The sequence below is a fragment of the Leopardus geoffroyi genome, chromosome D3 (genome assembly GCF_018350155.1).
Source record: "Leopardus geoffroyi isolate Oge1 chromosome D3, O.geoffroyi_Oge1_pat1.0, whole genome shotgun sequence".
NCBI classification, from domain to species: domain Eukaryota; kingdom Metazoa; phylum Chordata; class Mammalia; order Carnivora; family Felidae; genus Leopardus; species Leopardus geoffroyi.
Window position 1 is genome coordinate 59,818,295 of NC_059339.1, and position 72,089 is coordinate 59,890,383.

The following is a 72,089-nucleotide window of genomic DNA, read 5'->3' on the forward strand; positions in this document are numbered from 1 at the left end:
AATTTTATGCTATGATACTTTTCTACATCTTATTTTGCCTTCCTCTAAAAGAATATTTTAAACAACTAATGCAATTAGATAACTTTTTAAAAGTCAAATCACAATACAAGATTCATAATGTGAAATGGTAGAATTGCTTTGTTTCCAATTCTCATACCCCAGACAACAGATTCCTACTCTTTTAGCTTTACTTTACTTAACTCACATACTTCCAATTCATCAGCTTACACTGCTAAGTTTTGATGATAGTTTTTGCTGTGATGATTGGCCCTCTATGACTGGAGGTAGGGATTCAGCTTTCCAAGCTTCATGTTTGTACTTTCCCTTTCTTCCACCACTCAACATGGTCATAGCACTAGGTCAGATTTCTTTTCGCTATGTACCTTATTCTGTAGAATTGTTTATGACTGAGTCATGAATGTGCTGTGAGCACATTTTCTTTCTTAGTCCGTGTTTTGTCCTTGCAGGAAGTAGTTATCAGTTCATTGGTAACTTCATCATTAATAGGGAAGATTTTTCAGCTCTTAGACTGGCTGATGCACATTTCTTTCACCCTCATTCCATAAGCCAGAACTCAAGAACACAGACACCTCTGACTGGAAGGCTGCAAAGCAGAATCTAGGAAAGGTATACAGGAAAATAGAGAAAAAGGGATTTGTTGAAACTTATGGCAGTTGTTGTCATACCCTCTTCCTATTTGCTTTTTTTTTTTTTTTTTTTTTTTTTTTTTTTACTTTTTCAGTTGTTTACCTGGATTTGGAAAAGAGAAGAGATACACTTACGTGCTTAATTAACTATGTTTAAAAATTTTACACGTTTTCTAACTTCCCTGTGTCCCTGCCTGCCTTCTTTCCTCCTTCTCCTCCTCCCTCCCTTCCTCTTTCTTTCCTTCCTTCTTCTTTTATTTTTAATTTTCAAAGACATTCTAGAAAAAAAAAGTTTTATTTTATCTCCTCAATAACGTGTTCTGTCAATAGGAAGATGTTGATTTCATTCCTGTGCTTATTTCCCATGTAGTATAGTGTAATTCAAAATGGTTAAGTAATTTTTTCCCAAGTTCACACAGAAAGGAAGCTGACCTTCATTCAAAAAAAAAATTCTGAATCTTATCTACCTGATTGTGACTTCCCATCTACTCTTTTCCAGCAGGATATGAGTTTGTATGCATTTTTCCTCCTAAATTAAGACCAGAGAAGGGGAGGGAAAAAGGGATTGATATCAGAAGTGCAGTTTACTGAATGGGAATACTATCCTCTTCTTTTCAGGAAATTTCTACTAGGCTTGACTAGGCACTGTACTTCCAAAAGCCGATTTGATTGCTCTCACCACCACTTGATAAGTGAGGTTCTGCATCAGATTCAGAGTAGAACCTGGCTTTTGTCCCATGACTCTTGTTTAAGAAAGTTCTCCTCTTCAATAAAGTTAGAAAATTTTTTAAAAAAGAAAGGAATAAAACTCTCAAGATACCCATCAAATACCCATCAACACGGCATGAACTGAGACCTTACATGCTGAAGGAACAGATAAGCAAGTGTAGACATGAGACCCATGTGCTATTATAGACATAACAGGGCCAACAATAAGTTAAGCCTGGCAACATTAGTGCTAGAAATGGGATTTGAAATAAAATGGATTGATTTCTATTTTCCTTATTTCATATATATATATATATATATATATATATATATATGAACTATATGTCAGTATAATGGACTATCTGATATCCTCATTACTATGCCTTAACTACAACATCTTAAGAAATATATAACAACAAAAGTGTATGTTTTGAGCCAGAAACTGTTCATCAGGGTTTATACAGCTTAACTCATTTGATGTTCATAACTCTGTGTAGGTTCCATAATTTCTCACTTAAAAAAGATAAAGCCAAGAATAGGAGAGGTTAAAGAAACCTGGCATTACCTTTTGAGAGAGGTATGGACCCAGGCCCAGTAAAGAAGGAGAGCAGGAATAAATGACAAAGAGAAGTGAGATGCAACGGACAGCAGGGAGAAAAGATCCTTAAGGTGGCATGTTTAAGGGAGAAATGAAATGAGACAGGTCAGAAGAGCTGATCTAATTATAGCTATTAATGAAAGTCATCAATGGCTAAACTCAAGAATTGGCATTTGAAAACAAAACAAAAACAAACCAACAAACAAACAAGGTCTGCAATGGAGAAAGGTCTTCTTCAATCAGTGTTAAGGCAGACCTTGTGTTAAAGTCATGACCTGAGGTTTGGTCTGCACAGTACAGTCCTCATCTCTCATGGTAAAGAGGAAACCCAAGTCAACTCTATGGATGTTTGTCTATGCTTCATCAGTATACACACATTTCTCAATACCTGGATGCTAGGATTTCATCAAGTAGAGCCTGTGGTCCTGATGCTGGCAAACAGGGCTTGCTATCTTTCTTCATCCTCCCATCATTGAATTTTAATGGAGAAAATCATGTATATTAATAATTCACATTCTTTTCTGGTCCAATTGTGCCTATGTTCATAACAAAATTTTCAAAGACTACTCCTTTTATTTATCTTTTATCTCTTGGATCTTCTGCCTCCTAATATTCTGAATATTCTGAATATTTTTATGAAGAGTGGCTGCTTTAAATAATGCCCTTTTCTTAGGGGGCCTGGATGGCTTAGTCGGTTACACATCCAACTCTTTGATTTTGGCTCAGGTCATAATCTCGTGGTCCACGAGGTTGAGACCTGTGTTGGGCTTTGTGCTGCCTGCTGGGGTTTCTGTCTCTGCCTCTCTCCTGTTCATGCTCTCTCTCTGCCTTTCAAAATAAATAAATAAACATTTTAAAAAATTCCCTTTCTTAATGAAATTCACCCAAGTAGTTTTTATTGCCTTGTGTCTTCCCATTTTCTTTCCTCTCTGGCGTATGGTCTACCTGGTATCCATAATTGCCATTTTACCTTGCTGTCATTTAACCCACAGTTCATTATTTGCTCTTCTTTTAAATGCATCTGTGTTAATTTCCTCAGAATGTCCTCATTGCCAGCTGGCCTGTTCCCTGCAGATTTCCTGTGGCAAAATGTCACACCTAAGCGCCTGCACCTTTGGTGATTTCTCCCAGCATTTGTTTAGACCCTATCAATCATTATCTCACAATAAACAACAGCTTTGCAAATGGAGAGCAAGGCTTGCCCAGTGATTGATGCTTCTGGATGCCTGTCTTTTCTCCTTGTGAGAATCACAAGGACCCCCTCCCTTTATTTGGAGGGGTCTGGCTGTACCTGCCATGGCTTATGGGAAAACAAGGCTAAACTGCCAATACCCGGCCTCTCTTTTTCTCTTACTGCATTTCCTTATCGGTTGTGACAATATGCCACAATTAATGATAGCAGAAATACCCATGTTTGATACCGCATGCATCACACTTAGGCGTGATGGATTAGCAATCAAGGAAATTAATTCTGCCATTACAAAGTAACATCTGAACTTTGAAGTTAGGCAATTGCATTGTATAAGGTTCAGTTATGAATTCAGCCATAAATATAACATTAGGCAAGCTTATTTAGGAGGAGAATAGTTTCAATATTGTTAGCTTTATAGTTTCCCAAGCAGTGGTTTGCAATTCTTTTCACTAACCTCTATTTCAGAGGGATATAAGGATTATCAGATTTCAAGGTCAGAAAGACATTCAATTATGCTGTGTATTTTTGACCAAGTAAATAATATTTCTGATAGACTGTTCATGATCTCAGGTTCTTCAAAAATCAGTCCTTTCTGGAATGAGTAGTTTAGCTTTGACAGAAGGAATCAGACTTATTGTAATGCGCTTCTCTTGGTTTGAGAACCTTTGGAATAACAGAAGTCAACCCCATTGCCTGTATTTCCTGCACTTTATCACCTTCACAGTTCTTCCATACACTTTTATGCCAAAAGTACAACTTTGGAGGATCTCCTTTAATTGCTTCACAGACTCCATTCTCAAGTCTCCAGTATATGTTCACTTGGAGCCGATATGCACCAACCCTGAGATTACTGAGGCTGCCAGATCAACCCAAGTGTAGTAAAATACATTTTTTTAAAAAAGGCTAAACACTTTAAAATGCAGTAAATAATCAAGACACACAAAAATCTCACACTAAGTGCAGTAATATATCTCATAGGGAAATAATTTTATATTAACCCTCGGTTTACACTGACAGATTCCTACATCTATAGCCATTGTAGGCACAGACTCAACTAACATTGATGGGTCTATTAGTCCCACTGTTTATTTCATTTAAGCCTTTCTGCATGGGGTCAATGTGGTAAATAGCCATTTCACAGCTGTCTGCTGATCTGGTTTGGTCCACAGGTAGATTGTAGATTTGAGTCTCTAGAGACTCAAATGGGAAGCAAAATATTCCTGCATAGGATGGAGAAAACCTTGGTGAGGGCATAGGAAGAAAAGAGGAAGTCAGTAAAAGTGTTGACATTTACCCTTTCCCACATCATCCACAAAGTGACTTCATCCACTGATCTCTAGTATCTTCTCCTTGCAGGAAGACACCACAGTTCTGATGAAAATACCAAACAAGCAGAAATCTATGAAATCTGCTAAATATCTCCTTCACTGATACCTTCAATATTTTGGAATTAATGTAGTAATATTCTGAATCAGGGATTCAGCTAAAGTATGTGGTAAAAAAAGGACTTGCTCAGTATATTCATAGTCTAATTAAGTTCTGAGAAGAATGTCTGAAAAACTTCAGAGATTCATTTCCAAATGTTTTAGACACACCAATTTTCATTGTATTGGTTTGATTTATTAATTGTGAAATATTATTTATTCTTAAGGTGGTTTCCCTAGAATCTATACATGATAATACTATGTTAAATCTATTATTGAATGTGTCAGAAATGCTGCATTTCTCTAAAAACATTCTGATAATTACACTTCACAATTTACACTGTCATTTCATCTAAGTAGTTTAAGTGAATGTGCCGCTTTCTAAATTATTTGAATTTTTGTTGTTTACATAGTTTCATTCCATTCAGTTAAACACATATTTATTGGTGATTTTTTTATGCCAGTAACTGTGCTGGTTTCTAGGAATTAAGGGCAACAACAACTGGAGATTACTATTTTTATCATGCCTCGTATATTACAAAATGGATTCATGAGTCTTAGTTGAGCCCATGCTCACAACGGCTATCATAGTCAGAGAGAATGTGCTTATCAGCCTCATTTGAGTAAACTGAAGTCTGGAATCCAGTAGCCTCTACCCAGTGTATTTTCCAATTGAACTACTATGTTTTTCACTTTTTACATTTGTTGTAAGGGCCACAAAATCAAAATGGGTGCCCTGCAGACAATGAGTCATTTAAAATTTACCAAAGGAAGATCTATACTACATGCCAAAAATTCAAGAGAGTTTTCTATAAGTAAAGTTTAAGCTCACATGTCAGTAATTCCTTAACAACTACTTCCTTGACCCTTTTCCTGTGAGCTTGAGTTTTAAAGAATACTTAAAAATATGTTTCAAATGAGATTAACCAAATTTTGCATTTCTTTAAGATGTAAGCTATTCCAGAAATGAGACATACAAATTCTTCTGTGGTGTGCTTCTTATTTTTGTGTTCATCCATTTTTAACTACTTGAAGTCCCATTGTAAATTGAAAACCTAGTATCAAATAAGTAATATTTGAGGACAAAAGTAAGGTAAAGAACTGAAAAATATGTGTAAGTCTTGTTTCCTGATCGCTCAATCATGTGACCATGATTATACTGTCATGTTCTTCACAGTTATTTGATCAAGATGGTGATGAAGAAGGAAGGAGCGTGTTTCAGTGCATTTACAAAATGCAATTTTTATTCCCTAGAGTGACGACAGCATGATTTATGTCCATGGAGTTAGGTGAAGTTCTGGATGTTAGTTTCAGATAGTGATATGCTTCCTTAAAAGCTCGCGTGGAATCACTCTCCACATACAGAGTGCATTGTCCAGACCATGAAAGAATCCTGCTGTGGTAATACCAACTCTGCAGGATTATTTACCTTTCAAAAAACATATTCTTTTAAATTATTTTATTTTGGCTTATAATAATTGCACACTGTAAGTAGGGTGTGTGTGTGTGTGTGTGTGTGTGTGTATGTATGTATGTATACATAAGCTTAAAATAAATAAGATGTTTAAGTTCTTCATTATGCCTTGCCTTTTTCCTCAAAAACCAAATTTAAATTCAGTGTAAATATATGGTACAATCATTAATTAATTAGCCCCCCCCCTTTTTGAAACACAAACCAGGTATCTTTTGTATTAAGAGATATTACTGAAAGGAAGAATTAGGTGTCCATTAAGCATCAAGTTTATTGATCGTTTGTTGTACCATGACATAGGAGGAGAAGAGAAGCATTGTAAAGGTCGACTTAAAATGAATCAAGACAATAGTAAGACGAAGATGACTAATGGGGAACCTTAAATTCCCAGGAGGTCCTTCACTCCTTCTCCCTTCCCCTGTACCCATCCAATATTTTTATTTCACCTTTCTGTCCCAGGACTGCTCTAGAGAGCCCCTGACTCTCCTTCATACACTGTCTTCAGACTGTAAATCTACTATTTCTTTTTCTTTTTAAAAAAATTTCTTTAATGTTTATATATTTTTGAGACAGAGACAGAATGCAAGTGGGTTATAGGCAGAGAGAGAGGGAGACACAGAAGCAGAAGCAGGCTCCAGGCTCTGAGCTGTCATCACAGAGCCTGACACGAGGCTCAAACTCACGAGCTGTGAGATCATGACCTGAGCCAAAGTCGAACGCTCAACCGACTAAGCCACCCAGGCGCCCCTATTTTTCTTTTTCCCTTCTTTTTTTCCTCAACTTGTCTGTCTCTTGCTCCTCATAACATGTTATCCAAGGGCAGGCCTGGAATCTTCATCAGATGCTGTTCAATCCCCTTTGGGCAGAGTCTTAGGCTGTTTAAGGAAACAGCTGACCAGCATGACGAAAATTTTCAGCAAGTCACAAAAGAGATGAAGGTAATATGATAGAGGAGGCTTCTTTTCCTCCCTAGGTAATGTAATATGAACCAATTAAAAAGATACTTAGCATTCTCCTAATTATAGTATATATTGGTGGTTAAGTGTAGGTTCCAGTATCACACTACTTGAGTTCAAATCTAGACTAAATCTTGAGATTCGTGTTCACATCTCCATTACTATCCATATGACATTAGGCAAATTATTTAACATCTATGCCTCAATTCCCTTAGGTGTAAAATGTAGGTACCATTGGTACCCACTTTATAGGGACATTATAGGATTCAATTTCTCTCTATATAAAGGGCTTACTTAGAAAAGTGCCTGATGTAAGTGCAAAGTGCAGATGGGGTTTACTGGTATTAGTGAACAAATTAAATATTATCATCCCCCCAAAATGCTAATGATAGGTATTAAATTGCTTGCATGTGATGAAAAACTAGGAAGTGTTAGAGTCAGCATGTGAACTCAGTCTGTCTTTAGAAAATGCAATCTTTTTATGATGATTTTAACCATTTGAAGACAATACTTCACTCTATATGGAGAAGGCCTAATGTTATACCTAACAAACTGAGGTTATTTTGAAAATAGCCTCATGACCAGAAGATACACAAGATATTCAGGGACAGGGAAAGATATTCATGCCAGCATCCCTCCATTTACATTCTTTTGAAATTTTTTTTGTAATTTTTTTAACATTTATTTATTTTTGAGAGACAGAGCATGAGTAGGGGAGGGGCAGACAGAGTAAGAGACACAGAATCTGAAGCAGGCTCCAGGCTCTGAACTGTCAGCACAGAGCTGGACGCGGGGCTCGAGCCTATGAACTGTGAGATCATAACCTGAGCCGAAGTCAGATGCTCCACTGAATGAGCCACCCTAGCTCCCTTCCCTCCATTTACATTCTGCAGAGAGTTGTCTTCATCTTTGCAAACATGAGTTCAATTCTTTTTTCTAAAGTGTAGGCAAAAGGCGTAATTCTTTTTACATCACCAGCTTCATAAAATGCCCAAAACTGGTGGATAGTGTGCAGAGATTACTTTTACAGTAATCTTGTCTCATGTGAATATAAACCCATTCCTAGAAATAAACAGAAAAAGAAAAAATTCCCTGACAACACAAATTAGTTGTCATAAAAACCCCACCATAGTAGTCAGGTACTTGGACTTTTCTTTTAACACCTAACAACTTCAGTTTAACATAGTACACTTGATTATCTGCTTATTCATAACAGAGCATATTTTGAGTTTCAGATTAGAGAAGAGACAGAGGTTTTGTTTGAATCAGGCAGACTGGCATTTGCAAGAAATTATAGTTAAGAACAATAAAGTGTTATGCAAAAAATTCATACTAAAGATAAAGTGTATATTTCCAGATAGCACAGAAATAATCCTACTGGTGATTTATCAAGGAATGGTTAAATGATGTTTAGCATTTTCTGTGATCACACAGCTTAGAAACATCTCCATCACACTATACAGAAATAAGCTTATTTTTGACTTGTGAAACTAGAGTCTGGTTATCTGGAAAATACCCGTGCCTTTATAATGCCAGATAAATTAAACGATAATTTAATATATTCTGTATAGAACACAGATGTTCTATGGTGATCATTAAGCATATACATTTTCTTGTTAAACTGAATACTCATTCAAATAGAGATTGAAATTTCACAAAGAGGCTATTCACAAGAAACATTGGTCACTCTTGATAATATGCATCATAATTAGTTTTATAGATATTACACTTAATGTTCAGAGTAGGGAAGGAACATACCAGAAATCTGGAGGCCTGCAGATATTCCATCCAGTACAGAAAATAACTTCTGAAATTGTATTCCATTCTTCTGCTTCCTTAGCTCATAATTTGGTTCTGATTGAGAAGGAAAAAAAATCTCCGAAGATTCAGAGGTTCCAATCATATTAGCACTCAAAAGTTTGGATGTGTCTTCAAATCTCCTGGGCCTGAAAATGTTGGCTGGAAAAGCCATGAAAAACACTGTTTCCTCACAGTGTTTCTGGCAGTTCGACTCCTGCTCCTGGCTGGAAGTTCAAGTGCAGAGACGCATGAAATTGAACAATGATAATAATAAAAACTTTTCTGAAACCATTTTGAAGCTGCAAAAAGTGGGACTTTAGGTCTATCTAATCTGGGGAAATGGCTCAGGTACAATTTTATAGTCAAATGGGTTCATCTTCTTTGCTACTTTCTCATTTGGTTCCCATTGCATGATAATTTTACCCCTTTATTAAGGAGTTCAGACTTTAGCACCACCGAACTGATACCTGCTAATTATTTAGAGTCTGATTAGTTCATTTGTTGGCTAGCAAGACCCCTTTGTTCTGTCCTTTTTTTTCTATGAGCAATATGAATTTCAACTCAATGAATCTTGCTTTTCTGTCACACCTATGCTTGAATATGCTGTGAGAGATCTTGGGTGAAGTACAATGAATTCGGGAGATTATCTCCACATTTCATTATTTCTAGACCTTCTCCTTGACAGTGGGGAACACAACGTTAGAAACTATACCCAAACACTCCCTTGTGCCATTGTCATTTCTGGAGAGAGAATCTCTAGGTTTAAAAAAAAAAAAGGCAGATACTTCCATAGTAAAATGTTCATGTGAATCTTAAAATACTTTCTCTAACACAGGAGTGTGTAAAAAGGAAAATGGATTTAAGCTTATTTGTCCCCTTTTCAACGTGGTTTCTTTCTCACCTTCTTAAAAGGTCTAAGTATTATTTCTAGGATATGAAAAGCAAGTTCTCTTGGATGAACAGTAAAGGTGAATGAATGAGTTGTCAAAAATCACAATCTCATGAAAAAGATGTTTATGATAATATAAACAGATGTTAAGAATTACCTCTTTTTTACTCTTTTCAACAAAGAAGGGGACACTCCTTTGAAGCAAATTCTTAATCACCAACATAACCAAGAGATTCCCTGGAGACATCTTGGTGAGGAGCCTCTCAGTTATGCCTGATACATGATATAAATTGGTACAGATGGGAAGTGATGGACAAAGAATATATTTATTAATTTAAATATCTATGATTAATGAAGGAGTTATTAAAAGACTTGACACTATTTTCCAAATCAATATGCATTCATTCATTCACAGGGCAATATGGTCAGTCTCCATAAAAGGTTCATATTTTTTTTTTGAATCTGCAAAATATTGAAAACCCTTTAATAATTTGCACATGGCATTTTGTGTGGTCATATAAATGCCCTGTTCATTTTTCCTTCCAGACATACTCATTTAGTCAAGGATTATTTTTACACAGACGGATTATGGTGATTAGAAGTTTCCAAAGGAGTTTGCATTCACAATAAATACTGATGATTTTAGCCTACTGAGAGGTTGTTTATAGCAGTTTGTTTTTTTAGCTCAAGTCCATAAGTCTAGCTTTAGAAGCAGTAGGGCCGATAAACCACAAAAGAACTATTTTATGGGTGATCCAGTAATTCAAATTACTAGAAAAAAAGACAAAAGTAAAGAATTTTAAGAAATGACCAGTATTGACTGGTTCATATGGTGGTTGGCATTTGCCTTCATCTGTGGGGTAATTGGACCAGGGGACTACGGATCCATAGCAATACAAGGCTTTCCTTACAAGAGAGTTAATGCACCATCAATCAGCTAGTAGGAATAGTTTCTGTGTTGCAGCCTAAGTATGTGTTCATTCAGCTCATTTGCACTTCAAAGCTGAAGTCGATAATTCAGGCCCAAGTAGGTGCAATTTGGACCATTTCCCTTTTGTAGCATATGAACACAAGCTGAGAAAATCTCTAAATTCGTTTGCACGGGACATTACTGGCCAGAGTTGGCAAAGCAGAGACGCGGCTAGTTTCCTATAGGTAAGTATTATCGCCATGAATAAATCCTTTGAGAGTGAAGGTCTTCAGATAAACATAGTTTTCTCTCTATTGGTGATCAATGGTTTTATTACATAACACATAAGGATACTCTGTTTTACAACAGATCTTGGGATCTTATCTTCAGCAAAACACTTGTGTGGTGAATTAACAAGCACAACCAGTCATCTTCATGGATTAAGAAACATTTGGTGAATGGGGAGGAAGGAAAATGTGATGGGAGAGGTGAGTTCTGTCTAGGTTTGCGACAAAGTGGCTAGATTATTATCAGAAAGTACAAGTACCAGAAAGGTGGTGGGAAAAAGGAAGTTACAACTTTTTTTGTTCAAATAGAATTTAATAAAAACTCTCAATGACCATAGTAGTACCATGTAACATCTACGGAATGTTGTGTTTCTGGTACTTTGTTCTTTGCTGTTTATTATATTCCAGTCTCTACTGAAACATGCTAAGCACTTGATTTGTGTACTAAGACTCTCACAGTCTTAGTGAATCTCAGAGTGATGTTACAAAGTCGGTTCTGCCATCATTTTGTCTCTATATTCCTGTTACAGCCAACTCACTCACTAGGTTACAGGATTTCACAGGCCTTGTTTTATGGGCTACTCATGGGAGTCCTATGAGAGACGATCACATTTAAATGATTGGTTCAATCCTTTGAACTATGGTTTTTGTTTGCATGTTTGTTGTTTGAACTATTTTTAAACCAGCACTTACTGAGTGCTTCCTTTGTGCCCCAACCATGCAAAACACTTTGCATACATGACACAACCTCATTGAATCATCACAATATCCTTATGGGTTGTGCACTAGCATTGTGCCCATTTCACAGATGAAAGAGTTGGGGGCAGAGAGAGAGACAGTAGGGGATTTGTTTCAAGTTAAGACACTTGCCCAGATTTTTCTGGCTGAGCAAAGATCTTAAATCAGATTTACTGATTCCAAGTTAGAGCTTTTATATTATACATACTGTAGTTTATGCCTGTGACACAGGATAATCCTTGTGATATTTGGAATGCACACCAATGTGTTCTTTACAGAGGACAGAAGCATTTTCAAGAGGGGTAACTCAACTTGCAGGGATAGCTTCCTGGCTTCTCATATTCTCCCTCTCCTGGCCTTTTGCCACTTATTCATTCCATCTTTCTGTGCATTCATTGCCCAGTATTCATCTTTGTTTAAATCAGATTGTTTGTTCATTGCTCCTTGAATAGCTGTGCCCATCTTAACATACCATGTGTTCCTTTGCCTGAATGCCACCTATTTTATTGTCCCATCATTGGATACTAAGATTGAGATTTTCTGGGGACATCCCCCCGCCGCTGCTGGAAATCACTGCTCCTACATGAGCTCCCTTCCCTTAGTTTCATGTAAATTCACAATTAATTACATTTTGTCTGTTATCGCCTTTTTTCAGTCATCTTGAAACATTTTCAATAAATCTTTCCCAAATATCATACTTATATCTATAATAATATTTTTCACACCATAAAGGGAATGGTTATTTATAATCTTTATTGAGTGCTAGACTTCTGCCTTTGTATTATGCTAGGGTCTTCTCAAAAATTGCCTTGCAACTATTCTGTGAAGTACGTGTTATTGTGACCATTCTATAGGACGAAAATTGAGGCTTTAAGAAATGAATGAATTGTCTAAGGCAATGCTAGTGGCACAGCCAGGACCCACGAGTTTTTGTCCCCAAACCCTATGTTTCTCTCCCAATACAGTGACTATTGCCCTCAGAGTGATATATATATATATTTTTTTTTTCATTCGTCATGTTAGTAGTTCATTTAACAACTTGCAAAGCTATTCTAGTAAAAAAAAAAGAGTCTAGAAAGGTCTAGAATGAATATCTGCAGATAACATCAGGCACACTGGCCTGATTTGGGTGGGCAGGTAACCTTTCTTTGGATCCTTCTAATCACAGTCTCAAGAGTAGAAATATGTGCATCAGGGCAGGCTGTGCTCCAAGTATCCTTCCTGTTTGGCAACCTCACTTCTCTAGAGGTTGTTTGAACAGTAATTACGCCCTGTGTTCCTGCAAAAACACGATATTTTAAGCAGAGATTTCCACAATGACTCTTTTTAAATTTGCATGCTTCCCTTTGTTTCAAAATTACTGCCATCATCTAATGAAGAGAAATAGGTTAAATTAATCAAAGGAAAAATTTATACTGAATATAAAAAAATCTGCTAATAGGGAGATCCATTAGACGTTATTAGAAGCCCCATTGATTGAGTCATTTAAAAGAAGACTGACTATCCCCTGAGATGATTCTGAAACTACCCCAGGCCAAGGGAGAGAGGAGCAGATGGAACCCACCGGCCCCTCAGTCTCTAATGGGGGTGATTTTTTCCGAATTCCCTCATTTTGCCTTCTTGTCAACAAATCCTGCCATCATTTCACTCACATCTTTGCAACATTTTTCCAGAGCTGTTAACAGAAATCATCTCACAGAGAGTGGGAAAGAATGTCATTTTGTCATTTTCTTGGGGGAGTGGATCAGAAGAACAGGCGGTCTCTGCTTCCTAAGGCTTTCATGATGAAAACAGAAGAGGAGAGTGAGGCCTGCCAGCTTGTGGGGTATAAGAAACAACTTTACTTGGCATCACTGTGTGGAAATAGTAACTGGAAACTCTGCAGTCAGCCTCTCTCTTTATTAACTAGGAGGAAGGACAATTTGGGACCACAACACACCCCAAACTTGCTGGCACTAATGAGCTGCATGAACTTAATCATTACGTTATATCTGAAAAGTAAGAGAGACCTTAATGATCATCAGGTATAACCTCCTTCTTAATGCAGGAACTCCTTTTAATTACAGAATTCCTATGAGATGGCCATTGGAAGCTCATTATTTCATTGAACTCTCTGTCCCATGGTTAGTGGTTTCATTTGTTAAGAAAGGCACCCTTTTATTGATCTAGGACATTTTTTCATTAGTATTTGCTTTCCCATTTGGAATAATGGGAATAATGTGTGATAAAAAAACAGCAATAATGATAATTATGATGATGGTGATGCTGGTGGCTCACAGAATTTTCTCCTATATACGAGGCATGTAATAACATTGCATGTGTTTATATCATTATTTATTATCACAAACATTTTATAATATAGGCATTGATATTTGCTCCCATTTTACAGAAGAAGGAATCAAGACCTAGAGTGCTGGAGTGACCTGGCTGAAAGTCACACTACTGATAAATGGAGAGTTGGAATTTGCACCAAGTGTGCGAGATCTCAGAACCCAAGCTCTTAGGCACTCTGCATACCAGACACACAAACAACTTCTAGCTCTTCATTTTACACATTATCTTCTTATTCTTTCTTTTTTCTGGGCTGCACGTCTCTGCTTCCTTAAGAACTCCTTAATTAATATGACTTTTAGTCACCACATGATCATAGCTGATTGTATTTTATAGGTTTCTAGATTTCTTCCCTAATATATGGAATTTTGAGCTGGAAATAATACTGAAATGTTTGAAAAATGCAGCATATAGAAGATTCTATGGCCACCCTTCACCACTTTTCCAAATCAAGTTTCTCCCTCTGCGAAAGTTTTTAAAATAAAGATAATTGACTTCAGAAGAATACCAAAGTACAAAACTTAAAGAAGTTAGAAAATATTTACAACTGAGAAGACCCCATTTTCAGACCAGAAGGATTCTTTTTATTTCTCTGAAATATCCCATTTTCTCTGTAATACTGACTATAAAACTTACTTTAGGGACACCTTGGTGGCTCAGTCAGTTAAGCGTTTGACTCTTGATTTTTGGCTCAGGTCATGATCTCATCGTTTGTGAAATTGAGCCCCGTGTTGGGCTCTACACTGACAGCACAGAGCTTTACTGGGATTCTCTTTCTCCCTCTCTCTCTGCTCTTCCTCTGCTTCTCTCTCTCTCTCTCTCTCTCTCACTCTCTCTCTCTCTCTCCTACACACACACACACACACACACACACATACACATATAAATAAGTAAATAAACTTTATTTAAAAAGAACACTTAGTTTAAATGATTTCTTACTTGATTTGAGGACATGGAACTACATCTTCCTCCATCATCTGAAATTTGGGATGAATGTGCTTTCACCTCAGCTGCCTCAGCTGCCGCACATGGGGAGTACATCACTCATGTAAGAACTCCAGGGCAAACTTCTGGCCAAGGTAATGTTGCTAACAGAACTCAGACTTTCCGATTAGTCAGGAGGAGAAATGAGAAGTTGTTTGGACTGGCTTTGGGTGGTTAAGGAAAATTAAAGAGCAGGAGAGGAGAGACATAATCCCCACAGCTGTAGTGATAGTTGGGGCCACTGCAAAAGCTCCTGGCTGCTGATACCTTTGCCTGGAACTCTGAAGAAAGTTCTGATGCTGGTGTGGAAATTGTGCTGAACAAGAACTGGTCTTTGAGAAAATTCCTAGGGTGTGTATAAGTAAGCTAGTATGCTTTCAAGGAACTCATACACATTCCAGGCAAGTAGCAAAGCCAGTGCCCAAAGAAGCAGATAGACCTTGTTAAAAGAGGGAAATAGTAGTAAAAGTAGTAGTTATAGTAACAAAATATTATGTAAAATAGAACAATGTCAGTAATATAAAGAGTCAAACGTGGAAATGAGAAGAGAGAAGGCTTTTGTAGTTAGGCCATTGCTATGCCTTTCCACATCCTTTTCTATGTGACTTAATGATGTTCATGGCAAAAGGGTCTTCAACGAAGTGTCTTTGGAGAGATAACCTATTCCAATGAAAAGTAGACACTATTACAATGTCAGGATTTCTGGGTTACAGTTCTGGTCAGTAAGTAGTACTGTTGTTTGAGGTACTTTTTATTATTAGATTATTATACGTAAAGATTAAAAACCAACAACAGCAATGCAGAATGCCGTAAAACCATACCTCTCCCTTGCTCTACCTTTCCAATTACCTAGTCCTTGTTCTTGTTATTTTTTAAAATGCTGCTTCTTATGGAGGTTACATCCTAGCTGTAAGCAACGTGCTGGTATGACTTTTTCTTGATTTATGAAACATAGGCATTATCATTTCCTGTCTATTGAAGATGAACATTTAGCTCACTTATATAACCCCAACATCCCCTCCTCTACTCAACCCTTAGTTAATATTTTAGTTTTCCAGTTGGTTAAATCTTTAGTACTTGTTTCAACAGCATATATGCTAAAATTGGAATGATACAGAGATTAGCATGGCTCCTGCTCAGGGACGACATGCAAATTAATGAAGCATTATATATTTTTATGGAATATTGTTCAGCCTTAAAAAAGATTGCACTTCTAACACATGCTATAACATGAAATACCCTTGAAGACATATGCCAAGTGAAATAAGCCAGAGATAAAAGGACAAATATTATATGATTCTACTTACATGAGATACCTAAAGTAATCATATCATAGAGACACAAAGTAGAATGTTTAGGCATTAATATCAGGGGCTGGGGAGAGGGGGCAATAGGAGTTCTAGTTTAATGGGTATAGAATTTTAGTTGGGGAAGATGAAAAAATTCTGGAGATGAATAGTGGTGATGGTTATGCAACAATGTGAATGCACTTAATACCACTGGACTGTATACACTTAAAAATTCTTAAAATGGTAAATTTTGTCATGTATGTTTTAGCACAGTAAAATGTATAAATATATCTCATATTTAACTTTTCTTTTAAAAATTATTTTATTTTATGTTATTTTATGTTATTTTATTTGAGAGAGAGGGAGCATAAAGTGTGGGAGAGAGAGGGAGAAAGAGAGAGAATCTTAAGCAGGCTCTGTGTTCAACACAGTGCTTAATCCTGTGACCCTGGGATCATGACCTGAGCCGAAATCAAGTCAGACATTCAACAGACTGAGCCACCCAGGCACCCAACTTTCCTTATCTTTTGACTTTCGTATAAAATTATTATGTTTCTCCACATCTCAGCCTTCACCCTCATTGTGCTAGAATAACTTCATATACAAACTATTCATAAAAGTATGTAGAAGCAGGGGTGCCTCAGTGGCTCAGTCGATTAAGCATCCGACTTCGGCTCAGGTCATGATCTTGTGGTCCGTGAGTTTGAGCCCTGCGTCAGGCGCTGTGCTGACAGCCCAGAACCCAGAGCCTGCTTCAGATTTCTATGTGTGTGTGTCTCTCTCTGACCCTCCCCTACCCATGCTCTGTCTTTCTCTGTCTCTCTCAAAAATGAATAAAATTAGGGCGCCTGGGTGGCGCAGTCGGTTAAGCGTCCGACTTCAGCCAGGTCACGATCTCGCGGTCCGTGAGTTCGAGCCCCGCGTCGGGCTCTGGGCTGATGGCTCAGAGCCTGGAGCCTGTTTCCGATTCTGTGTCTCCCTCTCTCTCTGCCCCTCCCCCGTTCATGCTCTGTCTCTCTCTGTCCCAAAAATAAATAAACTTTAAAAATGAATAAAATTAAAAAAAAATTTTTTTTAAAGTATGTAGAAGCGGTTGTTGCATACATTGGTGCTGTTCACAAATGATTTTTCCTCCCTCTTCATTCCTTGCACATGGAATTATTGAACTTTGTACCCCTTGTGGCTGGGGAAGCCAAGAGGCTAGCTTTGGCCAATGAACTGAGCAGCAGGGAAGCAAGTCATTGTCAGATCTGGGCATCGAACTGTTCAACTCTCAATCTTCTGCCACAGCAACTCAAAATTTGAGTTGGCTGTTTTCTGTGTTTGTTTGTTTTCTCTTTATGTTCTGAGATTTCCTGATGTTATGTTTAGAGTAGGTATTTGTTTCACCCATTCTTGTGTATAAGCAGGGTACTCTTTAAATAGATTCATGTGCAAAATTTTCCTGTGTTTTATTTTGCTTATTCCTTCCCTTCTTTTTTCTGTTTTCTCCTTCCAGATCTCATATTTGTTGGATGTCTGGGATATGTGATTGTCCTCTTATTCCTTTTATATTTTACCACATATTTTCTGTTTCTTCATCCTTTTTGCTGTGTATATATGCAGAGTTCTTTGACTTTATCTTATTGTGTTTGGTTTTGGTTTGGTTTTGGTATCATCTTTCAAATCTCTCTGAGAATACTGATTAGATTTTTTTTCAAGTTTCTTCTCTTCAACGAGTTGCTTCTGTTTCCACGGGGAATATTTTGTTTATTTTGCCATTTTAATACTGTTATTTTTCTTTATATGCCCGACTGATTATAAGTTATTTGCACATTTTTAAAACAGAAAGTACTGAGTTGACTTTTCCAGGGAGCGGATTGGATTTTTTCTGCTGTATTTGCATGCTTATTTTCCTTACAAAAAATTCCCTTGAGTCAGGAGGCTAACCTGGCCAGGTCTGCACTTGATTCACTGAGGATCCAGGCTTTTGATAAGAGATTACTAAAATGGGAAAGAATTTATTCTCTGGTGCCAGCACCCAGCTAGTAGTCCTAATTCTATCCACTCAATCCATTATATTTCTTAATGTTGGGGTCATTATTTTTGTTAGGGTGATCATTATTTTGCTTTATTTTCTTTTGCCTTGATTCATTGTGAGGTTTCTTGTACTCTTGTTATATCTATATAGAAATATAGGAGAGTGAGGAGAAGAGGAGGGAGGTGATTGGCTTCTCAATCTAGACACAGAATTTCAGTTAGACTTTCTATTTCTCTCTACCAATTTTGGCTCACGTTCATAATTCTACCCTCCATTCTCATTGATTTTATTCCAGACATTTTGGGAGTTCTGCCTAGAAGATTAGCTCCCTCTTTCCCTGCCATCCTTTACTGTGTTAACTTTGGGCTGCAGATTCCTCTGGTTTCTTTGTGTAACTGGATGGTTCTCATCCATTTTTCATCTCCAGAATGCTTTGAAATCTAACGTTGAATTATGGTCCTTCTCCCATTCTCTTTCCTGTTAGGGTTTATGGGTTTAATTCTGTTTGTATTCTCTTTAATTTTAATGAGGAGTAGAGGCAAATGCAGAACTTGATCACCATGTTAAACCAGAGTTCACCCCGTGCACTTGCAGAACACCAAGGACTGCGTTGCACTTTGCGCATCTGCAGTGCCATCCAGTATGTTCTCATTGAGGGCCACGTGTGATGAGCTGGGATAGCTAGAACGCAGGTGGATATTTTTATTTCTTCCTGGAAACAAGGCACATTGACATCTTTTCTTGGTTTTTAAGCTATTTGAAAAGAACATTATAGGAAAATAGAAGGTGGATGTAAGTCAGGATTTGAATCAATAGAACTTTCTCTTGATAAATATATATTCTCTTGATATTTATATGTATAACATATATATAACTGGGTCTTGGAAAAAGTTGGATATAATAACCAAAACACAATTCCATTATTAAACTAAGAATTCTGTTTTTGAGTGTATCTAATTGCAATGACTTAATTAAAAGGAAACTAAAAAATATAATAAAAGTAGTAATTACCAGAAAAGCTAAAGAATTTTAGTAGGTTTTCTGTTTGCATTTTAGAAGATGTTGTATCTCAAAGAATCTTGAATTCAAGTTTTATTCTTGTAGTTTCCTGCATCTATAATTATCCCTCGAGTCGTTTTCCTCAGTTCTTGTAAGAATGCATCTGGTGCTTCTGAAAAATATTTTCACAAGTGCTCTTGGGTGATTTATTGGTGCTTACATCCATCCTATGTTGGGTGTGTAAAATCGTGCCTACTCCAAATGTCCGGTGTCGACAGCAGCACAGTTTTTATAATCCATCCAAACCTCCCTTCTATCCACCTGCTTTCATTAACTCATACTGCTTTTGCCCTCCCTAAACTCCCAGGGTATTCATGATGCAGTCTGGTTCCTGTTATACACCTCAGCATTCCTCTCCCTCTGATACCTCATTTGAATCGTCTTCTCATTTATATCAACCTTGTTTGTCCTGTATACAATCACATGTCCAAAACTCTTTTGAGTCCATATTTCTTAACTTTTTTTTTTTAAGATTATACCGATGGGTACAATCCAGTGTAGATGGGGAGAAGGAGCAAAAGAGGTTTCTTTAATTTGAGCTTTGGGCATCAAGCCAGAATCAAATACTGGATAGCATCTAAGGAGAAAAACTGTTGGTCAAAGCCAAATACTTGCAATACGAGGTATGTGAAGGGCTGGAGAATACTGGAGCAGGGAGCAATAGATCGGAAAAAGTCAACTGAAAGTGGCCTACATGATTATCAGAGTTAAGGGTTAGAGTTCTCAGCTGTGCTTTTTTACACAGTGATACTTTGTAAAATAGAATATATGAAATTAAAATCTGAGTGTCACCCTATATATTATCCTTTGAAAATCAAATATGATTTATGTGCTTTTAAAAGATCTAATAGACATAAGCTATGCAATGCATTATAGTAAAAATTATGGAAAATTTGATACTGACTAAGGCATTACCCTCAAAGAAACCTATTATATGGCAGGAGAGAGATATGTATACTTAACAACGGAGTGGTGGTACAGAAAAAATAAATGACGATATTTTGTAAGTGGCATTATAATTGTTTGGAACTGAAAGTATACAATATATTTATGATGGTGGTTTATTTTTTTTCCATCCTAGCCCTTGGACCCACAAAATCAAGGCAATGCTTACTCTCACTGGGGAGCACATGTTAAGATGAGAAATAATGATAGCTTGCCAACTAGTTCTATCATGGTTCATGGCAGGACATAGTTTCGATTTATTGAAAGTGTGCTGAAGGTGGCCAGAACAGAAGTTCCTGTTAATCGCTCCTCTTTGCCTATAAAATGAGAATACTTCCTTAATACAAATATTTCAAATTATGCCAGCTGGCAGATCATCTCGCCTAACTACAATTCCAAATCTTTCCATTGATTTCTCACAGTAGAACTTGAAGATATTTTTTCACTCCTCCAGTCCTCTTTGAAAAGTATCAAAAACCATGAATCACCACTGATCTTTGAGTTCAGTGCTGGATTTTTTTTAGATAACTATACCTTTTAAAGCATTTTGTTCACTAATGTGTTTGTTTAGACACCTACACTATATTTCATTTACAATAAAGTCTCCCATTTAGCCATTTTGCCAAAGGAAAGGTCATTCTGTGGTTAATGTCACTCATCTTATTAGAGAGAATCTCCAAACCATTGTTATATATGGCTTAGTTCTTCTACTGAGAAGAGCTGGTGCGTGTGTGTGTGTGTGTGTGTGTGCGCGCGTGTGTGTGTGTTTTCCCACTGTCATCACCTTCAGTGTTCTAAGAATCTGTTAAATGCCTGCATTTCTAGCTTCTAGGTGCACAGAGTAACAGAAAGAAATGTCTTCCTGTAACAATAGCATGCAACATAGGTTGCAGTGCCTGTAACCCAGATTAGGTTGATTAGAACCTACTTTGAATTGTGAGGTTGGATGAATTATGAGGAAGGGAGAGACTCTGCAATAAGGCTACCAGCCTGAGCATAGCACAACTTAAATTTAGGGGCAGCACTTGCAAAGATGGCAGTAAGTAGGACTCTGCAATCTGGTGGAGGTCTTCCACCATAGATTCTTTGGTCCAGATACACTAAAAGTAAATCCTCAGTTTGTTGAGAGAAAGGTAGCATCCCATTGCTACATAGTACAGAGAGTAGCATCAGATATTCAAGCTATTCCATATTTATGATATTAGCATTTACCTATAGGAAAAATAGAACGTTTCAAATTGAAATTTCAGTCTCTTCCCATCCATTGAAATCAAACATGAATGATTCATTAATTTATCAGAGATACAATGGGCACATGTTATATACAATTCATTCTGTAGATGTTATAGAAAATTCAATGGTTAATAAAGCAGTGGCCTCAGCAGATCTGGCAGAAGAGTAAGATAAGTACACATTTGACAGAGTGGTGAAAAAGAAGAGGGATAGTGTGAGTTGATCGCAGATGTTTCTAGCCTCAGGATTATAAAACAGAAATGCAGGTTTTATGATTGTGATGTAGACCACATATAATATAGACTAGCAACATAAGTGATGACAGACATCTTTGCATTCACGGAGCATTCAGATATCTTTTCATAGGTAAGTTTTTGTGTCTTCAGAGATGATACTGTGTGGCTTTAGACATAGACAAATAACAGATACCAAAACACACACACACACACACACACACACACACACACACACAGACATATGTAATTTTTAAAATATTTGTATTTGAGAGAGAGAGAGAAAGAAAGAGAACACATACACGAGAGAGCATGAACAGGGGAGGAGCAGAGAGAGAGGAAGACAGAGTCCAAAGCAGGCTCTGCACTATTAGCACAAAGCCCGACGTGGAGCTCAAACTCACGAACCTGTTAGATTGTGACCTGAGCTGAAGTCAGAAGTTCAACTGACTGAGCTACCCAGAAGCCCCCAAATATTTTTTAAATATATAAATATGGATAGTAATGCAGTGTGTTTTTAGAAATGTGAATAAATTATGATGAAAAATAAAGGATGGATGGATGGATAAGTAGGTATGTAGAAAGAAAGAAAAAGACAGAAAGTTAGGAGGGGTAAACGATAAAGGGACAATTTTAATCTTCGTGTTAAATCCACAGTTATGAAACAGAATTGATTGATTGACTAAATGTAATTTTATTTCAACTTTTAGCATCCAGGATAGTTATAGTTGTTTGGACCAAAAACTCATTTTTTAAAAGTTTATTTATTTATTTTTGAGAGAGAGAGCAAGCAGGGCAGGGGCAGAGAGGAAGGGGAGAGAGAGAGAATCCCAAGCAGGCTCCACACTGTCGGTGCAGAGCCCAATGCGGGGCTTGAACTCATACAGTGAGATCATGACCTGAGCCAAAATCAAGAGCAAGACACTTAACTGACTGAGCCATCCAGGCACCCCCCGCCTCCGCCAAAACTCATTTTAATCTCTGATGTTGTCAGCAATGTGTTAAATTTCATAAGAGGTATATTTCCTTGTAGAAGTGCTATGTGCCTGATGAATGACATGGTGACAATTCTCCCAAAGTCTCCATTAAGCTAACTTTTTTTCCATTTTTTTTTACAATAGGAAAATAGAATCCTGATTAATTTATGCATTCATTATTCTTCCAGTGAACAGAAATTTGCTCTTATTGTACTTCATAATATGTAAAAAACTGAAGCCAAGTTTTCTTAAATATGTTCATAAAGACATTTGTGTTACAGGCAAAGAAGTAAATATTGATAAAAATAAAAGTACAAATCATTCTTTAATTGACACATAACCTTGTTTCCCCCCCATTCTTTAGTCCTCTCTTCAACAGAGCTCCAGAATTTGATTCAATCTGGAATCATGTTCCGCTACACTAGCTCCCCGAGCTAGCCAATTATCTATGAAGGTTTCTTCTTGGATGCCCTCAGTTAGCTCTGTTCACTCAATGGAAAACTTGTGGTACTGAATTCATTCTAAATGACAGGCAGAAAAATCTGTACTATTTGAATGGCAACTTAAATATACAAAGCAAGTTATTTGATTTAACTTAACTTAAATTAATCTAATTTAGCTGTCAAAGACCCAACAAAGATGCTTAGTGTTTCATGTGGTATCTGTTTGATATATAGAGGTGTGTGTGTGTGTATGTGTGTGTGTGTGTGTGTGTGTGTCCAAATGTGTATGTATAGGAGAGAGACCGTACAAGCTTCCTGTATCTTTGCAATGAAAGTTGTTTTATTGTTTTCTTTTGTAAAAGTAAGAGAAAAGCAAATTTTTATTAAGCTATATGAAGTTGTAAAATTTGGTAGAAACTGTTTTCATCATACATTCTATCATATAGCATCCAATATTATTCCTTAGAAGTCTTTCTCTCTATTCAGGATTCTATTGTAACTATGCTTAGACTGTCTATCTACCAAGCACAGAACAACAACAAATTGAAAGAAGAATTGTCTTTGCTATAGTCTCTACCATAAAGATTCAGCCATTCAATAAATCCATCAGCCAAATATCAAATAAAATCTGTTCATCTCTAATACACCTAGTTCTATGCCAATAATGGCAAAAGTTTGAAAACATGTAACATAATTCCTGACCTCAAGAAAGTTTTTCAAGATTGTCATTTACTCTTTTGAAAATCCAAAGTACTTACTAGGACACATAACTTTAAAATGACAATGTGAGAATGACCAGGAGTGCTTTAGGAATTTAAAAAAAAAAAAAAAAAAAAAAGAGGATTTAACTGAGGAGACTACATAAGAGATGTGAGAAGTAAAATATCCAGCTGTTCAGTAGAGTTGATTTCCCTCTGGAAAGAAGCATCCTCTACAAAATTGCAAAATGGATGTCACAATATGGGTAAAAGATCTTATTTCATAGTAAATACAAGAGTGGTGATAATGAGCTGAGGAAGAGGAGAAAAATGTAGAGCAAAATGTGGCGGTTATTAATGTAGGCAAAAATTTACCTCAAACTAGAACAGTGTTTTCCTCAAAAATAAAATTCCAGAGAATCTCTAATAACCTGATCTCAAAATAATTTCTCAGTAATAGTTGAGACATAATGTTATCATTCACAAGTAATTTCTTGGATGACATCTTGAGGTAACTTCCCCATGCTCTTTACCTGCACCACCTTCCCCCACAGATGGGTTCCCCGAGATGGCTGCAGTATGGTGAAGGTTGTGCTGAGTATTGATGACATTGCATATATAGGTTGTGAATATGTAGAGGAAAAGGGTGTCTGAAAAGCCTTCATAGGGAGACACCAAACCAAAAAAAGAAATGAATATTTATTTAACTGCTTATTTTAGAGAAACCCATTCTTAAAAAAAATTTTTTTTTAATGTTTATTTTCGACAGAGAGACAGAGTGTGAGCGGGGGAGGGGCAGAGAGAGAGGCACACACAGAATCTGAAGCAGGCTTCAGGCTCTGAGCTGTCAGCACAGAGCCCGACACGGGGCTTGAACTCACGGACCGCAAGATCATGACCTGAGCCGAAGTTGGACACTCAACTGGCTGAGCCACCCAAGTGCCCCTAGAGAAACCCATTCTTAGTCAACAGGATGAATATGGGGGGAATGAGAGAAAAGCAAGGGAATTTGAAATAGAAGTGGTAGACAGTGAAAAGATACCAAGAATTTCCTGAAGGATATTTGCAATGAATATTGAAGGAGTGAGAAGGTAGTCATTGAAATCACCCAACTGCTATGGGAAGTTGCACTGAACATTCAAGCGGGAAAGGTAAAGACAGGAAAATAAGCTTAATAGTATTGTTTTCATCATGCACAATTTGAGCTGGGTTCAAGACTTAACTTGTTTTATATAAATTAACTTCATTCCATAATTCTGTACCAAATTTTGGGGCATTAAGATCCTTCAAAATAGTAAAGCTGGAAATTCTCCTTCTGGCTTCCCATGCATCTATTGCACTAGTGTTAGAATTTAGCTAGAGACTGCCTTGTATTGTGTCTCTCTGCTTTATATTCATCAGTCAGCCGTAGTCCACTTTGAGTATGTATCTGGCAGTATGCAAAAGTTATAAGCAAGAATTGGCCCCATCTTTTAGCAGCTAGCTATCTGGTAGATGAGATAAAATTTACAAATATGAAAAGAATAAATGATGATCTCATTACAGTTGGATTCCCAACATGTAGAATTTGCATTTGCCTGTCACATGGTAATAAATGAACGGTGTCTTAGACCACAAAATATTGTTGGTCACAGAGGAGGCAGACCTAGCTCTTGGCAAACTCTCTAAATTGCCTAAATGGGAATGACTGTACAGGTTTCTTGCTTTGTTCAGAATCAGTTTTCTATCATGAGGGATGTGCTTGCTCTGTCTGTGTAAGTACCTTTAAATTTTTCAGCTGTTTTTTTCCTCGTATGTATGTGAATATGTAATATAGCATATATATAATTATTATATGTATAAAATCTACTGGAATAATTGAGTATGTGATAAAGAATTGAGCAAAAGTCCCATTGAGATGGCAAGGCTCAACAAATGGCTGAATTGTCACTCATTTGTTGAGTGTTTCAGCCTAACTACTATTTGTGGAGGTTCCTTGAGAACAATTGAATCTTCAAAGCGCCATGTAAGTGTATCTGCCATAAAGCCTAATTTAGAGCTTTGAGTGCATGGTGTTTAAAATATATTTATTTAGTCAATAAATGGGCCAGGATACTCAGCCTTCCTGATCAGAGAGGCCCTGATATGCCATATTCACACTGGTGTTTCTCTCCTGGTCCACGTGTCCCTCTTCATAATCTTCCCCTTCTTTATTCATCTGAACCTTGGATTTGTAGACTATAACTTGAAATTGTAAGTGAATTTTTACAGACTATCTACTGTTCCTTTGCCAGCTCCCTTATCCTTGTCCTTGTGTCCAGTTGACTAAATGTATGTGCTGCTTGTAAGAATGGGTTGCGATTTCCAACTAACAACCAACGCTGGTCCAGATGAGTACCTCTCAGGCCAGAGCCCTGTCTCTGGTTTGTAGCTTGTAGGAGATTGTAAAGTAGAAATGGAGCCATGGACTCCAGGTTGTGCCAGCAGTTCTTGCAATGGTACTCACTGTGGACAATACAAAGCAGCTAACTCTAAAGGTAGAAAGCCAAGAATCCTGGACATTTGAGCTCAGTGATGCCAGTTATTTGGGCATTTTTAAATATTTTAATTATTTGTTGAGCTTTTTTTTTTTTTAACTTCTCTTTCCACTGGCATACCATTAAACATCATTGGGAGTACCACAACTTGAATATGGACTGCTAAAAGACTGCAACCTAGCATTCAAGAAATGAAAAAGTAACATATTTTTGAGTTCCAGTTAATATATGAAGTAGGTTCCCATGTGATACAAATAGATATGATGTGAGGCTAAAGGCAACATTTACACTTTATATATAAAAAGGAACTGGGTTAATTTGTTTTTCATTCATTTATTCATTCAAAATTTTGTTCCTCAGCTCGTACTCTGTGGTTGATACTGTGCTTAGTGTTAACTATTAAGTGTAGTTTCTGCTTATATGACACACAAATTTTGATGTTAATGCATAATCGCTTCTCTACACACAAAATGAGGAAATTCCTGGCAGTTCTAGATAGAGAACTGGCAATATTTTTTAAATAATAAAATACTAAACACAAGCATAAAGTCTGGAATTCCCACATGGCAATAGTGGCTGGAAAAGGCAATTAAGAGAGTGAAATCATGGTAGTAGTCGGTACTTGATCGTAAAAGAGGCAACTTCGACATGGCAGCATCACCTCCTCTGATTATTAATAAATAAATATTGACGTTAATTTAGCACTTTCCATCTTCAAAGCACTTTACAATTATTAATTAGTCCTCTTAGGACTATTTGAAATATAATTTCTAAAGTTTGCATTTAAATAGGGTATTCATGATGCTGGTTTTTTTTTTTTTTTTTTTTTTTTTTTTTTTTTTTTTTTTTGCTTCAAGTAAAAGAGCATTTTTTGCTTCAAGTAAAAGAGCATTTTTTCTAGAATCAAAGACAGTAAGATGAATATCGTTAAATAGACATTGCAGGAAAGATTATCTCAGGACATTGCATATGGGGCCATGCGAGGCTGCATTTGCATGTTACCACAACAATGGACCAAGGTCATGGTTCAGTTTCCCTATAGGCCTTCTCCAAGGAGAGGTACTTTCAGATTGTCAAATGAACCTGCTTTTGCATCCAGACCTTCGAACAGTGCGTCATCTCTGCTTGGAACTGCTACTCAAAGTGTGGCCATTCTTCTTTGGCCTGCTAATTCCTAAGCATCTCAGTGTTATATTTTATAATGGAGAAGTATTTCCTAAACTTGAGAATTCTTTTTATCGTGCAACAAATTTTCATGAAGTTGCCAAATAGAAAATTAAAAAAAATACAAACATAGATCCCTGTCTTATAGCTCATAGATTAACAAGAAGACCAAGATTATATGAATAAACACTGTACAGTATACAAGTATTTCAGGAAATACACTTTTCTGAATTTTATTTTACAAAAAAAGTTGGGGGAGAAGTATAGAGAGTTCTCATATACTCCCTCAACACTCACCTTATTTACTCTATTAACATCTTGCACTAAAGTGGTTTATGTATTAGAATTGATGAGTCAGCATTAATACATTATTATTAACTAAAGTCCTTGGTTTCCATTAGGTTTCACTCTTTATGCTGTACATTTTATGTGTTTTGACAAATGTATAATGACATGTATCTGCCATTACAGTATCATGCAGAACAGTTTCTCTTGTTACATGTTCTTGTGTGACAGTTAATACTAGTTTGACTTCTCTGTGAGCACTCCCCTTTCTCACAGATACACTTATATTTCGAGGTGATTGTGTCCCTTTGCTGACTGCTTGTACAAACACTGAGACATCAGTCTTCTTAGTTCCAGTGAGCAGGGAGTCTCTTTGCCCCCAAAGAAATTCATTTCATTCATCTTGACTGGAAGATAAGAAAGATCAGGTCTAAGGGTTGGTGAAGAAAGGAGGACATTTGCAATTTAATTCTGTGTGACTTATAATGGCCCTCCTGAAATATGTCTGTCGTGCATCCTGTCCAATTAGGGAGTATTTTGGCACCTCTTTTTGTTTGCCATACCTATCACCTCGCTCACCTCTACACTGTTCAGGATCATCACGGGATCCACGGTGGCACCTACCCTGTCTGTGAAGCTGTAAATGATTCTACCGATTATCAGTGGAGAATTACCTCTATATTTTGGAAAGGCAGCTTGCAGTCTATTTAACAAAAGCAGATACACTGGCTTATGCCTGTTTCTTTTTTTAAAGGTCCATGAACTATAATCCCCCACTTAGTATATAGGGTCAACCTTCCCATATCATTTTAGGCATTACATTGCTTTGTGATTATTTGTCTACCTCTCTCTCCCCTTCTAGAGTGCAAGTTACATAATGGGAAGAAACAATTGTTTTTTTACTTATTCTTGGGCCCTTCAATAATTTGAATTTTGCCTGCTACATGATACTCTCAGTTTTTGAATGAACTTAAGACAAAAATAAAAACATATTCAAAAAAAAATATGGGGAGAATAAATATACTAGAAATTCAGTTTTCTGTAATCCTTCAAGGAGATGTTTTGAACACAATTTCTAACTTTACTACCCAATCTTTACTTGTAATTAATTTATAATGGCACAGAGAAGATGAAAGGAAGGAGAATGTATGCTTGTGCCTTGCAGTATCGTGGCCCACATATTGCTCACAATATTATATGTGTCTCAAATTCAGCCTCTTTCTGTCCTTAAAGATATCCTCTAGATGTGATGTTAAATAATTGAGGATAGACACTGATTACAATAAGGGTAATTTTCCATCCCCCCCCCATCCCCCCAGTAAGGAGACCCACTCTAGTAGCTCATGGAGAAGACTTCAGACACCATTCAAAGAACCTGAAATCTACCCAGAGATTCATGGCTTCCTAGAGGATCAATGGTAAAAACTTCCTGTTTACCTTTGGGCATCCTTTGGAAAGCTCTTCCTGTTACCCTACTATGTCTGGACCAGGTACCTCTATTAGGACCCCATTAGCCTGTTGCAGCCTCTTTCATTTTCCTCTCATTTTTGATTATAATTGCCTGAATACTTGCCCATTTTCTCCACCAGGCTTTAGGCTACATTATGACAAGAAGCCTGTTGGTCTTGCTTAGTGTTTCATCACTTATGCCTAGCTCAGTGTCTGGAACATAATATAGGAGGAAGGAAGGAAGGAAGGAAGGAAGGAAGGAAGGAAGGAAGATGGGAGGGAAGGAAGGAAGGAGGGAGGGAGGAAGGAAGGAAGGAGGGAAGAAGGAAGGAAGGAAGGAAGGAAGGAAGGAAGGAAGGAAGGAGGGAAGAAGGAAGGAAGGAAGGAAGGAAGGAAGGAAGGAAGGAAGGAAGGAAGGAAGGAAGGAAGGTGGAAGGGAGGGAGAAAAAAGAAGGAAGGCAAGTCTTATCTAGAAATAAACTTTCTCTAACAAGTCTTGGTACATTAAAGCTTAAATGTTTCTCATCGAATCTTGACTCAATAAAAGCGCCCTGAACGTTTCAAGAAAAACAAAATGCCTACATAGCAAGGGAAACTAGCTGCCCTACAGCTCCTTTAGAACCTTCTTCGACACTATGATTAACCTTGATATTGCCTTCCCATCTGAATGACTTATATTGGATGACAATGGATTAACTACCTCGGCTGTAATTTACTGCTGTGTTCCATGCAATACCTAATCACTACAGCCAAACATGGAGATGTTCCTAGAACTAACAAACAATGTGATCCTGTGTTTGCATGTACCATTACCTTGATACCTTTTTCTTGGTTGACTATGGACCATATTGGGTTTACGTCTTTTCTACCATCTGAGATGAGTTTAATGCACTTATATCTTGTGGGCATTGTTATTCATACTGGGAAGACTATTTCCTTTCCCTTACTATGTATTTCCTTATTTTATACCTGTCATTCATGTATCTTATTGTTCATATTAACTAAGGTGGGGATTATGCTATATATTGCTTTTTTACATCTCTTAATAAGTAGAAATATTATGTGAAACATAATAGGTGTTAAATATTTTCTAAAATGATGAGATGCATAAGAAATAAAGGGAATTTTTCTATCATGAATAGAAATATTTCTTTCTAATTCAATTCATATGCACTCCTTCCAAACCTCTAAGATTCTGGGATTTATATTAAGAATTTAAGAAATTAGGAGCACCTGGATGGCTCAGTTGGTTAAGCATCTGACTCTTTGTTTTGACTCGGGTCATGATCTCAGAGTCATGAGATCGAGCCCTGAATTAGGCCCCACATTGGGCTCTGTGCTGAACATGGAGCCTGCTTAAGATTCTCTCTCTCTCTCTCTCTCTCTCTCTCTCTTTCTCTCTCTCTCTCTCTCTTTTTCTCTTTCTCTTTCTCTTTCTCTTTCTCTTTCTCTTTCTGTCTCTCTTTCTCTTCTCTTTCTCCCTCTCTCTCTCTCTTGCCCTTCCTCCACTCTCTCATGCACATGCTTTCTCTCTCTCTCGAAAATAAAAAAAAAAAAATTAAAAAAAAAAGAATTTAAGAAATTCAAGAAATAGTTTTCAAAAACCAGTGGCTACATTTGTATGTATATCATAAGTGTTTTCGTTGGCTCAGAAAAACCCCACAAAAATATAAAGCGCTTGTCCAGTTTCTTTTTATGTCAGACATTGAACTCTGGACTTAAAAGATGACATCACAATCCATGTACTCTCCTTCCCTGTCACCACCCACACAGTGCTCCACCCTCATTGATGTCCCAAATGGCATCTAGCAGCAGAAAGGTCAGAAACAAAAAAGTTCAAGTTCGAAAGATTTAAAGGCAGGTTATCAGGAGTTGGACTGGAGCCCCAAACCATGCAGGCTGTAAGGTCAGAGCTTAACTGTTTTTCCATTTTATTGCTCAAGGACAAGAGAACTTGATACATGAGACTCCAGCCCCGTAAACCGTCTACTGAGGTAGCCATTTCATCACGTATGGTTGCAAGTTGAGTACTGACCACACAATTTAAATCGACAGTAGCAGGGCCCTGGTGGGGATGTGAGAAGCAGTGTCACACACAACATTCTTTTCCTAATTATTGGGACCTGGACAGGTGGCAGGAAGGGAATGAGGGGCGAGGTGGGGGGGGAGAGGGAGGGGCGGGGAGGCACAGTGACATTTCCCATCTCAGGAGTACAAGATTCATTACCTCTGATGAAAAGTCACCAGGCTGCGGTGAGTCCTGACATACTCCGTGACAGGAGAAAGTGACATGGCCGTTTGACATTCAGGGCTAGAAGGTTGCCGGTCTGTAATCACTAGTTAAAATTGAATCTTGTACATTGCACCCTGCCAGCACAGCTCAACTCTTGATAATTATTTGGATGCTACTGTATTTGGATTTTATTTCCCCAGCAGAGAGGGGAAGTTGGATTTATAGTTTACTGCTGGGTTAAGATTGGAACAGGCTAGATCTTTTTTATGGTTAATATGGCAGAGCCAAATAAATCTAGAGATGTTTTTGTCCCCATTTTAATTCTAAACCACTTGGGGATGGGGGTGGGGAGCCACAAAGGAATCAAAGGATACGTCTTCTAATTTTCCATGAACAAGCTACAATTCTGTCTGCTAATGTTTTCCTCTTTTTTCATTTCACTTCATGATGCTTTAAACCAGCCATCTGGACATGGACAGGGCTGGGAAATACCATTTTGCAACAGCTATAGCCTGAGCAGCCACATGGATGAGGACATAGATGGTCAATGCCACTTAACAACCACTTCTTTTTTACCTGGGGGTCAAGAAAAGGACAAGAGAAATGTTTTACAGTAGGTCATTTTAGCATACAGAGTAGCCTTTATCTGTTGATTTGCATGCAGGCATGCTGTGATTCCAATCAGAATATTTTCTCCCTTCACTCCTACCTCAAGGCACAGAAGCTTCTAGTAATCGCAGGAGCACAGACTGCATATTCACCCTATTAAGTGCAGAAGGATCCCCAGTGTTTGGTTTGACACGCTCAACATAACATTTTGAGGAGTCACAAGCCACATGTATATAGAAGGGTGAAATGATCACCAAGGCTCACTTTATAGACAGAATAAGTGTTGCCTGCGCACTAGGGTTTAGCTGGGCCCTGGGAAGCAGGCATACTGGCCTGATCAAAATATCTTTACCACTAATCTCCCTCAATGTCTAAAAGTCCATTATTAGAAAAGCATCAATTTAAATGAAAACATTGTGTCTGCAAGGGTTACCAAATAATACGTCACCATTATTTCTTGGAGAGAAGAATATGTACTCTCAAACACAGCCAAAGACATAAAACATGGTGGAAATTTTGTTGGGAAAGATCAACAAGACCTGGTCCTAGTGGCCTCAAGGATTGGCATTCATTATTCTAGGGCATTCCCTCTGGACCTGGGGTTGACTCGCAGCCTTGCTGGTGCTGAAACCTGATTTGTTAGTTGATTGTGGTCCCATCACTTACAGAGACATATTGTCACGTACACATGCACTAACTTTCTGGGATTGTTTTATGGAACCAGAATGCTTACTTATGTAAGTTCATGGTGAGAAATAATAATACAACAGGATTTGGAACATGCGGAGGTCACATGACAAGTGTGGAGATTATAAGTAAACCAGCCAGATCCTAAACAAAAGCTGTGCTGGTGATCAAGGAATCACCAGGGAAGTAAAGGTTAATTCAACTCTTCACTCTCTTACTGATAGAATAGGTATAGCCACAGCTGTCTTCTCCCAATCCAGGACTGCCTTAAGGAGCAGAGATATTAAGCATACTTAGTATAAAGCTCACTTTTTCCTGAATAGTGCTGGGATGGGCACTGCTAACCACTGATTGTTCCCTTTCCTTTGTTCAGTCTTCAATAGTAAACACCACCACCTCTGCCCACCTTCTACTTCTTACCAGAGAGATTGTGTTGATCTCAGAGCTCAGCTTTCTGAAGGCAGTCTCATATTTTCCTGATTTTTTCGTCACTTTCAAACACAAGTACTTTAATGTGAATAAATTAAATGTTTTCATTCCACTAGAAAATGCACCGACACTAACGGGGTATCCCCTTTTGTCCAAAAGGTGTCCACTTTTGTCCAAAGTGGGAGTTTCTAAACAGGGAAATGTCTAGGGAAGTGAGTTTTGAGAAGCTTGGCAATAAAGTAACAGAATGAGAATACTGGGGGAAGGACATGAGCAACTAAAAGAAAAGAAGAAGATGAAGAGGAAGAGGAAGAAGGAGAAGAAGAAAAGGGATGGGAAGGGGAGGGGAAGGAAGCGGAAGGGAGGGAGGAATGAAGGAAGGAAGGAGGAAGGAAGGGAGGAAGAAAGGAAGGAAGGAAAGGAAGGGAGTGCTCAGATATATCAAGAAGGTTGAAGTTTTGCCTATAGTCTAATGGAGATTGAGTAAGGAGTCACTTGAAGGCTATGCTTGCTGAAATGATAGTCTTGTCAGTAATGAAAAGGATGTATCTGGGTTGGTTAGATGGGGTGTGGTTAAAGGATTAAACTAATTTTTTTAGTAATGTCTCACTTTACTAATCCTAATTGTAGAGACTAAATTAAGGGTAGTTTCCCTTTTTCTATGGGTAAGGGTTGCCTTTACTTGGGAAAAATAATCTCCATTATTCCTTGTCTAGGCCACAAGGCAAAAATGTAAAGCTGCAACTAATAAAGGATTTCATCAGCAGTTTTGCTCATGGCAAACTGAAGGGCAGACTTCCTCTTATGGTTGGGAAAGGACCTCCTCCTTTTCTCTCCCAAATGAAACCCCACATAGGCCCCCTCCTCCATGAAGTCTGCCCTGACTAATGAGCACAGTGGATCTTCTCTAAATTTCTATAGAGTTTATCCTTCTTGTGTAAGTGTATCACCTATGCTTGGTTTTAAATTTTTTTCTGTTTCCTCTTTGTACATCTTGCTTGAATGAGCAGCCTGGAGGTAAGAAGTTTCAGAGACCTACAATTAGTCTTTTCACCTCCTAGAAACTCAATTTTCTTATCTATTAAGATGAAGAAAAGGGAATACAGATCCGAAAGGTCTGTTCCAGTTCTGTTATCATATGAGACTATGTTGTGTTTCCCTTGTCCTTCTCCCTGAAGGGAAGTACGTTTTTCTTTGCTTAGTTTGCACAACCCTGTGCTCAGTCCGGTATAAACAGAACATCAGAAGCAGAACGCTTGGTACTAGACTCCATGCACACCACAGGCACATACAAGAGGCAGCCCTCCAAATACAGCAGCACGAGCAAGAGCTCAAACCAGTAAAGTCATCTTATGAAGTGACTCTGTTGGCTCTGCAACTAGAACATAGGAACTCTGTGTTTTCTAGAACCAAATTGTGGGGTGTTTGCTTGTTTGTTTGTTTCATATTTTTATTTTAAAATGTTGTTATGGGCACACTCTTTTCAGCCTCATCCTGTTTTTTTATGTTTCTGAGGAGATCAAGCTCTCCGGAGCTTTCTACTCCTACGGCTCCCAGTTATGAGCTTTCCCTGTAGCTCTTGATGCAATTAGCATCCTGGAATATTGAACAGAAGTAATTTTATTGTGCAATCAAGAATACTTCAGCTAAAGCCAGATATTAGCTATTGGTGAACACTGAAAGAAAGGAAGAATATGAGATGTAACATTGTTCACAGGTAAAAACAACATAAGCCTGAAAACACCCAGGAAAAGGTGGCTTGTATTTGGATATTTTTATTATTATTTTAACATGCATGCTAGTGTTCTTTTGAAGAATATTGATTACATTCATTGGCATTACACATTTGGGGTTAAAATCATCAATATCCCATTGAACAAGGGAGATAAAGAGAGAATTTGTGGAGCCTCAGGTGAAGCCCAAAGATTGGCCCAGTGGATTTGGATAGATTTTCTTTACTTTCCTCCCAATCTGTATGTCACCCGAGAAGGAAGATTTTTGTTGCTGAGCAGGGTCGGAACTTACTACTCATTTTAGGAATATGGGGAACCGGAGTCTCTTTTTTTCCCCCAAACGTTCCCTGGCAATGCCATCTGATAACTTAGCAGCAAACACTTTCCCCTTACCTTCCTGGGGGCTGTTAATTCAAATGCAGAGGGAAACGTAGGTTTGCCTTTTACGCCACCCTCTTAATCAAAGTGATTTTCTGAAATGCAACTGTAGAAAATAGACTCTTTTATTTTAGGATCAACAGCAGTTTTTACAATGTTAGGCAAACCTGAGCCCCTCCTTAAAATGTCAGGGAAACAAAAACCATCCCCACCTGAAAGGCCTCTTCACTTGTCTTGAAAGGATTTTTTCGGCTGTTTCCCTTAAGCTGCTTTCTCCTTCTGTGCAACTTCCCAATCCCATTCACAAACTGTTGCCATGGTAAATAATTATATCACAGATGAATTGTGTACACTTCCTTTTCATAGCTGGAAGAGAAATTGTAGAGGAAAGGGGAAAAAATCAAAATCCTTTAAAATTACAGGGGAGATAGCTGAGGAAAGATTGCCTTCTCGTTAACATAATTAGCTCCATGAATTATAAATTGGTATTAGAACTTGCTCTTCATGACAAAAGGAGTAATTATATTTACTCATGTAAAATTAAACAATACCAAAAAAATTAATGGAACTCACCAGAAGCTCTCTTGACATTATCATAAAATTCAGAGATCTGAATATCCCGCAATCTGAAGTGATTTAACCAGCATAAACTTTAATGCTGCTCAAATTTGCCGTGTAGAAATATATTTTCTGGCTAGTTTATAATTGAACTTCCATGTTCAAACAAATAAACAAACAAGCAAACATGCACACACATACATACACAAACCCACAACAAACAACTCTTAATTTTTTTATATATATGGAAAAGACTAAATTACAGAGAAAGCTAGATTTTCTGTATCCAAATGGGATGCAGAAATACTTTCCACCAAAGGATATTTTTGTAATTGACTGTTCTAAAGTCAAAGCCTCCAGAATAGAGCGTGACTTCTTTATTTAAACAGCTCTCAAATGTATCTGAAAGTGGGGTTGATGGGGTAAAAGGTTGATTGGTCTAACTAGCTTTGCACACTCAGAAAGATCCCCTGTTGGGGGAATGGCAGTGTGGCAGAATGGCAGTGTGGTGATGTTTCTGCATTTCTGATCCAGGCACTGAAAGAACAATGACTACCATAATTTCACACCGGCATACGCCTGGCCCAGGCCTAGGAAGAGAGAACAAGTAGAGAGAAGCCACACTTTGCACCCCATTCTATACGAACCATTATGGATATTCAAAGGCAATTTTGGCCCCTTCTAAGACTGTGGAGTACTATTTTCTATTCTTTACATCCTATTAAAAAGTGTTTTGAGGGACACCTGGGTGGTACAGTCAGTTAAGCATGCGACTTTGGCTCAGGTCACGATCTTGTGGTCCTTGGGTTCGAGCCCCGCATCGGGCTCTGTGCTGACAGCTCAGAGCCTGGAGCCTGCTTCAGATTCTGTCTCTGTCTCTGCCTCTGTCTCTCTCTCTCTCCCTCCCCCACTTACACTCTCTCTCAAAAATAAACATTAAAAAATATTTTTTAAAAGTGTTTTGATGGGAGTAGGGGAGTTCTAGATATTCTGCCCAACTAAACTAAAATATCCCTTAAAAATTTTTATTGTTTATTATTCCTATCTTTCTTTATGGTTTAATGTGAATGTATTCCCACTCTCTCACCAGACTCTGTTGCGGTGGACTAGAGTTCCACTGTGTGTTAGGTACAGGTTTAATGAAATCAGTCACATTTTACCCAGAAACAAATTTTCATTGGGGCTGAACAAACTTCCAGGATGCTCTGAAAGCTTCCGAAATATCTATTCACTTCTAACTGCCCTATGTGTGGAACTCCTTACACTGCTCAGTCCTGTAAGGTAAGCCACAGGAGTCTCTTTTAAAATATATAACTTAATCCAGATTGGATCCCTCATGAGGCTGCTGACCCAACAACTGTATTAAACCAAGTGAATAAAATACTTACTTGCATCCTAGGTATGGGGCTAGGATAAATATGGGCATTTTTGGAGAAACCCTTAGTTTATACATTCATTCAGCCATTGAGTTCCTTTGGGGGGATCTATAACGTGCAACTGGACACTGCATAGTAGGAATGGGAGAAGGAGAATAGTAAGTAAAATTGAAAGTTGTTTCTTATACTTCCATAATTTATAAATCCTAGAAACCCAGCCTTTAATTTGGAATAATATGTAGCCAAAATGATGTTTACAATGAAACCCTAAGAATATGACAAAATGATTAAATCATACATTAAATAAAGGAGCAAGTTATAAAATTACTACTCTAACGATGCCTGGTATGAACATATGGGATAACAATCTGTCACTGCTTTTCCTCCCGGCCATCCTTCATGGCCTGGGACCTTCTAGAGCCTAGATTAATTCACTTTGCTATTGGAAGTTTCTTCTAGTCTGTCCCTCACTTTGCATCTGAGATTGTTAATGTAGACCAGTCAATAGGACAACCTGGGTGGAGGAGGCTATACCTAAGGGAAGAACCAGCGTCTTCTATTTCAAGGTACCACCCAGGGTCTCATCAAGAAATAGATGGTACACTCTAAGGGAGTAATTGAGAAGAGATTAATAAGGAGACTGTTTAGAAAAATGCAGACAGGATTAAGAGAAATCAATAAGGAATGATGCAGCATTCAAATACAAGTGACAGTGAAGAGTCTTCGCCACTCCTGAAAAGTCAGAAGGAGTAAGTGGAAAGGGGAGTCGTAGGGGAGGGAGGAATACCAAGCAGAAGTTGGCACACAAGCCAACCTGTGGCAACTTGGCTGGACAAGAACAAGAAGAATGAATTCCCCAACTCAACATGCCTGTTTTTTAGTCTTCTGCAGGTACTTTATTGGTCAAAACCAATAAAAGTCAGAGGAACATGTCCTTTAGTTTATGAATATTGGTCTCTTGGGGCATAAAGCATGATGGAAAAGGGTGAGGTGTAGGTCCAGAGAGACTAATAGAAAACAGTCAACACAAGTCAGTGAGTAGCTGAAACCATGAGACGACTTTAGAAAGATTAACAAAATTTTCACTCTAGGAAAGTGTATATTCCCAAATGAAAAATGTTGTCATTAAATTCAATAATTATAATGTTGAATATATGGTATGACTCTTTACTGTAAACTGTCTCTTTTTATTTTGAAGTTAAATGCATTTTCAACCATATGAATCATTTAGTTTAGTCCAATATATTTTGACCAGTTTTTTGAGATCTGAGTTGCCTCACCAATAAAAACACTTTGAACAGTTTTGTTATATGAATATACGAATGAGAGAATGAATGGTGGAATTCTCTAGGAAAATTCTCTGAATCATTGGTGACATCCTTCATTGGATTTTGCTGTGTTTTTGGTCCATAATCTTACTTTCTTCACCATAGTAGTCTTCAGTTTCAACATCTAAGGAGATCAATATTGGTTTTTCCTCAAAAAATGTACCTTAAGCCTCATGTTAAGTGTTACATTAAGGATTTAAGGATTTTGGGTAGAAATAGTATTTTCTAATGGTGTGGCATCATTGATTTTTATTTAAAATTACTATGTTATCATGTGTAAATAGCTCATTTTACATATACATACATACACACACATACACACACACACACACACACACATACATGCGCCATGGTCATTTACTACAGGGAAAATTGATACTTTTTTTTTTCCAGTCTAACATACTGATATTAAAAATGTACTGGCAAAACTTTGTTGTTTTTGTTGTAGGTTATATTAAATTAAATTTAGTCTTTTTAAAAATCACTCCTACATTTGTTTCCTAATACCGTTTATCTAATAATTCTCTAAATCTCTTTTTTACATTATAGCTCTGATTTTATTGATGCCACATAATCATATAAGGTTTTTAATGATAAAAATTATCTTTGTCACCTAGAGAAACCAATGTCTTCTCAGTGCAGTGGATATCAAGTGCCACTAGAGAAGGGGAACTAGGGTTAAAGGAAAACAAATAAAATGAGAAAATATTTATTTTTAGGTAGTGTGTGTGGTAAATGATGATATGCAGACAAAAAAAGGGTCAAACCAGTGATAGAAAAGGCATAATATCTATAGTGTTACCTATGTCTCTCCCATGGAAGACACCATATATCAGTCATAGCACTGCTTATACTCTAAATTTTATTGCAATTTTAGGATCTTGCTCATTTTGGTGTTATTACCCTCCCAGTCCTAATGGGTGAGAGTCAACCCTGACTTCTGCAAGTGCCCTAGACATCAGAATTGTTTGTTCAGTACCTTATTTTCCAGTGGAAATTATCTTTGAAAATTGTACATTAATCTTTGTAATAAGTTAAATAAACATGCTTTCTTTTTTGTTATGTTTACATTAAAAACATAGTATATGCCATGATTTGCAAATGTAGGATTTAAGTATGTGACTTTACCCAGTGCTTACTCATGTTCACTGACAGTCATCAAACAAGGGGATTTGGAGCTATAAAATACAATTTTATAATAGTAATAATCATTGAATCTTTCATATTTCATGCCAAATACTGTGATAAAGACTTAACGGACATTACTTAATTTGATTCTTGTAAAAGCTATAAGGGGCATTATTATTCTAATTTTACAGTTGGGGAAACTGAGGTTCATAGGATTATGTAAGTTACCCAAGACCACACAGGATGTATGTGTGCTGCTGAAGTGAGCACCCAGTATGTGCTCTGTAGTCATAATGTATATCCGTTATTAAGGACATACTTTCACAATAATTTTAGAAAAGAAGTATCACATTTGACAAGCAAACTACATTCAGCGAAGATAAGTGAGTTTCTTCAGGTCATGTAGGTGCCGAAGTTACAGCTAAGAATTGAATCCAAGGCTGCCAGACTCTTGTGTTAAGGCATGCTCTCTCCCACCCCAACCAAATGTCTGCCTAATAAAGTCATGAATTTAATAGTTCATTATCTGCCTAGCCCCTCAATGAAAATTTAGGGACTTGACTATACACTTCCTAGGTCAGAAACTGCTTCTTCTTCACAACTTCCAGATAGTTCCCAACTTGGGCAGGAAAAGTAAGCATTCCATATGCATTGTTATCCATCTGAAGGTCAAAGAAGGAAGCTCAGGTGATTCAAAGTCACATGTACATCTGGAAAGAGCGGAGATCATGAGCACTTACAGGTCAAAATAGACTAAAAATCAGATCACACTATAAATAAGCAAACAATGGGAGGGCAGTATTTGAAATAAGAGCCACGTTCACATCTCAGCCCTCCATCAGCTGGGTGCTGAGAAACTACCTCAGTAACAAATGTCGCTGGAGGTCTGAATGGCATTCAGAATGGCTCCTTGCCTGCTGGCTCAAATCCTCATCAGGGCAAGCTCCAAAAAGAAGTTATTTCACCTAACGCCTGTCGACTTCTATTAGATCACCCTGGGCATTAATTTCAATTTTCATGTTTCTGCACCATAAAAAAGGGAAGAAAAAACTTCATATGTGCCAAAGCTTAGCTGCCAACTGTTGGGAAAAAAATTTGATTTCTATTGAATACTGCACTTTGGAATGAAAGAAAACATTGTCTAAATGAAGCTGAGGCTCTCAGTCACCTATGCCTATATTACTGTGAAATCAATTATGTGGGCTCTTTCGAAAGTTACTGATTGTAGCAAATTGAATGGCCTTCATTTCAGCATAATTTGGAGAGGTTGATGTAATCAGAGACCTTACACCACAGTGAGATACAAGATTCGTGATATTCAGATGGGAAAAAAGCTACAGTGGTTAAGCTTGTTCTGTACCTTCCGCTTACCGGCTGTAACGCTTTCATAAGTACAAATGAAATTGTTTTCATGAAGGCGGTGATGGTTCTGAAGGGATGTGTGAGGGGGGAAAGGGAGTGGAAATAAGGTTGCTGGAAATCGCACTATTGTCCTCATATGCAAGGAGGCTGCAAAATCTAATCCTAGGCCTAATTGGCTGCAAATGAAACACTTTAATATCAAATCTTGAGTTATGCCCCAGAGCTGAGGTTCAAGCTTAGATGTGAGGAGAGGTAAAATGCTTGATTTTTTCTTGCTGTGAATGTTTGTTCCACTTCACTCTTTTGGAAGTCTAGAGGCCCAAATAATTGCTCTTCAAATTATAAATTGATTATCTCCAACCCCAAGACAGTTTTTGGCTTGAGAAAATTCCTGGCAGGTTTGGTTTCATTACATTTGCCTAAATGAAAAGAATTGTATGCATTTATATATGGGGAACAACATGTTTGCAATCAAGTTTTTCTACTTTATAATAGGTACCACTGATGTTACTCAATGCTGAGACAGTATGGTTTGTTCCAAATTACCAGCAAAGTGACCATAGCCCATCAGGGTCTTTGAATTATGTGAGCACATGCTCTTGGCCTTTGGGAGGTATAAGATGCTAAACAATAACGTACTTCTTGCAAGGTGCCTGCGGCATATTCTAGCTTTGAAAATTAGTGTGGCTTTGGCCTAGAGGGACAAACAGGGCTATTTCCTTTGTATGAAGAAGTCTGCATTTGTTCTTTCTTCACTGATTTCAGAAATCCCAACTCAAGAATAAAAACTTGGTGACCGTTTTCTCTGAACACTGAAGGTACCTCCCTCATTGGGAACTGACTCTTGGTCAGAGTTGAGAAACCTTGATATAGTGAAAGGAAAAGGACCTGGGTTCAGTCTTAAATCCTTTTCCTTGAATCCAAGATTTACCTGACTGAACTTCAGTGTCTCCCAGTGTATATGGGATTTACTTTGTAGGTTAATTGAAGGATTACATTACGAAATGCATGTATGTTAGCAAACATGTAATAAGGATGAGAAAATATCAGTTATATTATTCACTCAACCCGATTGTAAGATCCTAAAAGCAATGATGATACTTTACTCTTCACATAAAATAACACCCGATACATATTAAGTGTTCAATTATTTCTTGCTTGAGACAACATGATATTTTAGAAATAAAATCCCAGATCTAAGAGTGCAGTCTTAGGAAAAATATACATTTTTCTGGGTCTATCTACTCTAATATATAAAGAAGTATATTTATTTTTAAAAAAAAAAAGTTTATTTATTTTTGAGAGAGAAAGAGAGAGAGAGAGAGCAAGCAGGGGAGGAGCAGAGAGAGGGAGACACAGAATCCGAAGAAGGCTCCAGGCTCAGAGCTGTCAGCACGGAGCCCAATGCAGGGCTCAAACTCATGAACCATCAGATCATGACCTGAGCTAAAGTCAGATGCTTAACTGACTGAGCCACCCAGGTGCCCCAATAAAGAAGTATATTTAAAAGCATTTATAAGACTTCCTTTAAAACTAAAATTTACTTTATGATATGAAATTCAACAATATTTTTAATCTAAATATATATATGTATAGAATCATATACTAATACATCTATATATGTCATGTTTTTGGATGCCCGTTTTCAACTGGATAAGCTTCCATGTAAGGTCTAACACTCTCTCTCCCTCCTTCCCACCAACCCTCCCTCTCTCTCTCTCTCTCTCATGAAAATTTTGTATACTTTTAAGCTACTTGAAGCAAGATACCTCTATAATGGTCTTTTAATTTAATCTTTTAATAATGGTCTGCCTTTTAATACACTAAATTTTATTGAGAAAAACATTATATCATCAGCTAAGAAAACAATGGAAGTTAAAGACCAATTAAAAATTAACATACCAAGAAGGAAATAAAGGAAATTTATTCAGGATTTGGGATTAGAAAATAACTTTTCCTGAGGCAACTGGATGGCTCAGTCAGTTGAGTGTCCAACTCTTGGTTTCTCTCAGGTCATGACCTCAAGGCTTTGTGTGTTTGAGCCCCACATCAGGTTATGTGCTGGCAGCATGGAGCTTGCTTAATATTCTCTTTCTCCCTCTCTCTTTGCCTCTCTGCCACTCATGCTATCTCTCTCAAAATTAAAAAAAAAAGAAAGGAAATAACTTTTTCTGGTAAACTACTAAGGAGACAGAATACCTCAAACCTTTCTTGATTCACAGACATGGTTGCTGGTAAGTACCAACCACTGGGGTAATTAGCCTCTAGCCGCAGGAAAATTAGGCTGGGCTTATTCAGATTTAGTTGGAATCAGTATGTATTAGGTATTCTGACTTCTCCAAGAAACAGAACCAATAAGAAATACATATAGATATCTATCTATATCTGTATCTATATCTGCTGAGAGAGAGTGAGAGAGAATTAGTGTGGCTTTGACACATAGAGTTTTATTATAAGAAATTGGCACACACAGTTATGGAGGTTAAGAAGCTCCAGGATCTGCGGTTGGTATGGTGTAGACCCAGGAGAGTCAATGGTATAATTTCAATTCAAGTCCAAAGGCCTAAGAACCAGGCCTAAGAACCAGGCCTGAGAACCAGGAGAGGAAATGATGTAAATCCCAGTCCAAATTCAAATGCAGGAGAAGACTTAGGTAGAAGACAATCACACAGAGAGAGGATTTTTCTTACTCAGCCTTTTTTTCTTACTCAGGCCTTCCTTCAACAGAGTGAATGAGGCCCACCCACACAGGGGAGTGCAATCTGTTTTATCCAGTCTACTTGTTTAAATGATAATTTCATCCAGAATACTCCTCATAGTAAGAACAAACTGCTGTCCCTTCCGTAATAAAAAGAGTCCAATGTAATCCATTTGCCACAGGTAGCTGGCTGATCACCTTGAGTAATGATGACATATTAGAGACAGTGTTGCTTTTTGGTGCTGGCAAATTGGACACTTAGAAGGGGCTGTATTCAGATTGATTTTGGTGAATAGAAGTCCATGCATAATTTCCATCCCTGCCCCCATGACCTCTTTATTATGAGCCCATTGGGCAATGGCAGGGGTAACTGGGGAGAGACTGACTGATATCCACATAATGGGTCATCCGATCCATTTGATTATCAAAATCCTCTTCTTTGGTGAGCAGTCACATGGATCACAAATATCTTAATATTTTTTGTCCATTCAGAAATGTCTCTCCACGTGTCTCTTCCCCAAGTTTCCTTGTCACTGATTTCCCAATCCTGTTCCTTTTAAGTCCCTGGCCATCCATTGACCACAGCTCATGAATCACTATACAATTACATGGCTGGTCATTTCTCCTTTCAAGTAAAGCAAACAACCAGGTACACTGCTCAAAGTTCTGCCCACTGGGAGAATTTCTCTTCACTGCTATCCTCTAGGGATACCCATGGCCTAGTCAAGTTAACACATAAAATTAACCATCACACAGCATTCCTCTGCAGGAGGACAAATGGTATTACTGAAGAGCTCTCATTAGCCCCTCTGTTGGGAACTAGACTCAGGCCCAATCACAGCCATAAAGGACTATCGTAATTCTGGTTTTTACTGTTTGCACATGGGCGGAAATAAATGCTAACATCATTTCTATGAAAAAAAAAATTAAAAAACAAAAATATTCAAACCACGTTTTGGGAAAGTTTTCATTTCTGCAAGATCAAACTATTTTAAAACTCTGACCTTGAAATATATCCACATTTTTACATAGTGTGTAGTAACTATGCTGACTCTATCTCTCTACTGTAATAGGTTTTAGTGGATTTCTACTTTGCCCTGTAAATTTTAGATTATGCACTGAGAAGTTAAACACACACACACACGCACACACACACACACACAATTTCAATCCATCAATTCTATCATTCAGTCAAATATTTACTGAAACACAGTGAAAAAGTATAAGACATAATTTTTTCTTGAGATTATTTTATAATCATCTAGGGAAGAAAGTCAAACACAAACAATGGAGAAAAATTCAACTCTAATCCACTGCTAAATTTTGTGGAAGAGACAATAAGTGTCATAAAGCGGAGAATATCATAGAGTCTGGAATATTTAACAAAGGAGATATTGGGGCATGAAATAAACCTTGAAGGATAACTGGGAGAGGCAAAAAGGCAAGAAAGCATCCTTGGTGTGTAGAAAGCACACATTTAGACTGGATACTGAAAGTGGGTATAGTGTATATTAACGCTATATTAAGATTCAGTCAGAAGCAACAATGTCTTCGATTGGAACGCTGTTTGACTACATTCTAGCTCTTTTATCTTCTTTGTCTGAATATCTTTCTTAACATAGAGTTCATCTGATAGTCTAAAACATAAAATGTCTAGGCGTATTTCTTTATGTAAATCCAAAAGTTACCATTCTGCCTTTCTCTCACTCATTTCATATATGCAGTGTTATTATGATCATTCTTTTTGAAAATAAGTATTTTATCTGCATTTATTCCATCTTATAATACCACTCAGTATCTGTGTTCACTCAAAGATAAATGCTATCCACATTATTCAAATAAATTTATTTCACTTTAAAAACTAAAAAATGTTCTGCTCCATATGAGGTATATGATAGCCTCGATCAGTCCAGTCATGAGGATTCACTCCTAAACTGTCAGGGCCTTTTCCTAACATACTATTGAAAAGATCAGAGAAAGAACCTAAAGTAATTGGAGAAATATTATTTCTAAAAAATAATATTAAAAAAAAAAAAACCCAGAACTCTTCAATGATAGAATAAATCACCTCATGAGTTCCCTGTTAGTGAAAACATTCAAAGAAAGATGGGGTGACCTGTTTGTTCTTTCCAGGCTGCTGGAAGGGAAATTGTGATTTAGATGAGGATTTGGATACTTTAAGATTCCTGTTCTCAGCCATATCACACTAACTTCTCACTACTTCCTCTGACTTTCAGACTTTTAGTTTCCTCATCTTTAAGATAGACATAATAAAACCTATCTAATTCTTTTGCCATGAGGATTAAGTTACATAGTATCTTCATAATACTTAGTTCAGCATCCAAAATCCATTGTAATCCCTATCCCTCATGTCGCCCATTGTTATTCGCTTTGCTTTGAAAAGATAATCACTCCCAAATGCCAAGATACAGTTAACTGCTAACACCTCCCAAGGTCTTTTTCCTGATTCCCCTAGTTGAAAGCTTTGCTTCTTAAATCTAATGCATAATTGTATGTGTACCTCTTTGTTAATATTTATCACTATCTAAACATGTATTTAATTTCCTCTGCCTCATTGTCAACTTCTTGAGAACAGGGACCACAATGCAATTCACCTGTGTATCCTCAGGAAATGAATAGGGTAGTGACAATAATACACAGTTATTGAGGACTCGTATGTACCAGGTACTCTCTCTTTGGCACTTTAACTCTTCTCAGTGATCCTGTGTCAAAGTTATAGTATTATTAATAATTTGTAGGTAAGACAACAACAACAAAAAGCTCTGATGTTTAGGAGGCTTCAGCAACTTGCGGAAATCAGAGCTACCAGGAGCCTGAGCTAAGTTTTGAAACAAGATTGTCTAATTCCAGAACTCATCTCTTAACCTTTGTATTATAAACGTGGTGGTCTTGACCTAAATCTAGCCTTTGGCAGTGGATATTCATTTTGCTATTTCTGTAGTAATAAACCTGCTTATCTTAACTTGGCAATGGAGAGAGTCCTGAATGGAAGTAAGTATAGCATTTTCACATTGGGGGGGTTAGTGACAAAAGATCTAACCCAAACAGAGCAGTGTCAGCTGGGAAAGGATGGATCCAGACTTAAACTAGGGAGGCCTAGTGGTGGAGATAGGCATTACTTAGGAGATAAGCAGATAGAAATATTGGGCACTAAGTCCACAAGGAGGAGTTTCTGATAGTGTGTCCAAAGAAGCAGCTACTATCAGGCAGATCCAACAAGGAGAAATGGGAGTACCTTAACTAGCAGATGAAGCATGAACATGTTTTAGAAATAGAACCATATGCAGAAATCCAATAAGTTCAGTTCTATGGCTGACCTATGGCTCTTCATCTCAGAGGAACTTATTAAAGGAAGGTACATTTCTCGTCCTAGAGGAACTATATATCAAGACAGGGACAGAGGTTGAGAGTATAAGACAAGGATCTAGTAACCACCAAAGAGAAAGAAGTTGATTGCATCTCAGGATCAAGACAGACATCTTGTATGCTAGAAAGAGGTACAAGGTCAGAGACAAACTAGAACTGCTATTAACAGGATGCTGAACCAGTTGAGATGTTTGCATTAAAAGCCAGGCTTTTGGTGGAGCATAAACTACATTCAGTATTTTTATATCACTGTAGGCTTTTAAGGAAAAACATCTAGGTAGATCCTGATGGGCATGTTTTGTAGCGAGAGCCAAACTGACTTATTGAATCCTATTGAAATTAAAACCAAATTAAAATTTAAAGTAAATACCTAAAATATTTTTCTAGCAAGCCCATAACCAATATTCTACCTCTGACAGATAGCAAAAGACAGACTATACAGAAATAATGACAGCATTTCTCTTACTATTTCAATTATAGCTTTGTTTTTCAAACTTTGACATTTCTCAGAATTACCCAGAGACCTTATTAAGGCACGGGTCTCTGGGCCTTACCTCCAGAGTTTTTGATTCAGTATATCTGTGGGGAGACTTGATAATTTGCGTTTCTAACAAATTTCCAGGTGATAATGATGATATTGGTTCAGAAATCACAACTTGAGAACCCCTGAGTCAGAGTAAAACTTTTCTGAACTGTCACTAATAAGAACTGATCCAAAGTCACCAACATTAAACAGGGTTAAAAAACACTACAGAGAAAACACACACACACACACACACACACACACACACACACACACACACACACACGGACTTATACAAATATGAGATTCCTTTGTGGAATTTCAGAAGTCTGAAACTCTACTAGATTCATGAAGTCTCAGATTCCTGCTACACCTCCCAGTTTTAGTGGTGAAACTGTAGTATCTTCCAAATATGTTCTTAGATGGGCCTTTACTCCAGCACTATTTTGTTTCCACCCACATGTTAACATGACATTATTAAATTGCCTTGAAATCAGTAAAGTGTCCTAAACATCGCTGACTTTCTAACTATGCACCTGAATTTACCTAAAATTTTTGAATAATTTATTTAATATGAAGAAAAATACTGACAACTAAAATGGTCTGGAACAGAGGTATGAAGAAGAGAAGGAAGGAACAATCACACTTCCACAAGGATTAAGTCAGAACTCACAACAGGGCAGAGTTGGGGAGCAGGTATCCAGCATTAATCCACAGAGCCTCATGACGTTAATGGGAGTCCTGTGGCTTCATTCCCAAGCCTTACTTTGAACATTCATCCCAAGATATGAATTAATACAATGTATTTCCTGCACTGCTGGGTCTTATTGCTTAATTAATGTGATCATAATGACAGTGGTGGACTCTAAATTTTCCATGTCACTTCATGTCCTATAAAGTTTCAATAAAGTAATGAGCTTCAATAGAAGATGAGTCATTTGCGTGTTAGAGTTTCAGTGAGAAGCTTAGAGGCAGTGTCCACCATTAAAAAGTGGTTATGCAAAGATATTGGCTGAGAAAGATATACGATGTATACTAAGTTTCAATATTTATGGATATGCATCTCAGAAGTAAATTCTGAGAATTAACTTATCATTTATTTGTACCATGTCTCCATTGTACTCGAAGAGAGAAATAATATGTTAACTCAATATACCATTGACTGTCCATTTTTCCTTTAAACAGGTAGTTATAAACAAGATATTGCCCTATAGCATTCTGGGTGTGGTGGAGTTGTGGTGGGGGCAAGTCAAGGATATATGCGATATCTTCCTAAAATTACACTCAGAAACAATTTCCTCCATTTTCCTAAGTTTACTGTCCTTTTCCTGCCTTTATATCCTACTTACTATCTGTAACATTTGACTATTGACTGATTCTTCTCCTTCTTAAATTTTTCTTCTCACCAGTCTGTAATCTCATTAAAGTGTTCTTGCCCCCCATCTGTAACCCAGACATTACTCTTATCTTTTGACCATCCCCTATTAATACAACGCTTCAATATAAGGAACCCCTGGGTTATTATCTTGATCTTCCTCTCTGCCTCTTCTTTACTGTTTCTTTGTCTAATTTCATGTATTTATACATTTGAACTATCATATCAAGCAGAAGAGATTTTTAAAAGTATATTAGGAGAGCCAGAGAGTGAAATGTGTGGTTAAAAAATATGCAGGGTGTGTAATATTCCATCCCAGCCCCATGTTACATTTCACCAAAACTACAATTGCTCTAGTGTTTAATAAGGTAACAATGGTGTTTAATGTAAGGTAACAACTACCTCTGCACTTGTGTTTAATAAGGTAGCAATAAAATAAAACTAATAAAAATAAACAAATAATTCTATTCTTTTATATCCTACCATGCCCAGTTACATGTGAAGTTTGAATTAGCAGAACATGAGGATATTTGGAAATGCATACTTTCAGTTTCTGCACTAGAATTCATACTCATTGGCGTAGGGACTTATTTCTCTAAATTTTCACCCTTTTTGTGGTCTAGAAGGCTGTTTATATCTTCTATTTTCCAAATGCAGTGTGCTTTAAGGAAGGACGGGTACTCATTTTTCCTCAATGTATAAATGTATGCCATAGTGAAAATGGTAGACTAGGCTGACAAGAAATGACAGTCTCAGGGTCTCAAGTCTTTGAGGTTTAAGAGTCATCAGGAAGCTTTATAAATAACATTTCATATTGTCCCAATTATCTGAAGATAAAAGCTTAAAATTTACAAGAATAAGTAAGTAACCTGTCCCTGCTGTGTTTATGATTTTGATGCCTCAGCTATTTGAAATATGGATCTCCTATTTAGACAATCTTTAGATAAGCTAGATGCAAAGCAGGAGAAAGTACTTCATCACCGAGGCTTGAATATCAAAGATTATCTACTCTCCAATATGTATCACGTATCAGGAATGGGTTGTGTAGAAGTCTGCAGGACTAATGTGTATACCAGAAAGTCAAGAAAGGCCTAGGTTTGCAAGAGAATCAGCAAATAGAAAGTGAAACTAAAAGAAATCAGGAAGACAGTTTTTAAGGTAGCTTAATTTCAAAGTCTACCCAAACACTTAAATAAGTAATTGTAGGCCAAGAAGAATACAGATATGCAGCATAAAGGAATAGGATCAAGGGTGCTTGATTGTTCCAGAAAGTTCCTGCCCTAATCTTTTACATAGTTCTTATGGGACAGAAACCAACCCTAGTAGATAGAACTGGTTCTTAGCCAACTCTTGAGAACAGATAAAGAGAATCAAAGTACCGCGAAATAGTAGAAGAACTCTGAGAACATCAGGATCAGCAATCTTCATTTATACAGTATGAACTTGAGTCTCAGACAAGGAAAAACATATGCCTAGAAAAACACAAAACGTTAAAGTCACATCCAGAACAAAACCACACCATCTAATTTTCAGTCCCAGTTATGTAACTGTCATCTGAGATTAGTGTTGATAAAATCCAAAGAGCTAATATTAAATGTGCATATATGTATAAACCCATTTTTGGAGGTTTATACTATTTACCCTTCCTAAGACTGTGTGTGTACAGTGGACATTAAATTACAAATCTTAGATATACAAGAACAGGAGCAATATTATGAGGTCATAGACCACATTTGCTTACTCATTTCTGCCTCATGATTCACTTAACCTAACTTTGATCCCTCACCCAATATATTATTTATTTCTAAAGGTTCTTTCTGTTTTCTGAGCAAGGATACTGCTGTAATCTTGGCTCCAAATTAAGACGAATGGTCATTTGATGAGGCATTCACCTTGGAAAGAAATTTTGCTCTGAACTACAGTGAATTAAGATCACCACTTATACCACTGACAATCAATAACAGTTTGGTTGCTTAAATCCCTGTCCAATGTATTTCTTTTTTGCTGTAAAAGGTCTAACTCAAATATGGAGTATATGTTATTTAACAGAGTAATGTACAATTTCAAAAATTGCCATTTCTGTTATTCCTTGCCTCTCTCTAAAACCATTTAAAACCCCATGCATTTCTTTGTAACTATTCTCAAACCGAATGCTAATCCGTAGGCCAGTCTCTGAAGGTGTTCTGTGATCTCACAACTTAGTTGTAAATGCCCAAAGGGGCCCCAAATGGATTCTTTATGTTTTAACTGAATTCTTATGTTAAAGACACTTTGTGAGAGTACTTCAGTTAGCAAAATATAAGTCCAGCTGAATGATAATTGCTTGTATGTATTAATGTCTTGTGTCCCCTGAGAGATACTAAATCCGTATATTACCTCAAGCCTAGGTATTAATTACTGTTGCAAGGTCTAAGGCCTGACTACATAGGATTGGTGACCTAATGGAAGATTTCACAGAAACGTATTTTTATAAGGAACTTAAAAATCCATCTAGTTGGAAATCATCTGAAAGGAAGAAAACTAACCTGATTAGCTGACCCAGTAACAAAATTTTGGTTTCAAACTGATGGACTAAGACCCAAAGTCTTAAAGTCTAAGGCCTCAAGAGCCTGATGGCAGGAGCCATAAGAAACACAGAAGAATGGCTTCACCAAAATCTCTTGGGAGTCTTGGGAGTATAAGTGTTATATTCTCAAGATTCCTCTAAATGAATATAATGCAAAGTTGAGAAAGGTGGGTCTTACTTTACCTTGGAAATAGGTGGAGGTTGAACATGTCAGGCTTCTCTGAGTTTGGATTCTCACCAGTAATGTACATTGAGACATTCCAGGAGATGGTGGTGTCCAGCAGAGGTGTGGCTAAGACCATATTGCCCAATGTTGCAGTGAGAATGCCAGAAATGAGATTTGGGAACCTGGAGAGAGAGTAGCAAGACTTAGAGAAGTGATGACTTTGCTCAAGGGGTGTTCTTTAATGCCCGACACAGTGCTGATTATAAACATTGGTGAAATGCCACCTATAGATTCTTAGATGCACTCTAAGAAAATTTGCAGAGAACTTCAACTTGAATTAGAAGAAAGAAACCCATTATATAGGCATTGTTGCTATTAATGAGAGCTCTTTTATACTCACAGGTTGACAGGACCAGAGAAACTTCAGTTGACATATTTGTAACCTTTGTCTTTTCCTATTCAGAAGCCAGCCATGGGTATTTATGCATTCTTTAGCATATGTTTGAATTATCTTTTATCAAAATTCCAGAAGATTTTACATCCCTGAAAGTCAAAAGCCAGTATTCTAAAGTGAACACTTTTCTGGCTACCTGAGTTCACTGTGATCTGATTCTTCTCTGAATTTGCATATTAGTTCTCACCTGTACCATTCATTTAGTGAACATTTTTTTACTTTAAAAAAATGTTTATTTGTTTATTTTTAGAGAGAGAAAGTGTGTGTGTGCTTGAGTGGGGGAGGAGCCAAGACAGGGAGAGAGAGAATCCCAAGCAGGCTCCACGTGGTTAGCACAGAGCTCCACATGGGACTAGATCTCATGAACCATGAGATCATGACCTGAGCCGAAATACAGAGCTGGATACTTAACTGACTGAGCCACCCAGGTGTCCCTAGTGAACATTTTTAAAAATTAATTTATTGTTAGTTTCTGTCATTGAAGTATAGTTGACATTTGTGAACACCATTATGGACTCATTTGTGTCATTAATATATTATCATGAATGCCTAAAACTGCAAAAATGTTTAGTTTTCTTAAGAGTAGGCTCTATCTCCTATTCTAGACTGCAATCAATGAGATTGTTGGGACTTGTCTTTATTTATCTTAGTTTCTAGTGTGTTATAGCAATGGTAGATACTCAAAAGCACTTGAATGAATGCATCAGTGAAATGTTTAATTTTCCATCACTGAGGCTATGATGGCCCTACAGAAGGACATGCCCAGTTGCTGTTACATGGTTTGGTTCATCTATTTACACTATATTGTGACCAATAATAAAGAAATGGTTGAATTCTTCTTCTCAGTAGGGTGTAGTGATTCCCTGGGATAATTTCTCATTTGTCAGAATTGCATTTTGATAAAAGTACGAAGAGCGAAGTTAAAAAAATGGACAAAAATCTGCTGATAAATTTTAAAATTTTCACTAAAAACACAGCAGTAAAACAGCTGAAGCTCAAATGTAGAGAGAATCATGTCTCCTGAAAATAAATATCCCCCAAGCTCATAAACACCAAGGCTAGTGGTCAGGAATGAACAGATGTTTATTGCCTCATGCACCCTCTGCTACTCTGGGATAATCTCTTAAATATCCCAAATCCAGTTTGAATTTAAATTAGATTCATATTTTCCTTCACGATTATTCCATTAAAAATATCATATGATTAGCCAATTAAATGGAGGAAAAAAATCAGTAGGAGAGCAATCCCCTTTAATATTTTCAATTAAGATGTAGTGTGGCCAATAAAAACGGCTTACATTTTCATTTTATGGGTACCTATGGAGAGCATTATGACACAAATGACTCAGAAGAAGGTAATCGTTTCAAAATATATTGTAGTGGAAGACTGTAAACAGTGCAGTGTGTTAGCTTACAGGGGATGTGATGAAAATATAAAGTTTTTTTCAAAGGGGATTCATGTTTATTTTATAGTCTTTTAGGGTGCTTGTGCCTGCCAATTTGCAGCACATATTTCTAAAATGCCATGGACTGTTCTCTCCCAGGGAAGGGTTGGAAGGTGAAGATATACCCATTAGGGGATAATATGTTTTTAAGGAGAAGAAAGTCATGTAGCAACTCCATCCTGTCTGCTGCCTAGATTTGAAATGGAACTTCACCAGGGCCTAGTATAAAACCTTACTTCCTTAAAGGACCATAAGGGGAAGGCCAAAAGACTTGGGCTACATGATGTCAAGTGCAGCAAGGAATATGAAAAATTTCTAACTTTTCGAACTTGTAGCATAGCATCAGACATTTTGAGAACTGTAACCACTGAAATTTAGTCTCAATTGTTTTATTTTGTTTGACTTCTTGAGATTGTTCTTAATGGTTATAGTATATCATAGCATTTTTTTAAACAAATTTTCCTGTACATATGATTTTATTGAATTAGGCCAGCAATGATAAAATTCTCATAAGCTGGGGAGAGTCACCAATCCCCCATATTATTTTTTTACCTGGTTTGATTTAGAATTTATAGGGGGGCCTGGGTGGCTCAGTCAGTTAACTGTCTGACTCTTGGTTTCAGCTCAGGCCATGATCTCGTGGCACGTGAGTTCAAGCCCCGCATCCGGCTCTGTGGTGACAGTTCAGAGCCTGGAGCCTCCTTTGGATTCTGTGTCTCCCACTCTCTCTGCCCATCCCCTGCTCATGCTATGTCTCTCTCTCTCTCCCTCTCAAAAATAAACATTAAAAAGAATGAAAAAAGAATTTATGTACTTGATTTTGACTGAGGAAGAATTTATCAAGACCATATTGGCTAAGGATTGTTCTTGCACATAGAAATTTAATAAATACTTACTTAATCATCTATGTAAAAGCTGACTGATAGTATTGAGAACACTTTTCAACAACCTGAAGCAGTAGTGCAAAAATAATTAAAGCTTTGGGGATTAAATACATGCTTTTAATAATTTAAATTTTTAATTTTTAAAAACATTCTTAAGTTTAAAAAAAATTGTGCTTATAATATGTCAGATCCTATACTGGATATTTAAATACATCCTTCAGTCTTTATCACATTCCAGTGAGATCAGTATTGTATCAGACTCAACAGGGACCACATAGCTCACAAGTAGTGGCAAGTGGGAGCATAATCACAATATCTAGGGCCATATTACTATATAGTTCATCTCATGGTTATATATATTTGACACTATTCTAAGCACAGGAAACACTGGAAGAAACAGAGGTGAGCAAGTCAACCATAATCCCTTACCTCATGGAATTTATATTCTGTCTTATTTTGTATACAATTAAAATTTGTTTCCCAATCTATTTGATAAGATTTCTACTGTTTTTAATGTCTTTGATGAATAATTTAAAATGTGAAGCAGAATACTGAACCAAAGCCTTTTCTTTATTGGTAGCTCATGTTCACATAGAATGAGCCTTATGTTTTCTATTTTTGTGTTTACCCAGTAATTATATAAACTACATCCACAATTAATTCAAATCCCTTACTTCTGAAATAAATTAGATTTATTTTCTGCATACAGGAAAATTCATAACATTACAATTATTTTTTTGCCACAGGCAAAAATGAAGTCTAGTAGTTTGTTGTGTTCAATACTCTACCCCTACACAACTCATTCTGATTTCTTGATCCATCATGGTTTTTTGTTTGTTTGTTTTCAAAATTGTCTCATAAAAAGTATCTTACACTTATTCACCTTAGAGAGCTGGAGCATCACTTATCTCAGGAAGGTTTTAATTTTCCTTATGATCAGGTTTTAAGTGGAAGTATATGCCACTCTGAAAGTGAAATTTCAGGGCTCACCTTGTGAGTAAGAGACATCTACAGGTCTAGATGTTTTCAATGCTACTCCTAACATTATATCACATGCAGTTAATAACACTATCCACACATACACAGCTTTACTGAATATGTGTTTTGCCTGTCTCCCTCTGTCTCTTCTCAGTGTACTCATCTATAAAATTATAGAATAAAATATGTATCTTTTAGAATATTCTACTCTGTAGATATTATAATGGAGGGTACATGTCATCATACATTTGTGCAAACCCATAGAATGTACCACACCAAGAGGGAGCCCTAAATTAAACTATGAACTTTGGGTGACTACGATGTGTCAGTGTCATTAACTGTAATAAATGTACCACTGTGCTGAGGGATGTTGATAATGAGGGAGACTGTTCATGTTTGGGAGCATGGGTTAAAAGGGAAATCTCTATAACTTCCTCACAATTTTGCTGTGAGCTTATTAACTAGTCTAAAGAATAATGTTTTAAAAAATGATTGTCAATATCAAGTGGTGATTAGGAGGTAGAACAAATCTCACATACTCCTGGTTGGAGCACAAAATTGTAGAGACACATTAGAAATCCGTTTAAAGTTCAACATGCATTGGTCACATAACTCAGCAATCCACTCTTAAATATTTATCTAAGTGAGTTGAAAAAGTATGTACTATGAAGTTTACATAAACTTTATCATCATCAAAAACTGGAAACAACCTGAATGTCCTTCAACAGGTAAATGCATAAACACTTTTTTGGGAGTAAAGGAGTTGATCTCTATAGCACTATGGTGATATATAAATGACTGTAATGCATTTATACACATGTATAGACCTGTATACCACAAATGATACATTTTACAGTATGAAAAGATCAAAGACGAAAAGATTTTGGAAGAACTCAAGATGGAATACAGATTGTGACAACTCTGATACTACTACAAGTTAGTAAAATAACTGTACTAAAAGAAGTAGATTAAGAAAGGAGCTGATCTGGGGCACCTTGGGTGGCTCAGTCAGCTGAGCCTCTGACTTCAGCTCAGGTCATGATCTCACAGTTCATGAGTTCGAGCCCTGCATTGGGCTCTGTGCTGACAGCTTGGAGCCTGGAGGCTGCTTTGAGTTCTGTGTGTCTCTCTCTTTACCCCTCCCCTGCTCACAGTCTGACTCTCGCTATCTCTCAAAAATAAATAAACAAAAAAAATTTTAAAGAAAGGAGCTTATCTAACAAACTTTGGGAAACAATTGTTTTTTTTTCTAAAAATAAAATAAGTAAAAAAATATACTGTTCATGTATTTATAAATAAGTATTTATACTGTTTATAACTTATAAATATACATAGTATATGTATTTATTATACATTTATATATAAATAATATAAAGTATTTTTTTCTTTAAGGCATAGGTATTCTAGAAGTATGTTGTTTACTTTCTAAGCAATAGATCAGTTGCCGTTATCTTTTGCTATTGATTTCTAGCCTAAGTTCTTTGTAATATGATACCAAATGATGTATATATTCAATTTAAAAATATATACATTGAGCTTTGCTTTACAAAACAAAATTTTGTAAATTTTTCTGAATACTCCACGCACACTTGAAGCAAAAGCACGTCCTTCATTGTATGGTGCAATGTCTATATATATATATATATATATATATATATATATATATATATATGTCAGTTAGGTCAAACTTATTATTTGGTATTGTTCAAATCTATATAACTTCACTGATTTTTATCTGTTTGCTTGGTTTTTCTAGTGGCTATTGAAATAAGTTATGTTAAAAAAACCTATTATAATCATGGATTTATTTCATTCATTATTTGTTTTTTGTACATTTTACATTATTTTGCTTTATATGTTTTGACACTCTTTTATTGGGACATGGAGATTTAACATTGTGATATATTCCTAACGGACTGACTCTAACCATTATGAATTACCCCCTAAATATTGCTTTGGCAACAGATCACAAATATTTACATGTTGTGTTTTTATTTTAAATCAGATGTAACTACTCTCAATTTTTCTTCTTTATTTTTTTTCTTTTACCCATGAGGCATATAGAACTGCATTATTAAGTTTCCAAATATTTAAAAAACTTTCCAGAAATATTTCTGTTAATTCCTAATTTAAGTCCATTGTGATTAGAGTATGATTTCAAACTTCTAAAATCTATTGAAAGATTTGATTCTTTTTATTGGCCCAGGATATGTGGTCAGTCTTGGAGAATCGTCTGCATGTGCTTAAAAAGAATCTGTGCAAGTCATAGAAACCTGAAAGACTCCACCAAGAAACTTCTAGAGCTGGTACATGAATTCAGCAAAGTTGCAGTACAAAATCGATGTACAGATTGGTTGCATTTCTATACATGAATAACCAAAAAAAAATTAAATACTAGGAGTAAACCTAAAGAGGTGAAAGATCTGTATGCTGAACTACAGAAAGCTTAATGAAAGAAATTGAAGAAGACACTACGAAGTGGAAAAACATTCCATGCTCCTGGATTGAAAAAACAAATATTGTTAAAATGTTGATTCTACTCAAAGCACTCTACACATTCAATGCAATCCTTTTTTTTTTTTTAATTTTTTTTTTAACATTTTATTTATTTTTGAGACAGGGAGAGATAGAGCATGAACGGGGGAGAGTCAGAGAGAGAGAGGGAGACACAGACTGAAACAGGCTCCAGGCTCTGAGCTGTCAGCACAGAGCCCGACACGGGGCTCGAACTCACAGATTGTGAGATCATGACCTGAGCCGAAGTCGGACGCTTAACCGACTGAGCCACCCAGGCGCCCCAATGCAATCCTTAATCAAAGTAACACCAGCATTCTTCACAGAGCTAGAACAAACAATCCTAAAATTTGTATGTAACCACAAATGACCCCAGGTAGCCAAAGTTATGTCAAAAAAGAAAACCAATGCTGGAGGCATCACAATCCTGGATTTTACTCTGTATTACAAAGCTGTAATCATCAAGACATTAGGATACTGACACAAAAACAGACACTTAGATCAATGGAATATGATAGAGAACCCAGAAATGGACCCACGAATATATGACCAACTAATTTTCGACAAAGCAGGAAAGAGTATCCAATGGAAAAAAGTCTCTTCAGCAAATGATGCTGGGAGAACTGGACAGCAATATGCAAAAGAATGAAACTGGGCCACTATCTTATCTTTGTAAAGACAAATGGATAAAAGACCTAAATATGATACAGGAAACTACCAAAATCCTGCAGGAGAAAACGGGCAGCGACCTCTTTTACCTAGGCTGCAGCAGCTTCTTACTTGACATGTCTTTGGAGGCGAAGGAAATAAAAGCAAAAATGAACTATTGGGACCTCATAAAGGTAAAAAGCTTCTGCACAGCAAAGGAAATAATCAGCAAAACTAAAAAACAAATGACAGAATGGGAGAAAATATTTGTAAATGACATATCAGATAAAAGGTTAGTATCCAAAATCTATAAAGAACTTATTAAACTCAACACACACAAAAACCAAATAATCCAATGAAGAGATGGGCAGAAGACATGGTGGGAATGCAGACTGGTATAGCCATTCTGGAAAACAGTATAAAGGTTCCTCAAAAACTTAAAAATAGGACTACCCTATGACTGAACAATTACACTACTAGGAATTTATCCAAAACCGCTGATTCGAAGGTGCACATTAATCCCAGTGTTTATAGCAGCGCTGTCAACAATAGCCATATAATGGAAGAACCCTAATGTCCATAAACTGATGAATGGATAAAGAAAATGTGGTACACTCCCTCTCTCTCTGACCCTCCCCCCATTCATACTCTGTCTCTCTGTCTCAAAAATAAATAAACATTAAAAAAAATTTAAAAAAGAAAATGTGGTACATATATACAATGATATATTATTTGGCAATGGAAAATAATGAAATCTTGCCATTTTCAATAATGTGGGTGGATTTAGAGGGTGTTATGCTAAGCAAAATAAGTCAGTCAGAGAAAGATATCATATGATTTCATTCATATGTGGAATTTGAGAAACTCAACAGATGAACATAGGGAAAGGGGAGGAAAAATAAGATAAAAACAGAGAGGCAGGTAAACCGTAAGAGACTTAAATACAAAGAACAAACAGCATTGCTGGAAGGGGGAGAAGGGATTGTGGGGTTGGTTAAATGGGTGATAGGCTTTAAAGAGGGCATTTTGGGGATGAGCACTGGGTGTCATATATACGGGATGAATTACTGGGTTCTACTTCTGAAGCCAAGACTACCACTGTATGTTACTAACTTGAATAAAAAAATAAATAAAAAAGAAAAGAATGTGTGCACTCTGATGTTGTTGGTTTGAATGCTCTATAAATGTCAATTAAGACGATTTGATTAATATTGTTCACACTTCTATATCTTTACAGATTTTCTATCCATTCTATCAGTTATTTAGAGAGGGATATTAAAATATCTAAGTGTAATTTTGGATGTGTGTATTTCTTCTTGATGTTCTTTTAGTTTTGTTCTGAAATTTTGAAATTCTGTTACTAGATGCATAATCATTTACGACTATTGTATCCTCCTGATGTAAGACCCCTGACCTTCTTTATCCCTGGTAACTTTTTAAAATTCTTTATTAATTTAGGTACTCCAGCTTTATTTTGATTAATGTTAGCTTGTCATATATTTCCCATCCTTTACTTTTATTTTAATCTGGCAATATCTTATATTTAGAGTGTATTTCTGGTGGGAAGCATATAGTTGGGTCGTAAATTGATAATGCCTTTAAATTATTTATAAATAATGTAATTATATGGTTAGGTTTAGATCTTTCATCTTGTTACTGGTTATTTACTGCATCTATTATTCCATTTTTCCTATTTTCCTTACTCTTTTGAATTAATTATTATTATTAACTTTCCATTTTGTCTTGTTTTTTTTTGTCTTATTAGTTATGCCACTTTTATTTGACTGTTCCTTTAAGATTTATTGTATGCATTTTTAACTTATCACAGTCTGCCTTGTGGTAATATTTTCCCATATCCCGTAAAGTCTAAGAACTTTACAATTATGAACTTCTATTCTTACTCTATCCTTTGTGTTATCATACATTTTATTTTAGATACCTATGAAACCTACAATATGTTATTATTTTTAGCATTTGATTATCTTAATTAATTATCTTAAATAATTTCTGTACGATGATCCACATAGTGGATCATGTTCCTTTGTATAGACTTATTTCTGCCTCTGGTACTATTTTCCTATGAGATTCTGCTATTTCCTGTGAGATTCTGCTATTTATAAGTTCTTTCAGCTTTTGTTCCATTTATTTCACTTAAAAATTTATTGGATATAGAAATCCAGATTGGTACTTATTTTGTTTTAGTCCTTTAAGTATATGGTCCTTCTAGTTCTTTAAAGATGTTGTGCTACTGTCTTGTGGCTTGTGTTGTATTTGAGATATCCTCTAACATCCTAGACTATGCTTTTCTGTATGTAATATTTCTTTTTTTTTCCTTGAGTCTTTTAAGATTTTCTCTTTGTTAATGGTTTTGAGAAATTTTGTCATCAGTATAGTTTTGTGTGAGTGTATGTGTGTAATTTTGTGTAATTTTGTGTTTGGGTTCATTGAGTTCCTTTATAATTTTCATTACATCTGGATAAATTTTGACCATATTTATTCAAATATTTTTCTCTTCCTTCTCCGTCTCCTCTCATTTCTGGACTCCAATTATGCATATAGTAGAACACTTGAACTTTTTTTCCAGCTCACTGATACTTTATTTATTTATTTTTTTCTTCTTTTCTCTATTTTCCATTTTTGATAATATCTATTGCAGTGACTTCAGGTTTGATTATCTTTTTATCTACAGTATTTAATCTTCCATTAATCTCTCTCAATGTATTTATTTTGTAGTTTTTATCTTTAGTAGCCTGATTTGTGTCTTTTTTAAAAAAGATATTTTATCTATTTCTGCTTAACTGTTAAACATATGCAGTACAATTACATAAGTTGTTTCAATGTTTCTGCTAATTTTAAGTCAGGTGGATTTTGATTGGTATTTCTTCTCACCATGGGTCATAATTTCCAATTTCCTTATATGCCCGGTAATTTTTTATTGGAAGCTACTATTAATTTTACCATTTTAGATGGTGGCTATTTTTAAATTATTATATTTTAGAGCTTTCTTTTAGCACCCAGTTAAGTTACTTGTACACAGTTTAGTTATTTCAGGCCTTGCTTTAAAAATGTTAAGTGGGACAAGAGCTGTGTTTAATTGATAGTTAATTACTTCCCACTACTGAGGCCAGACAATTCTGATCACTTGACATAACATGAATTATTCCAGTATCACAGGAATTAGGAAGTTTTCTAGTCAGGCTGGTAAGAATAGGTTCTATGCCAGCTCTATGTTAGTGTTACTTCCTCTTCTAGTTCTTTTCATTCATTCTTTCCTGGGACTCCTATAATTGCCTCACATGTATACATTTGCTCTGTATCATGCTGAATATATCTGAAGATGTTGGGATTCTCTCTCTGGGTAGACTCAATTCTCAGGTACTCTATTCTGCAAACTCTAGCTGCTTTGGTCTTCCTGGACTTTCACTCAGAGTGTCTGTCTGGCTTTGTCTGGATTCCTCTTTGCTGGTCTGCAGCCTAGAAATTCTCTCGAGGAAATAATTTGGGGTGATCACAGGTCTTACTTTGTTTTTCTTCTAATCTCTTAATAATCACTGTCTTCTATGTCTTGATGTCTAGTGTCATAAAAACTGTTTTTTGCCTAAATTTTATGTGTATTTTTGGTGGGGAGGGGAGGGTATAAGGGGCTCGGGTGGCAGGATAATCTAGTGACTGTTTCTTCATCTTGGCCCAAAACAGAAGTTCAGATAACTGAATTATTTTAATAGTTTCTAGTTAACATAATTCTGTTGGAACATCAATACAATATTTAACTTATTTGGGGACACTACTAAAGTCACCTTATAGGAAACTGACCTTTGTTGTTTATGTACTTAGGATGCTTGTCTTATCACTTGAGAGTCCCTAACACATATCTCCATTCTCATTCCTTTAAATCCTGATGATTATTAAAGGCATACCCCCTGTATTATTGGACACATGCTGGTTTGTATTAGAACCCTATGACATTATACAATTAAATTTAATTTTATTGTCTTAAAGTTTCTTTTATATTGAGATTATGTGTTATACTTCTTTTCTGCCACTCATAGCACCTAGCACATTTAATATGTACATAGTATATACCCTGTAAATAGATAGTTTTATTGCCAATGAAAAATATAGATTAAGATTTATCATTAGACCAAGTGACATTAAATGATATCTGATCCTTACTACTTACTACTTTTAAATTCTATGAAATTGCAAGATTTACCACTCTGATAAAATATATACAATATTTAAAAAAATTACAACCTTAAATAATAGTTCAGAAATATGTAAATGAAAAAATACCTCCTGGGGATTTCACATAAGGATGGGAGGCCTTATACCATGTGACAGGCATACTTTATGATCTTGTCTTTCTCAGAGGAGAATATGAATCTAATTCTGAGCTTCTCAAGAGAAAAAAATATTGGCGTTTAATTAACACCATAAGGCAGACAAACATAGCTCAAGTGATCTTTATCTCTGATGTTTGCCTTGGATGCTTTCAGGAATAGAAAGCTTTCAACAATTTCATGCTTTTTGTAGTACCCCTTTAAGGTACCTTCAGGCATCATGCACATAAGCTACATGCATAATGTGGCATTATTTATGGGGACACTTGCTGGGGCTTGTAAGAAGCTGTTTTTCATATTATTATTCAAATATCAAAATGATTATACTGTGTTACTTATGTAAGCACCTCTGGGAGAATACACGTTTCTTCTATGAAAAATAAAGTTCAAGTCATCCACATGAAAAATGCTGTAGTAACTCTTCCAAAAGCCTCGATAGAATTCTATAGGATTTTCAAACACTAGTTGAACTGATTCTGCAGGTAACTGTTGACCTTTTGACTTTGTTACTTTGGTACCATAAAAATAAAATCCTAAAGTTAGAATCTTCATTACAATATAAGGAAAACAATAATTGCTAATTTGACAGATATTTTTCATCACTTTCTATGACCCAGGCTCAAATAAAATCCTAGAGATAAAGCAGCCACACAATACTTGAGGTCATTTTATTAGAACTCATTGGAGACATAGAGTAAGAAAATAAATAAATAAATGAACCAGAAAAGTATCAGAGATATATAGAGAAGTTTTAAGAGTGACATTATATAGAATGCCAGGTAGATGGGTCTAAATTCCATTGTGTCATCAGAGTATGTATTTCTGATGAGATACTGTTATTTAAAATAAAATATAAATGACAAGAAGTGAGATATGGAATAAGTGAGAAGAGTTTTTACTTGTTTGTTTGTTTTTAGGCAAAGATAATAGTTCATTCAATGCCCTTAAGGTGATTTATTAGTTAAGAAAGGCTAATTTTACCATTACTTAACATATAAGAGATTAGTTCTCATGGTGCTTATTCAGCAGGGGGTTAGGAAGTTTTCTGCTTCATCTAGTCTGTTAGGATCTCAAGCTTAGGCTTTACCTGCCTGAGATCCCAGGGTATTTTGGCTGTGCCATGTACAACACAAGGCTTTTATGGATGGGAAGGCAAGGAAAGAAAGACTAGAGAATCATATAAAGGCTTTCCACTGGCGAAGCCTGGAAATGCCATCCCACACCTGATTACATTTTATTGGCCAGGTCTTATCAAACATCCCACTCAATTGAAAGGGAGGACACAGAAGTGAAACTGCACAAGACTAGAGTCAGAAAAGAACTAGATATTGGTGAACCTGATAATACAATAGTGCCTCCTTATCCACAGTTTTGCCTTATGTGATTTTAGTTACTCTTGATCAATTGCTGTCTGGTAACAGACGATCCTCTTGACGAATTGTCAGAAGATCTCTAGTAGCCTAATGCTACCATGAGTGCTTACATCATTCACCTCACTTCATCTCATCACGTTGGCATTTTATTATCACAAGAAGGGTGCATACAGTACAATAAGATATTTTGAGAAAGAGAAAGCACACTCACATAACTTTTATTATAGTATTATTGTTTTAATTGTTCTATTTAATTGTTGTTAGTCTCTTACTGTGCAGAATTTATAAGTTAAATTTTATCATAGGTATGTGTGTATAGGAAAAAATATAGCATATATAGGGTTCAGTCCTTTCCACAGTTTCAGGCATCCACTGGGAATCTTGGAATGTATTCCCTGCAGATATGGGAAGATTACTCTCTCTATCCTAGGTAGGAAACAGCTTGCAAAATGTGCAGAACACAATAAAATGGACAATGCTAGAATGTAGAAATGAGGATAAAGTCCTTGAGGTGTTAGAGGTAGAAGTCAGGATTTTTAAAACATTTTCTAAGCCAATAGTTGGTCGTTTGGATTTTGTATAAAGTGCAACGGGAAGCTATTGCAATCTTTAAAATGGTCATATGATCTGATTTCCATCTTTAAAAGATAAGTATGGATGGTATATGTTAAATGGATATTGGGTACAAGAAAGGGAGAAACCAGCAGCAGGTAACTGAAATCTTTTAGGAAATGGGTTGATATGAAAGTTAATGGTAAAGATTGAGAGAAGTGGATTCATTTATAATATGTTTTGGAGGTAAAATTGACAGAATCTCCTGATGGATTGGTTGTGGGGGAAGGATAATGTTTAGATATTTGTCTTGAGCAATGACACAGTGCCTATTTACTAATATGAGGGAAGACGTGTACAGGGTACACATTTATAGTGTAAGTCTAGAGCTCTCTTTTGAATATGTACCATAGGTATATTTGAGGTCATTAAAGATATATTGAATAGATGCTGTTCCTGGTGACCCAGGAAGTTCTTGAGAATGGACATATAGATTTTGGATTCCTCAGCATACAGATAGGACCTTTCAGCCACAGGCAGGAATTTACTTAGGGAGACCCGATGAGTATTATGCAATAGGTTTATCATTGCTATGAGGCTAGAAATAAGGCAAGGGTCTGAATTCTTAATCTTACCATTTCTTCCATTGTTACATGTATTTTTCTGGAACAAACTACACACATTTTCATGGTGACAAACAGCATGGTAAAGTTTCCAGGGAGTGAGCCTTAAAAATGGCCTGCCTTACTCTCTAATCAATAAGAAACTGTTTTTAAGACAGCTGCTATTTTCTGGTGCAGAATGCATCTCAACATTTCCTGGCTGAGTGGTTCTGGAGGCTGCTTCATGATTGCATTTTATGTTCCTTATTGAAGGGCCCACAATTACTATGCCATCTTTCACTGCAAACAATGATTCTGTTGACCCTCCATTGGCAAAGCATGTGAACTAGAGAATGGGTTTTATCTAGGTATCCAAATTATCTTGCTTAGTTTCTTTTTTTTTTTTTAATATGAAATTTATTGTCAAATTGGTTTCCATACAACCCCCAGTGCTCATCCCAACAGGTGCCCTCCTCAATGCCCATCACCCAGAAACTAACCAAGTACTTGTGTTAGGATGTCTTTATAATCTCTACTTAACCAAATCCTATTTTTCGCAACAAACTCAAGTCTGAAGTTCAGTAAAAAACTCTCCATCATGATCTCTTTATGTCTCATTTTGGTATAAAAATATGTAAAATTCAAATTATTAATCTAATGTTTTGCCTATATTTGTTTCATCTTTTCTAGTAAATTATTAAAATGCATAACTTCTTTTTTAGGTTCCTCTTTGAACTTCCTAAAACACAATCCAGCCTAGCTGAGAACACATAGGAGTTATTCAATGGATTCTGTATTTTCTGCATATGGTGTTTGTGCATGCATGTGTGTGTGTGTTGTGTATGTATGAGGGAGGGGGAGACAGAGAGAGGACAGATGTCAAAATGTTAATGAGTTCATTTTTTAAACAAGGTATATGTTTTAAATTATTTTTCTTATATAAAATAATAAATGCATTTTTGAACAATTTGAAATCCTAGAAATATCCTAATAATTATATTTTAAATAGCTCTAAATATTTTGGACTTTTTGCATGGATCTGAAAATCATGCTATTATTAAATTGAATCTTATATATTACCATTTTTAGACCAAAATCTACCAGATGTTGACAATTTCAATTATCTTAATCTAATCGACTTAAATTTTCATATATTGATTTCCCATAATATGTTGTGAACATGCTCTCTGTTTATAAAAGGTTCTCATATATGATTTTAATTGGCTGTTCAGCAATCCCTGGTTTAATTGTCAATTTATTCAGCCACTTCAATATTGTTCATCATTAGTTTCCCTTTTCTATTGTTAATAAATACAAAATGTGCTATTTTGTACATTAGTGTGTTATTTTTATTTTTATATAGTCTTGATAAGGAATCACTAGTTTAAAGGACATTATCGTTTATAAGTGTCTTGCTTCATCTTGACAAATAGATACCCTGAAATAGTGTATTTACTCTCCCATTGGAAGGGGATGAAAATGGGGTTGCCAGACAGTTTTCATATTTTATTAGGCATTTCCCTTTGTTTCTGAAATATGTACACGATTTATTATTTTTTCTTTGTGAACTTAAGAGTTTTTTCACTAATTCTTGAACTTCTTAACTTATGAAAGATATTAACCTTTTCCCAGTTATATTAAAATATTTTCAAATTTTTTTCACTAATGCTTTAATTATTTTGTCAAATCTTAAAATAAAGACAAAACTTGAGGTGGTAAAACATACTAATATTTTCCTACATGTATCTTTTTGTTCGTAACATTTGAAATTTTTTTTTTTTTTTTTTTTGAGAGCATGAATGGGAGAGACGGACAGATGGGGAGAAAGAATCTTAAGCAGGCTGATGTGAGGCTTGATCTCATGACCTGAGCTGAAATCAAAAGTTGCTGCCCAAATGACTGAAGCACCCATGTGCCCTTAACAGTTGTCTATTATAAAATCAGTTTTTACCTGTAAAATTCAAGTGTTTCTTTTCAAATAATTTTGTGATGTTTTTAACTTGTTAATCTACCACAGATATGTTTTCTAATATAATATGAGCTAAAATTCTAACTTGACTTTTTAATTGAACACTTTCTTGATTTTTAAGTTGTTTCTCAGTTACAGGGAATATTGCCTTTATTGTAAATTATGCTACACACACATAAATACACACGTCTGTTTCAGGAAAAAAAAACCCTCCATTTTATTCTACATTGATTTTTTTAATTACTGTCATTTCGTTTATTATGTCAAAAGAAAATTTAGAGGGCTTTACTTGATATGAATATTTTATTGAACAGGAGAGAAACTGTTCACAATATGGATACTTGAAACAGTTAAGAAGCTAAGAGGCATGATGTCACAGGCTGTCTTATAAAGTGGCAATGAGGAAGCGTTTAACCTTTGCAATGATTGCTTATTGCAGGGGGGTTTCCACATGGAAGGGGATTGCCTAAAATGGTTTTCTTATACCATTTTAGGAAGATGACTTATATTTCATTTACAATGACCAGAACCACTTACAAGGCATAACTCAGTCAAGTTTCCCTCATGTTCATGAAATAAACTAGAATAAGTTTTGCTTATTTAGCTTAAGTGGTTTAGTCTGCTCAGGGATCTTCAAGCCTGATCCTCATTGTATTTTGTTTTAATAATTATGATATTTGGTATTCCAAATATTCACACTATACTAGTCTTTAAAAATAATTATTTTTGGATCTATTTTTAGAAAAGTTTTAAATCAATCCATCAAAATCAACCCACTATTTACCACTGCCATTCCTGTTCCATTGCCTGATATAACTAACTAAATAAATCATATTAATAATATAATTATTGTGATTATACATTTATTTTGGTAGACTGACTTAATTGCAATACAAATTGTTTTTTGCAAGACATTTGTTTTACTACATTGTTAAATGTTTTAACTGTTTATTTATGATATATAGACATGCCCACTATTTGAGACACTAAGTTATATTATTAATTTTATACTTATTTCTGTATAGTGTATTTTATTTTTTACATGTATAGCTTAGAAATATTATTTGCAGTGATAATTTGTTTCCCTATTTTCATTATTACCTTTAATCATATTTTATGTCTTATTGAATTGCCCAAAATTTCTTGAAAGCTTTTTTACAATAAATAAATAGTGACTACAAATTTAATGAGAACTCTCATATCACATGGTTAGTTTTAAGTCTGTAACAATTTATATATATATATATATATATTTATTTATTTATTTAATATTATATTATATATATATATATATATTGTGAAGCACACATCTATTTTCAGTTATTTATGGGTATTTTAATGCTGTTTAGAATAATAATATGTTTTTGAAATTTATTGTATCATATTTCTCCTTATGGACCCTTTTTGTGCAGTATGCTTACAGAATTTCCAATGATTAAAGTATATATTTTCTGATATAAAATCACAACTCTGGGATAAGGATCCTTTCTTCAGAATGATTCAACTGACATATTATTAAAATTATTCAATAAATATTTTATCTAAGATTTTTAATATACACATATACATATAAAAAACTTGAATATATAAATGATCATTATATGTGTGGTGTAATACAAGTTTGAAAAATTATTTGGAGACAGTTGCCTGGGTGTCTCAGTTGGTTAAGCATCCGACTTGATCTTGGCTCAGGTCTTGATCTCATGGTTTGTGAGTTCGAGCCCCATGTCGGGCTCTGCACTGCCGGTGGGAAACCTGCTTGAGATTCTCTCTTCTTTCTCTCTCTTTCTCTGTCTCTCTCTCACTCTGTCCCTACCCCCTCTCTCTGTCTCTCTCACTCTCTCTCTCGAAAATAAACTTAAAAAAATTAAAAAGATTATTTGGAGAGTTTTGAGATTTTCTTATCTTCTCAAATTATATCTTGTGGAAATTATTTGCTGTTCAGTTTTTCTATTACTATGGTAATTTATATTTATTTTTTCCCCAGAAGTTCGTGTATTTAAAAAAGCTTATCAAATTTTTAGCAAGTGCATTAGAACTTTTATACATACATGAATATATACATATACATATATACACATATGTATATATGTATATATGTAGTTTTATAGAACCTTCTTAAACTCCATGCCTTAGATTATTTTTCTTTTGTCTCTCATTAAAATATAATTTTGTGTATTTTTATTTTACTTTAAATAAGAGGTCTTTAAATTTAATGTAAATAGTCTCTATTTTAACTTGACACATTCTTTCATTATTTTATTTTTCCTGTGTATTGGGTTGTCCTTAAGTAACTATTATTTTCCAAACTGCCTTGTAAAAGATATATTTCAGTACTATTTCTGTTTTTAGCAATGAAAATATGTGAAGCTATAAATGTACTTTGGCAAAACCGTATGCATTTTGATCTGTTTATTTTCAGTTTTGCTTGACATCTAAAAATTAGTAATATTCATTATGCATATTTTTGGACTATGTTCCAAATTTTGTTGTGTGTGCTCAGTATATTTTAATCAAGCAATAATCCCATTTTAGAGATGTTAAGAAAATTTAGATGAAGAAAAGCTGAGTAACTCTGCCAAGATTATAACTAGAAGAGATATGCCTGGAATTTTAAGCTAAGCAGTTTACATGTACTTACCCCAAATCCTCTCGTAGAAAAAGACTAGTCACCCAGGAGTAATTGTGACTTTGTTTATTTTTTGTTTGTTCATTTCTTATTTGTTTTATTATTTATTGCAAATTATACAGAATTTAAAATGAATGCAGGGGTGCCTGGGTGGCTCAGTCAGTTAAGGGTCCAACTATTGATTTCAGCGCAGGTCATGACCTCAAGGTTGTGAGTTCAAGCCAGCATAGAGCTCTGTGCTGGCAATGGGGAGCCTATTTGGGATTCTCTCGCTCCCTCTCTCTCTGCCCCTCCTCTGCTTATATGTGTGCACGTGCTCTCTCTCTCTCTCTCAAAATAAATAAGCTTAAAAAAATAAAATGAATACATTTTAAGCATGCTGTTTGATGAATTTTGACAAATACATAAACAAGTGTAACCACCAAGTCAGCCAACCATGATGAAAATATGGAAATTTCCATCAACCCAGCTGGAACACTTGAACATTTTTCAGGTAGTTCCCATCTCCCAAACACTATGCTGATTTATATCAGCATAGAATTTTATCGATTCTAAGACTTTATTTTTTTTTTTTTAATTTAATGTTTATTCAATTTTAAGAGAGGGAGACAGAGCAGGAGTTGGGGAGGGGCAGACAGAGAGAGGGAAGACACAGAATCTGAAGCAGGCTACAGGCTCTGAGTTGTCAGCACAGAGCCCCACGCAGGGTTGAACCCACCAACTGCAAGATCTTGACCTGAGCTCAAGTCGGGTGCTTAACCAACTGAGCCACCCAGGCGCCCTAATCGTTCTAAGACTTTATATAACTGAGTAATTTTTTGTCCCTGGCTTTGTTAGCTAAACATAAAATTTGACATTCCTACATTTGGTTGCATTTAGCTGCAGTTCGTCCGTTCTTTCTTTTCTTTTTTCTCTTCTTTTCTTCTTTCTTTCTTTCTTTCTTTCTTTCTTTTTCTTTCTTTCACTTCTGAACTGCAACTAAATGCAATACCTTTCAGGATCTAAGTTTTCATTTTTCTTGGGTAGCTGCCTAAGAGCAGAATTGTTGCATTACAAACCAGTTCTGCTTTTAACTTTATAAAAAGTACCTGATTTTCAAAGTAGTTGCTGCATTCATAATTTGCACTGAAAGATTATGAGATTTTAGTTCTTATGTTTCCTCAAGAGTATCTGGTAATGAGATATCAGTATTTATAAATCCTAGTGGATGTGAAGTCGTATCACATAGTTTGAATTTGGTATTTTCTGATATCTAGCAATGGCAATATTTTTTAAATGTGCTTGTCAGTGATTCTTTTGTCTTATTTTGTGAAGTTCACAAGTAGTTTGCATTTCTAGATTCTTGTCTTTTATTGATCTGTAGAAGTTACCAATATATTCTGATACAGTCCATCAGATATGTTTAGGAAAATATTGTTTATCAATATGGCTTACAGTTTTTTTAATGATTTATTTGGAAGAGCAGATGTATTCAGTTATAATATAGCATAGTGTATTATTATTTTTCTTTTGTTATTAGTCATTTTTGTGTTACGTAAAAAAATCTGTTTATCACAGGGTTGCATAGTATTTTCCTATACTTTGCTGCTTACACTTTAGCTTCTATTTGCGTGTAATATCAGGTAGAAAGTTGAGGGTTTTTTGTTTTGTTTTGTTTTCTTTTCTTTTTTCCTCCTCATACAGATATTCAGTTTTTCCAGCATCTTGTGTTGAAACTTTTTTTTATCCCCTCCAGGTACTTGCCTTGATACCTTGTCAAAAATTAACAAAGTTTGGACAAATAAAGATGTGGATTACTTTGTAAATCTTTTGTTGAGATTAATTGTATCCATGCGATTTGTTGGTGTTAAATATAATTTCCTTATAATACTTACAAAATTTTTAGTAATGTTCTCACTTCATTTCTAATCTTGGAACTTT

At 36.1% G+C, this 72,089-nt stretch overlaps 1 non-coding gene across 1 annotated transcript; it reads left to right on the top strand.

Moving 5' to 3' along the window:
- Nucleotides 1-16,008: 16,008 nt before the first annotated feature.
- On the top strand, nt 16,009-16,112 carry LOC123588672. Its single transcript, XR_006707975.1, has one exon. It is a non-coding gene; the product is annotated as a U6 spliceosomal RNA (small nuclear RNA).
- Nucleotides 16,113-72,089: the final 55,977 nt, after the last annotated feature.